The sequence below is a fragment of the Vigna umbellata genome, chromosome 6 (genome assembly GCF_029865625.1).
Source record: "Vigna umbellata cultivar VRB3 chromosome 6, Vumbellata_1.0, whole genome shotgun sequence".
NCBI lineage: Eukaryota > Viridiplantae > Streptophyta > Magnoliopsida > Fabales > Fabaceae > Vigna > Vigna umbellata.
This window is the reverse complement of record NC_142170.1, coordinates 38123537-38195625: the sequence shown is the minus strand read 5'-3', so window position 1 is coordinate 38195625 and position 72089 is coordinate 38123537. Positions and strand designations below refer to the sequence as shown.

Sequence of the window (72089 nt, the reverse complement as noted above, 5' to 3'; positions counted from 1 at the left end):
CTCTATTTGATTCAATTTTACAAAAATAAGGACCCAATTGAGATGGCAAAAAAAGGAGACCTATTTGAGATTCTAGAAGAAAATAGGGACCTACCGAAACATTAAATCTATTTATAACAATAGGATTAATATTTCGTATGGTTAAAATACACATTAAAACATAAATTTAATTCTTAAATATTAGTTTTGATGTGATATTACCTAAAATATTAGTTATTCTTTTTTATTTTTAGTTTTTTATTTATTTAAGTTAGTGTTGGTTAAAGCTACACTAAATATATATTGTAACATTTTAATTTTAGCTCCTATCAGTGATAAAATAAGATGTTATAAAATTCATAAAACAAAATAGATTTGTCTCAATTTATAGATAATATTAATACAATTATCTAAAATAAAATAACCATAATAATAAATATATCTAAAAGAGCTAAATGTAACCATTAGACAACCACGAAGACACTCTGCAACATCATCATCCTCCACCAAAGATACTTCAACACATGTCCCTCATCTGCTCACATCACTAAAGTGATCTTTACAAAAAAAAAAAAAACAAATTGCACACCAAAGACGACAAAAGAAACAATAGGTTGAGCTAGTTTCAAAGGAAAAAATCATAAACAATTTAACACATCACATATTAGTTCAATATTTATAATACTCTATAACTCATATAAACATATAATCGTTTGACTCTAGACTCAATTATTGAAATACATATTTTGACATGTATTCAATATAGGTATGCACCCGTAGTAGTATTTATACTTTGTAGAGTCATAAACGCAGGGTTATTACCCTACTACTAATGAGGTTAATCTTTCACACTTACGACCAAAAGTTCAAGGTAAAGACCTCTTGCCATTCTTTCTCCCACTCCATTTATCTCTATGTGGGTTAAATGGTTGGTAGTGTATCAATATACCTACTTTCATAACTCCCATATGTCATAGCACACACTACACCACATCATCACTGATTCCTCCTTAGATTGGTTCCAATCATTCTTAATTAGACACCATAAACTAGTCATCACATTATCATACATGAATTAAACACTATATACTCATAATGATATTATAAACCAATTACTATTATTAACATTCACATAATCACACTCATTAAACACATCATAAGAGGTATATGAAAACTTAGTTAAGATTATGGTATTTTTGCTCAGCCTCCAGATATGCTCGCTTAGCGAAACCCCATTACCTTATCTACCATATTTTCTTGCTTAGCAAAAGCCCATTCGCTCAACCACCAGATATGCTTGCTCAAGGAGTAATGCGTGACAACACACTCGCTCAACGACCAAATCTGCTCGCTCAGCAAAAGCCTATTCACTAAACGAGTAATACCTGACAACACACTCACCCAACGACCAAATATGCTTTCTCAGCGAGAAAACGACTAAAACTTGCAAATTTAAAATCTCCCAAAATTCGCCCAACAAGTATATTTTCGCCCAACAACTGTTAAGTCAGTGAACTCTCTAATTTTGGTCTGGCCTAGCGAGATTTTTGTCGACTAGCGACCACCAAGTCAATAGCTCTCTGACTTTGACTCCGTCTAGTGAGTCTGCATAATTCTATAGAACAGAGTTATGCATATTTATGTCATTCCAACCATATGAAAATAGTCTAAATACCAACCACAAATGCCAAAACAACTAATTATCATATCATATGCAATTCAACAACGCAATTGAACTGTTACAATCTCAAACATTAATCATGGCAAGAATTCAAACACCTCGTCCTTAAAGATGATTCCATTACACAATCTCAACCCAACAAGTCAAAACTCACCAAACAAATCAATTACACAAATCAACTGTCATACAAACATGCAATCATCAATCAAAACTTGCCTATCAGTTAAAATCAAAGCAACTAGCTCCCCTTACCTAACAGATGAATCAAGGGGTCCTAAAATAGCTCCAAAAGCTTAGGAAGCTCTATCTGCTCCTACGAACAACAAAACTTAATGGAAGCAGCTCCAAGCTCCAAGCTCAAGTAGCTCCACGACTCAAAGTGACGCAGCAGAATGAGTTGATGAATGAAGACGCGGGTGCACACCGAGTGTTCGATGAAGGTTCAATGTGTGTTTGGTGTGTGTTTGAAGCCTCACAAGCTTAGAAGCCCTTCCAAGAGGGAAGGAAGCTAGAGGAGCGAGTGAAAAATAAGCACAAAGAAGATTGAACTTTGAAGATAGGCCTGAAGAGATCTCAACAGCATTTCCTTATCAATTCAAAGTTGGATTTTACAAAGGAAGTGCCTCTCTTTTATAGGTGAAGAGAGGGCTCTATACTTGATCTATAAAGCTCTAAAGAATGCCAAAAGAAGTGTGTTGAAGACGTAATGCAAGCTTGGGTCGCAAATCTCGCATGAAACACATTAAAAACGTGTTTTAAATGTTGAAAAATCTGGTGCAAATTGGCTGAGCGCGGGCACCAGGTGGCTGAGCGAAATTCCATTCCGAAAGGCAAATCTCCATGTATTCCTAATCCGGAAGGCAACTATTCCAATCCGGAAAATGCTTAAATTATTTTCTTCTTTGCCTCCTTTGCTCTCTTTAGCTTGGCAAGCTTCCTAGGATGCATAGGCATGGTCTCCAAGCTTTATTTAAGGCCTACAAAACAATGCAAATTTTATTTAGCAAAGTAAATCCATCTAAGACATAGATAAGGAAATAAATTTTATTCAATAATCTTCTCTTGAGAAGGTTGCTTTTCCAACCTATCTTCTTCTTTTCTTTCCTTTTCAATTTTCATTTTGATTTTTATTTCATCCTTTTTCACTTGCTCAGTTGTAAGAGGAATCAATGTGATTTTATTTTCCTTGTGGAGAAAAGTTATTTTGTTTGTGTAACCATCATGAGTGGAGTTATGATCATATTGCCATGGCCTACCAAGTAATACATGTCCTACATCCATTGGAACAACATCACATAAAACTTTTTCTTTATAGTTGCCAATGGATATTGGTATGGTTACTTGAGTTTTAACTACTATTTCTTCATCCTCTTTGATCCACTGAAGCTTGTAAGGCTTAGAATAAGGAATAGTGGGTAAGGCCAATTTATCCACCACTCTAGAACTACAACAATTGCAAAAGGAACCACTATCCACAATTAATGAACAAATTTTTTCAAAAACTTTGCATCTTGTTCGGAATAGGTTCTCCCTTTGGGATTGTTCTAGTTCTTTAGATTGACTTCCAAGAAGTCTTCTTACCAACAATAACTTTCCCTCACAAGGTAAGGCTTCCTCAGATATGGAAGTATCTGAATCACTAGAAGAATCCTCATCTTCACTCTGATGGTCTAAGAGATAAGTAAACCTTTTGTGAGGACATTCAAAAGAATAATGTCCCTTTTCTCCACATTTATAACATCTGGTCTCCCTACCCCTTCTTTCCCGTAAAGGTTCTTGGTGAGAGTTTTCTCTTTCTTTTCCTCGCTCTTTCTCTTTCTCTCTTTCTTTTCCTCTCACTCCCTTTTTATGTTTTTCTCTTTCTTTTTCTCAAGGTTCTTCATACCTCGATTGACTACCCTCCCTCTTAGGATCTTTCCTATACTCGGAGGTGGTAGGGTAATTCCTTTTAGTGGAAGCTTTTCTTCTATTTTGCTCTTCCACTCTCACACATAGCTGACCGAAATCATTGAGATCTAGGTAAGGTAAAAGCTCTACCTTATCACGGATCTCATAATTGAGGTCACATTGAAACCTAACTATGGTGAATCTTTCTTCCTCTTTAATTTCAGCTCGTAACATGAGGATTTCCATCTTCTATCAATATTCCTCGACACTCATGTTTTGTTGTTGGAGTCTATGGAGCTTATCCATGATCTCCCTTGCATAATATGCTGGAACATGTCTTCTGTGCAAGTCTGCTTTGAGTTCATTCCAATATTGGATGGTGTAGTCTCCTTGCATTCTTTGCTCACGAATCAAGGATGTCCACCAATATAGAGTTGTGCCTTGGAAGGTTAAAGTTGCCAAGGTAACTCGTCTTCTATCATCAATGTTGTAGCACTCAAAAATTTGTTCTACCTTCATCTCCCACTCAAAATACTCTTCTACATTATCTCAGTCATAGAAGGGGGGAAGGTCAAGTTTCGGTTCCACATAATGATCTCTATCATGGTGGTGTCTTCTAGGTTGGTGTTGATAGTAGTCATTATGATGACCACCATAAACATTTTGGTCACTATGATGGAATGATGATCACCACGATCATTGTTTTACCTATGAGAAGACTCGGCATGATTTTGACCTCTTTGGTTAAGCGTGAGGCTAGTAACCATTTGCCTAAGCTCATTTATCTCTTGTTGAGCTAGTTGAAACTCAGATTGAGTTCTATTAAGCTCGACTTCAGTCCTATTAAGTTGAGCTTGAGTTCTATGAAGCTCTTCACTTAATTGCACATTCTCACAATCATTTTTTATACTCCCTTGGAGACTTGAGTGACTCATACTTGTGAAGTAAGAAAGAAAGGTTTTCACAAGAGTTTGAAAAACTTGCACAAGTAGAGAGTCTAAAAACTTTTCACAAACTTTCTTTTTAGATTTTTGCTGAAGGATTTCTAGAAAGATTCTAGAGGTAAAATGAACCAAATAGCTCTTAGGAAGGAGAGGTGAGTCACAAATGGACAAGCTTAAGAACCTTGTCCTTCCTAGCCAGAGTGTCTTCAGTTGTTTCTTTCCTTAGTTTCTAGGTAGAAATCATTCAAAAGCTTTTTGAATGCAAGATGAAATGCACCTAGAAACCAAATGAAGGTTTAGCTAAATGAAACGCGCCCCTATGTATCATAGAGACTTAAAACATAAAAGACAATCAAGCAAAGTAAAGTAAAGGAATGCAAATGGAAAATGCTAAGCGGTCCTAAGTGAAAGTGCAAGTGACACTTTGAGCCCCTTGATACACTTTCACACTAAGAAGTGGAAACGAAGTTATTAAAATGTTTAATTGTGTACTTGAAATTGCTTAAAAAGCATTTTTCCAAGCCACTTTAACTTGCAAAATGAAAAGCCAAATAAAATTCAAATGTTTCGTGATACAAAGCTAGAAAGTACTTGATACAATGATTAAAATTGACAATTGATTATTCCAGGGACTTGTTCAGTTCTCATCACGACCAGTGATAATCGATTATTCTAGAGCAAAATGGTTTTTCAAGAAGGCTCATGATAATCGATTATTCTACCATATAATCGATTATATATGTAACTAACTTAAAGATACGAGATTTCTAAGTGTTTACAAGTTGAAATCTTTCCTAATACATTTGCAAACTACGAAAGTGATTTTAAAGCAATTATAACTTGATTCTTCTTGTTTTATCCCTTGCAGCATCATCAAAATCTTTTATCTTCAAAGTACCAATGCTCCTCATTGGTAACAATCTTCCCCTTTTTCGTGATGATAAAAACTTACTTGTTTAAAAGTAACTTTGGTTTATCTGCATAAAATACAAACTAACAGACAACGAAAACAGGTTAGCAGCAATTGCACTAGGAGTTGATTCTTCTCCCCCTTTTTGATCATAAGCAAAAAGATTAATAAAAATCCTTCCCCTTAATAGGAGCTCCGCTTTTCAAAAAGAATGTAAACACTAGAACAAGAAGGCATTTTATTCATGAAAAGAGGAATTACAATTTTAGCATAAAAAAGACATGAGCATTTGGAAACATCATAGGAAATCAAAACAAACAAACAATCAAGCAAACTAACATAAAATCCTAATACTAAAACTCTGGAGTGGGTGGTATTTCTAGAGGTTGAAGATTGAAGTGATTTTCAATGTTTCCAAGACGAGTGTCCAAGTCGTTGAACTGGTCAATCACATATTCTTCATGATTTTGTTGTCACTCATATATTTGTTCAAAGTGTGCTTGTTGAGCAAGACACATATCTTCCAGTTGTTTAGACAGGTTTGCAAAGTGATCCTCCATTGTTAGTGAGGAAGAAGAAGGCATATGAGAAGGACCAGCATCAGTAGGAGCAACAGCTTGGACTAGGTCAGCCATATGAGTATCCATATCGTCATTGTCATCATATTGGTGATCATCATCCTTGTGAATGATCACGCAGCCACGAGCAACAAATCTCATTTGGCGAAATGTTGTCTCGCCAATCTCAGTTCCAATTGCTTGAATGGCTTGAGTGAGTTCGCCTTCCACACTTACGCCTTTGTACTCTAAAATTTGAGAGATGAGAAGTGCATATGGAAGATGATAAGAATGATATTTCCTGGCCTTCAACACGGTGTCGGAGATGAGCGCTGGCCAATCAATGTGTATGTGATTTAAAATCCCATATAAAAGTAGAAGATCTTGCTCCGAACATTGAGCATGGTTAGTGGCACGAGGATAGAGAAGCCATACAATCAAGTAGTGGATCATCCTTTCTTCAACCTTGAATCCACCAACTAGAAGCTGTCGACGGTTGATTTGTTGTTCAGGATGTCGCAAAAAGGATTGAAAGGCAATGATATGATTGAAGTCCGGGATGCCAATATGGACTTTGACAACATCATCCCAGATTGTTAGTTGAGCAACAGTCGTCCAGACGTCATCATCCAAAATGATTGGAACTCCTTTCACTTTGGTGGTGATGATGTTGTCACGATAATGCAGATTGAAGTAGAAGACACGGATAAGATCAGGGTATATAAATCCCTTTTGTTCGACGAGATGCGAAAGACCTTGAGCACCGAACAGATCTGGAAATTGAAAGCTGTAAAATCTGTAAAAGTCAAGGCGTATGAACTTTACCGCCATTATCCGACGTTCTTGCCATGAGTGAACGTACTCAGCATGCTTTTCCTCATCCGAGATCCATCCTTCGATGGAAGCAGGGCAAATATTTCTGGAACGAGATGATGAAGCACCAGCAGTCCTCCTACGTGGTCTTCTTGAATCAGCCATGAGAAAAATGGGGTAAGTGGAAAAAAAAAGGGAAGATATTTGGTGCAAAGAAGTGACCATTAATCGATTATAGGAGGCTATTTATAAGAGAAATCAAGAAACTAGTCATTTTATGGCTATTAGAATTCGCTGCAACGGCTCTTTTTCCGAAACTGTTCAAAAATCATTTTCCAGGAATTGTATGATAATCGATTACTGATGAAGATAATTGATTATTTGTTCTTGAATACCCAGTTTTGGGTTTGAGTCAGAATAATCGATTATTCCATGGGATTATCGATTGTCTGCGATTAGAGACTTTCTCAAAAGGCAAGAATAATCGATTATGCTCTTATGATAATCGATTAAAAATGCTAAGTTTACGAAAAATGCTAAAATTTCAGAAATATTAAATTTAAGACATGTTTAACACTCCTAACTCTCTTCTAAGTTCATAGAATCTATCTTTAGGCAGAGCTTTTGTAAAGATATCTGTTAATTGATGTAAAGTATCAATGTATTCTATTTGGCAATCTCCCTTTTGAATATGATCTCTTAAGAAATGATGTCTAATCTCAATATGCTTAGTTCTTGAGTGCATTATGGGGTTCTTGGTTAGGTTGATAGCACTAGTGTTGTCACATTTCAGAGGTATGTGATCAAGGACAATATCAAAGTCCTCCAATTGTTGTTTCATCCATAGAATTTGAGCACAACAATTGCCAGTGGCAATGTATTCAGCTTCAGTGGTAGACAAGGCTACACACACTTGTTTCTTTAAGTGCCAAGACACTAAAGAACAACCCAGAAAGTGACAGGTTCTACTAGTACTTTTCCTATCAATTTTACAACCACCATAATCTGGATCAGAATATCCTATTAAACTAGGTGAAGCATCGGAGGGATACCAAAGTCCAAATGAGGTAGTCCCTTTAAGGTATTTCATAATCCTTTTGACAATAGTTAAGTGAGATTCCTTAGGATTTTCTTGGTACCTAGCACACACACATACACTTTGCATAATGTCTGGTCTACTAGCAGTTATATACAGTAAAGATCATATCATACCTCTAAACATAGTTTGATTTACTTCTTCACCAGATTCATCCTTATCTAAGTAGCAAGAAGTTGTCGTGGGGGTGTTGGCTTCCTTACAGGTATCCATACCAAACTTCTTAAGCACTTCTCTACAATATTTAGTTTGGGAGACAAAAGTTCCCTCATCCATTTGCTTTATTTGCAACCCTAAGAAGAAATTTGTTAGCAAAAATCAAAGATGAAGTTTTGATGATGAACAGATTTGCACAAGTCAAGATCCATAAAGACAAATTGAAGATCTCTGTATTTTATAAAGCTTTTATAATAATCAAAGTTGATGTAATAGTGCTCTTATATGTATTAGGGTTGATTCTTGTAATTTATATTTGATTTATTTACTGTTGAGAATCATCCACAAGCTGTTTTAATCGATTAAACCCAGTTTTAATCGATTAAAACGAGGCTGACACTGAAAACCCAATTGCCCCTGTAATAATCGATTAAAGCTAATAATAATCGATTAATTAATCGATTATTCCTGAGAATAATCAATTAACACTAGCCGTTGGGGGTTTCAGATTTGAAAAAACTAGCCGTTGGGGGTTTCAGATTTGAAAAACTAGCCGTTGTACTCATTATTAATCGATTAATATTTATGTTAATCGATTAAATGCGTTAGATGGCCCGTTTTCGAAGAATGGAAGGGTATTAGGCTGAGTCTATAAAATGGCTCACTCTTGATCTCAAAAGCAACTCTTCCCTTGTGCAAAAGAACTCTGAACTCTTTGAGAACTCTGTGAGATTGTTGAAGCTAAGGAAACTCTTGTCTGCAAAGTCCTGAAGTGTTATTGCGGTCACAGAGGAATAGCTTGTTCATCCTTGGTGTATCCGAGGAAGTGCCTGGAAGAGAATCATCCTTCGTGAAGCATTCGAAGGAGGTGGTCATCCTTTGTGAAGATTCAAAGGAAGTGTAAGTTCATCTCTTGTGGTTTCAAGAGAGGTGGTATTTCTAAACTCTTACAAATTGTTTTTCTTTGTGATTAATATTTGTAATTGTTTTGTGTTAGTGAAAAAGGTTTATCTTGTTTGAGATAAGCGACTGGACGTAGGATCCGAGTGATATGAACCAGGATAAAATCATCTGTGCAATTTTTCTCTTTCCCTTACTATGTCATTTATATTTAATTATCTGCTCAGTAAGAAAAATTAAGAGAAAAATAATAAAAGGCAAAATAAAAGTATATAACCAATTCACCCCCCCTCTTGGTTTGTTCCACGCTAATAATTCCGTTGCAACGATTCTAACAAAATTAAGCTCACCCATCATAGACATCTCAAACTCACGTAGCATTATATTTGCAAAACCCTCACACAGTGAATCATCAGTAGATTCGAATATAATATCATCTACATACACTTGAACAATCAAGATGTGTTTTCCTACTTTCTTAATAAATAAGGTTGAATCAACCTTACCTCTAGAAAAATCATTTTCGATCAAGAAGGTACTAAGTCTTTCATACGAAGACCTAGGTGCATGTTTAAGACCATACAATGCTTTTTTCAATTTATAAACAGGATTAGGATATTTAAAATCCTCAAATCCAGGAGGTTGACTAACATATACCTCTTCTTTAATAAAACCAATCAAAAATGCACTTTTCACATTCATTTGAGGCGTAGGTTTCATCATAATCTATACCTTCCCCTTGACAGTAGCCTTTTGCAACAAGCCTTGCTTTGTTCTTTGTGATGTTTCCATCTTCATCAAGCTTGTTTTTGAAGACCCATTTTGTTCCTATGACTTGATAATCATCTTGTTTAGGAATGAGTTCCCAAACATCATTCCTTTTGAAATTCATTTAGCTCTTCTTGCATTGCTATGCACCACTTGTCATCTTAAAGAGCTTCCTTTATATTCTTGGGTTTTATCTGAGACACAAAAGTTACAGTTAAGCAGAAATTATTAAGATTGCGTCTAATAGTTACCCCTTTTGATATGTCTCCAATGATATTGTCCAACGAAAGTCCTCTTGGTTGTTGTTAACTCTTGCGATCAACTTCTTGGTGTTCAATTTGAGTCTCCGGTGAATAGTTTTCATTTAGGTACATCTCTTCAAGAGCTTCCCTCAAATAATCCTCATCACCTGCAATCGGTTTACTTGACTCAAAAGGGTTCACCTCAAGGTCCACAATTTCATCAAAGACAACATGTCATCTTAAAGAAATTTCACCAAATTGATTTAGCTCTTCTTGCATTGCTATGCACCACTTGTCATCTTAAAGAGCTTCCTTTATATTCTTGGGTTCTATCTGAGACACAAAAGCTACAGTTAAGCAGAAATTATTAAGATTGCGTCTAATAGTTATCCCTTTTGATATGTCTCCAATGATATTGTCCAACGAAAGTCCTCTTGGTTGTTGATAACTCTTGCGATCAACTTCTTGGTGTTCAATTTGAGTCTCCGGTGAATAGTTTTCATTTAGGTCCATCTCTTCAAGAGCTTCCCTCAAATAATCCTCATCACCTGCAATCGGTTTACTTGACTCAAAAGGGTTCACCTCAAGGTCCACAATTTCATCAAAGACAACATGTATTGATTCTTCAGTTATTAAGGTTCTTCTATTGAACACTCTATACGCTTTGCTAGTTAAAGAGTAACCTAAGAAGATTGCTTCATCAGATTTAGCATCAAATTTACCTAGATTATCCTTACCATTATTCAAAACAAAGCATTTGCATCCAAAGATTTTTAAGTGAGACAAATTCGATTTTCTACCGTTAAACAATTCATAGGGGGTTAATTTAAGAATAGGCCTAATAAGCATACCTAGCACATAACAAGCCGTATTAACTACATCAGCCAAGAAGTATTTTGGAACATTAGATTATTCAAAAGAGTCCTAGCTAATTCTTTGAATGATCTATTTTTCCTTTCAACAACACCATTTTGTTGGGGAGTTCTAGGTGCAGAAAAATTATGAGCAATTCCATGTTCTTCACAAAAATTTTCAGATGATTCATTTTCAAATTCACCACCGTGATCACTTCTCAATGTTTTGATTTTCAAGTCCTTTTTATTTTGAACACGTTTTGCAAAAGATTTGAATGCTTTAAAAGCTTCACTTTTCAAGGTTAAAAAGATTGTCCAAGTAAATCTAGTATAATCATCAACAATCACAAGAGCATAGTGGTCTCCACCAAAACTTTTAATTCTAGATGGACCAAACAAGTCCATATGCAAAAGTTCTAAAGGATTAGATGTAGAAATCATGCTTTTGGATGAAAAAGATGGTTTGGTTTGTTTTCCTTTTTGACATGCAGAACATAATTTATCTTTTTCAAACTTCAATTTAGGCAAACCAATAACAAGATCTTTTGAGATCAAATTGTTCAAATGTTGCATATGTATGTGTGCAGCCCTTTTATGCCATAGCCAAGGATTTTCCTCTTTAGCAACTAAACATGTTATGCTATGACTAGATGCACTTTCAATATCAATCAAATAAATGTTATTATGCCTAACACCTTGCAAAGCAATATCAGACGAATTCTTAAAGTATACAGTGCATTTATCACTTTCAAAAGTTACCTTGAGACCCTTGTCACATAATTGGCTTATACTTAGGAGATTGTGTTTGAGACCTTCAACATATAGAACGTCTTTTATTGTCAAGGTGTTTCCTCCTCCAATATCTCCGGTTCCAATGATTCTACCTTTGTTGTTATCCCCATATGTTACAAATCCTTGCTTCTTTTTCTCAAATGAGATGAACCTTTTGTTGTCACCAGTCATGTGTCTTGAACAACCACTGTCAAGATACCACAATGACTTCTTTAACTTAGTAGGTTCCTGCAAAACAAGTTGGGCAAGAATTTAGTTCTTCAATCTTATTATGGGTACTTGGGGTTAGTTCATACAATCAAGCATCATTTCATAACTTTAACCCATGCATATTTCCCATTTGGAATTCCAAAATGTTTGATGTTGCATTTGTTTGACGTATGACCATGCTTCATGCAATAAAAACAACAAACATCATGCACTTTATTTTTCACAAAAGTCCCTTTTTCAACCCAAACTCTACGAGTCTCTTAATTTTAGACATTTTGTGATGATGCATGTTCTTACTATCATTATTGCTTCTTTTAAAAGTAGTTTTAGCATTTGAGTTAGACTTAGAAACCTTTGCAAGTAGATTTTCAAGAATGTCAATATCAAACATATGACTCTTACAAGATAAAAATTCAACAGGTTGTTCATTTGCACTAGACTCAGACAATTTAGTTTCTAGATTACTAACTTTATTTCTTAATACCACTTCTTCATCTAAAGCTTTCTCATATTTAATTTGCAAATCCTTAAAATTATTTTTTAGAATTTTATGAGCAACATCTAGTTTTTCAGATTCATTTAATAATTCAAGAAATGCCTTTTGTAAATCAAATTCATCACTTGACTCAAAACTAGAGTCACTTACTTGGCTTCCAGCATCTTCTGAGTCTGCCATTAAACATAGATTTGCTTCCTCATCTGATTCACTATCGCTTGAAGAACTAGAAGCATTTTCCTCCCATGCTATATAGGCTTTCTTTTTCTTGGGAAATCTTCTTTCTTTCTTTTCTTCACTTTTCTTGTTCTTAGGACAATCAGTCTTCACATGTCCTCTTTCTCCGCATCCATAGCACTTGATGCTTGATGGTGAACCTTGATTTTCTTTTCTTTCTTCACATTACTTATATTTTCCTTTTGCTCTCATGATTTTGCAAACTTCTTTATCATGAGGCTCATGTTCTCTTCATCATTGGAATCATCATCTTCAATTTTTCTTGAACTTTTTCCCTTAGAAATTTCAGATTTGAAGGCAAGCGTCTTTCTTTTGCCTTGATCCTCTTCTGCAGTTAGTCTTTTCAACTCAAGCTTGTGATCACGAAGCTTTCCAAAGAGAATCGCCATTGACATCTGAGTGAGGTTTTGAGACTCCGAGATGGCAGTCACCTTTGGTTGCCAAGACCTGTCCAATGATTTCAATATTTTTACATTCAATTCATCAGTGTCAAAAGTGTTACCCAATCCTGTCAAGTGGTTCACAATGTGAGTGAAGCGCTTTTGAACATCTGAAATGGTTACTCCAGGCTGCATTCTGAACATTTCATACTCCTGGATGAGCGTGTTCTTTCTTGCGCGTTTCACGTCATTTGTACCTTCATGTGTGACTCTGAGGACCTCCCACATTTCCTGTGTTGTCTTACAAATTGAAATTCTATAGAATTCATCAAGTACAACAGCAGATGAAATAATATTACGATCCTTAATATCAAATTTGGCTCTTCTATTTTCCTCAGCAGTCCAGTTAAATTATGATTTTTCTACTTCTACACCATCAATAGTACTTTTTGGAATATAAGGACCATTTTGTACAGCTTCCTAGATGCCTTTGTCAACAGACCCCATAAATATTTCCATTCTGACTTTTCAGAATGCATAATTATCACCAGTAAAAAGTGGTGGTCTGTTGATAGAAGCACCTTCGGCATACACTTGAGTTTGATGATCGGCCATTTTCGCAAAAGTTTGAAAGAATATCAAAGCAAGCTCTGATACCAATTGTCGGTATCAGGACAACCGGTATCGTAGAGTCGCGCAGCGGAATAAAATAAGCGGAAAGCGTGTTTGGTCACAACTTAAGTTAATATGGTCCGGTTTTATAAAATTAGTTTTCTTAGAGAAAATTTATCGAACAGTTGATGTGCAGAAAATGTAAAGAGTGTAGGAAGTAGAAAAATTCAACATAGAATTTTTATCCTGGTTCAAATCAAAAGATTCTACGTCCAGTTGTTAAATCACTATAAAAAGTGATTAACGTTTTCACTAAAAATCAGTTTCACAGATTTACAATAGAGTGAATGAAACATAAAGATAAAACCTTCCTTCGACGAACGAACCGGAAGGGTGCTTCCTTCGACCAACGAACCAAAAGATAACAACCACACTTTCCCTCGACCAACGAACCGGAACAATGTAGTCAGAATCTTCCTTTGACAAACGAATTGGAAGAACAATAGCGTTGCCAATTCGAAAAGAACCGCTCCGACCTTTGACACAAAAAGCGCGAGCTTCTCATATTCACGAGTGTCGCGACTGGGATCGCAACGGGACAGCGAGCCGAAAACAAACGGTTTGAGAAAAGATTTTGGGAGTCGCCACCATAATTTATTCTAGAAAAACTATGGAAAACCATAAAATAAGACATGGTCTGTGAAAACTAGATTTTAGGTTCGGGAATCGGTTACGAGTAAGGAAGGTATTATTAGCATCCTACTACGCCTGCCTAAAAGCAGTACCTTTAATTAAATGTATAAAGTTGACATGGTTTTTCAAAATATTTAATTTTCCCTAAAAAATAATGATATAAAGAAACTAACAAGAAACCAAAAAAATATTTTTTGTTTTATGAACCCGACAAGGATTGACCTTGCTCCTACGTATATCCATTTATGATGGACAATCACGGATCACGTAGTTCTTTATCTAGAAAAAGGTTTGAGTTTGTTTAAAACTGATTATGGATTGTTTGAGATTTTTTTAAAAGTGAACCAGCAAGGATTTGGTTTAACACGATTGACATTTTTTATTTTTAAGATCTTGTATTTTTTTTTATTTCAAGAATGGTGGGAAAAAGAAAAGAAACTGACCATAGGCCAACGAGTACTTATATTCCAAAATTTATGATTTTAAAAACATATGTTATTTGTGTGTAGTAAAAAAAATAATACCTTTAGAAAGACCTTCAACGAAAAGAGAAAAAGAAAGGTGCAGAGATGACATACCTTTTCAGCTTTCAATACTTCCCTAGTTCTTCCTTGATAATTTCTGTTGGCAGAGTTCCTCTAGCGTGAGAACTTACTTTTCTCTGTACTCTTCCGTACTCTTTCTATATCTATTATTTCAGAGTATTTCTCTCTACTTTTTTTTCGTCCCCTTTTTTTCTATCACAGGGTGCATATTTCTATACACACATTGTAATATTATGGTAATCTTACCTTAGTTGAGAATTAATTGACAATGAACAAAATAGGGAAAGAAATTGTCTTGGTTGCCAGAAAACAAATCAAATAATATTCAAGACATTGATTATAATTATTCTCAAAAAATATATTTTTCCATTTTAAAAGCAACTGACGCAACAAATTATATTAATATACTATTTTAATTACTGCTTATAATTATTGGCATAATATTGATTCAAATTATTACCATATTAAACTAACATTTCAAAAATATTGTGTCTGGTATTATAGTTATTATTTTATCCTTTTTACCCACCATTAATTATTATTCTTTTATTCTTTATTTTTATTTATTTACTTACCCGAACGAAATTGGGTGTTGACAACGAGACTAGACAATGCAATGAACCAGCTTTTTAGAACTTTCTCAGTTACATTGTATTCTTAAAAAGCTCAGAGTTAACCCTTTAAGGTTTTAAAAACAACTATATATAGACAATTGGTCTGAAGTGAAAAGACAGATTACAACTGCCAGTGATAATTGATTATTGTTAGTGATAATCGATTATTTAAGTTTGTTACAGGGTTTTTCAAAAAGTGATAATCGATTATTCTGAGGAACAGTCGATTATTCCAGGGACTTGTGCAGTTCTCATCAAGACCAGTGATAAATCGATTATTTGGAGTAATAATCGATTATTCCTGAGCAAAATGGTTTTTCAAGAAGGCTCATGATAATCGATTATTCTACCATATAATCGATTATATATGTAACTAACTTAAAGATATGAGATTTCTAAGTGTTTACAAGTTGAAATCTTTCCTAATACATTTGCAAACTACGAAAGTGCTTTTAAAACAATTATAACTTGATTCTTCGAGTTTTATCACTTGCAGCATCATCAAAATCTTTTATCTTCAAAGTACCAATGCTCCTCATTGGTAACAAGAAGTTGACTTCTGGAGAGCTGGTAGCCTTTAGATGTGAAGTCATACTTTAGTCTACTTTGTAGGGTTCATAGTGAAACTTGAGCTTGTACAATGTGACAAAGCATATGGCTTTAAGAGAAACATTCCCAGAATGTTCTTGTACTCTCACAATGTCTTTTTCTAGGATGCAGTAACATATCTTTCAGCCTTATTGATCTGGACGAATATAAAGAAACAAAATATACAAGCATTGATGTACTTTATCATACATGCATTAAATGTTTTGAACGTTGATAAGCGTTAGATAATATAGCGTGTTCAAGACATTTTTTATTTGTCATTTCATTCATAAATGCATTGTTTGGTTAAGACATATAACGCGTATAATCATCATATGGTATAAACATAAGATGGTTTTTCAAAGGCTATAGCGTTTAGTGATTATTCATCAAACGATTTTTTATTTAGAAAACTTTGTTTGATATAACACTGTATTAAATAAAAACTTCTTTTAAATTTAGTGTTATATAAGAGATAAACTTCTATTTTCATAAGATGCTAGCTTGTTTTTCTCATATAATCTAAAGATGAATTCAAAGAGAAATAATTTCTTTTAGACATCTTTTAGATGTTGTTTATGATTTTCTAATTCATTTAGACAGCTTGATCTAGAAAACGTTATTTACAAACTTTTCTTCAAACGTTAGACGCCATTGCTTTAAACAACTTTTCACACGCAAAAATATTTCATTTAACGCTTTTTGTTAAACTTGAAAACTTGGGTTGCTTACACGATCTATTCTCTAGACGATCTTGTTTTAATAACAAAGCTTCCCCGACAAAGTTCACCTCCGGTACAACTGCGCAGAGTTACCTTTCACCACCTTTCATCGAGTCACCACACACAACCATTTATTTATGTTTCTAAACAAGCACATATATATTAACATATCAACACAATCATACTAAATAACATTTACTCCACAATTTAGACTCATATAAAATACTACATCACATACAAACAAAAAGACAAGAAAAGAAAATCAAGAATAAAAAAATATAAGCTCCCTTTACCTCTTACTCGTTGCTTCTCTTTCAAATTTACTCAGTCACGTTCTTTCTCGCCCAAAGGTAACAATAATTCACTCGTTTAGTAAGTATATTTATGGGTTTCATTCTCACTTTTAAAACCCTAAATACTCTTAAAAGATTTTAGGTGATCTTCTAAAAATAATAAAATATTATATATATCTTATCCTACCTTTTTGTTTTATGTTTCTTTGAAAATCTCTTTAAATTTCTTTTATATAACGAAAATCTCATACATAATAAATTTATATCCTTTTAATGAATTCGTTTAAGAAATAATCCTCGTATATAACTTTTTATATTAGAATAATTATTTTATATATCTTATATTATAGTAACCATTTTATATATTTTTTAAATAAGAAAATCTCTTCAATGATTAGTAAACCACAAGGCATAACTTGTAGTCTCTTATGGGTAATGTGTTATGTTTTCATTTTCGCTATATAAGAACCTGAGTTCAATGAAATAAACATTGAATTCCTACACTAATATATCTAATCACTTACACTCATCCAAGTCTAAGTGTTTACATATATTATGATATAATAAAAATATGATAAACCAATAAAATTATTCATTATTTTAACCTTAAGTAGGCATTGATGTTAAAATAAAAATAATATATATATATATATATATATATATATATCAAATTAATGTTTATATGTGATTAATAAATAAACAGTAATTTTTTGGATTAAAAAAATATCCCCCACGAAATAAACTAAGAAAAAACTAAACATCTATAAAACATTTACTATGATACCACTACACCATATGCGCTTGGCTAAGGCCTATCATTCAATGATTAAATATAATAAAATATGCTATTAATAATTATTCGATCTTAGCATGTTCAAATATGCTTTTATTTTCTTCTCTTATCTTTTCATAATTTAAAAAAAAAATCATTTTAAAATGTTTTCTCTTAAATTTTAGTTAATGCTTTCTTTTCATAATAATTATCATTTCTTTTCGAAAAGTTCATTTTAAATGTTGATTAATTAAATTATTTCTTAATACTACCATAAACGGATATGTTAAGTTTAGGATTTAATTGGATAGAAATAGAAGAAACAAAACAAGTATACTTTTAAAAAGTTTATGAAAAATTCTAAAATACAACGACTAAAATCATAAAATCAGAAGAGAAAAATCTATTTCAAGATTTGAAAATTAGAACTAGACCATAACTTTAATATAAAAAATTGTAATATTCAATAACCAATTGTTAGCTATGTTATTTTTTGTTTTAACTATAACTAAATAATATTTACCCTCTAGAAGTTAGTCTATAAGTAGAAAAAATATTTCAAATTTATCTTGTGAGTTAGTAAAATATTAACATAGATATTAAACTAAATATTTTCTTATAGTTTTGTTCTCAACACTTAAAATGACTATTGTTTTTATGAAAAGAAGGACCCACATTACTTATAATATAAAGAAATTCTCCCATTTTGTATACACATGTCATATTCTTAAGTTATTCTTGAGAATATCTTAAAATAATATATAATGATTTCAAAAGAAAAAGAAAATAAAATATCAAAATACTAAAAATAATTATTATATATATCGACACGACAAAAACATATTACATCTTTAAACACCAAAATATACTATAACCACACACAATGTACTGTAAAGCCCAACTATTATTGTATGCAATCTTCATTATTAATTGTATTTTCTTATAAAAAATATAGACACACAAAGGTTATCTTTCCCACTAATAAATTAAAGGTTTAATGTTTCTTTATTTCTTTATTTTTGCCTAAAATTTTAAATAGGTTTTCTTTTTTTTCGGCATCTCAATCGGGTTCTTATTTTTGTAAAAGTGAATTAAATAAAGGTTTTTCGTTAGATTGATCAAACGCCGTTAAGGAGAGTGCTAGGTAGCATACTGACAGTGTAGTTTTTTATTACGTGGCATTAAAAACGTGACTGAATTATATTTTTTTAATTTTTGAATTAAAAAATGAAGTGTAGAGAGTGAAACACGTTTTTAAGTAAGGGCAAAGTTGGAAATGAAATAAAATTAAGTGTTGAGAGCCCCATTGTCCTCTGCAATTGCAAAATCGAAATGAAATTGGGGAAGTTGAGGTTTAGGGTTTGTGGGAGAAAAGAAAAGTGCGATCTTCTTTCCAACGCGCCACCGAAGGGTCCCTCGCCGACGTGAAGCTTCAGAAAGTTCTCGTTTTCGACGGCGAGGTGAAAATAGCGGACTTCGGGCTCACCAAGGAGAAGGGGGAGAAACAAGGGAAATGCGAAATCAGGGGAACGTCGTTGTTTATGTTGCCGGAATTGGTGAACGACAATGAATATGAGCCGTCGGCGGATATTTGGGCCTTGGGATGCGCCGTCGTGGAGATGGTGATCGGAAAACCCGCGTGGGATGTTAGCAACGATTCAGTATTTGGTCATTGATGATTCGGATTAGAGTGGGAGAAGAATTGCCAAAGATTCCAGAAGAATTGTCGGAAGAGGGGTAGGACTTTTTGGAGAAGTGCTTTGTTAAGGATCCAAGAACAGGTGGAGCACTGAGATGCTTCTGAAGCACCCTTTCACCAAAGTTGACTCATTGCCGTCGCCGAGGACCCACTTCGATTTTCCTGACTGGGCTTCTATCGTAATGGCTTCGGTCCCGTCCTCCATGGATTCCGATGAGCACTCTGGGTGGTCGAGTTCTCCGGAGAGTCGTCTCCTGCAGCACCAATAAGACACTAGAGAATTGGTCAGAATTGGATGGTTGGATCGGCGTTATAGGTGAAGTTCTTGGAAGTGTTGCTGGTTCTGTGATTACAAACAAAATCCATCACATTCGTTCATTCTTTTTAATTCATTAGTTTGTGAATTAAGGAGGCACATGATACAATTACTTCCGCCACCTTTGACAAAGTGTAAATATATTTTGTTCGGAATGTCAAGTCGATTTTGAATCATTGTGAATAATATTCTTTTCTCCCACAGACCCTAAACCTGAACTTCCCCTAATTTCATTTTGATTTCGCCATTGCAGAGGACAATGGAGCTTTTAACACTTAATTTTATTTCATTTCCAACTTTGCCCTTACTTAAAAATGTGTTTCCACTCTGTACACTTCATTTTGTAATTCAAAAATTAACAAACTACAACTCATTCACATTTTTAATGTCACGTAATAAAAAACTACACTGTCAGCATGCCACATAACACTTTCCTTAACGGTGTTTGATCAATTTGACAGAAAGTCTTTATTTGATTCAATTTTACAAAAATAAGGACCCAATTGAAACGCAGAAAAAGAAGGAGACCTATTTGAGATTATGGGCGAAAATAGGAATCTAAAGAAACATTAAACCTAAAATTAAATGATAGTTCAAAGAAATTTAGAACACTAAGTACTTTAAAGTTTGTTATGAATAATAATCATAATTCGAAGAAATTTAGAATAATACGTAAGCATTACTCTTATAAGTAACTTTTTAAAAATTAAATAATCGGTTAATTCTATGATTTTATTACACCAATCAATTAGATTGAGTATACAGGTATGATTTTAACCTACATAGATTTGTATGAAGAAAATTTATACAAGAAAAAGTACGAGGTTAATATATCCATAAAAGTCCAACGAACAAAGGGTAGCTCATGAATTTTTTTAAGGTACAAAACTTTCTTTCCAAAACGTTTACTTAAAACATATACATAGAAAAATGAATTTGTTATGTTTTTGTTATTCAATTAAATAGAGTAAAATATCTATTACATATAATGACACCTTATGAAATATAAAAAACTCATCAGAAGAAAATAATTATATAAAGATAGTTTAATTCTACAATTCATTCATAGTTAAATTGTTCATTTGTTATCATATAATTACCATTCAATTAATTCTTAAATATGTATATGAATTAACCAAACAAGTCAATTAACTCATTAAAATTTTTACTCATTCCAAGTTATATGAATGAAGTTATACGTTAAAACTTACATATTTCAAATATATACATATGAAGTTTTACTTTACAAGTATGTATGCACGGGAAGATGTCATGGTTTAGTAAATTAAACACAGATCATATTCAGTAAGGCATGGTCAAGCCAATGACATGCAAACACTACAGCTAGTGAAACCTGTGAATTTTATTTGAGGGTCAACTCGGTTATAAACCAATCAATATATAAGATGGCTTTATTAAAAACAACATGGTGCAATGAAGAAAGAAGTAATATGGTTCAAGTGCATGATGTATGGCCAAACAAGGAAAAAAGAAAATAACTTTATCTCATCAATTATGAGTGTAGACCGTGAGGTTTATCATTAATAGCACCGAACCAGACTACAAATATAAAAATTATGTAATAAAAATATTTTGACATCCACCAAACACAAATCAACAATAAATAATAGAGACTATAACAATCCACGGTCAACTCCAACAAAAACATGGCATATGCACCTCAACAAAACACACAAGGCAAGTCAGAATCAGAATCGCAAGACCGAAATAACACTCTCAAGTGGTAGCAACATGACCAGAAAACATGCCTCATAACAACAAAATCACTGTATTTACTATTGCTATATAAAAGTATAAATATTCTTTTGATCACAATTATTTCTTAATAAAATTGATTGTTCTTTAAATTTTAACCACTTTTAACTAAATCTGAATATCATTATTATTGTTTATCCAAACATTATCTTAAATGTTCTCAAATAAAACATTGTATTTATTATCATTCAACAAAATATTGTGTTTGACATTATGAGACTAAGTATTTATATGTGTCATTATCTCGGATTATAAGACAAAAAGAGTCTTCACAACTTATACCTTGTTTTACTATACACTTTATCAAAACCAAATGTTAGGTTAGGATTACATTTTACATAAATATTTATTATACATATCCAAATAAATAAATAAAAACATTAAATAATATTAAAATAAAAGATTTATTAAAATATATGACTTTAACACCTGAATTCAGCGTTGTTAAAATCAATTTTCAAACTGAAACTTATTTTAATTATAAACAATAATAAATTTATAGATTAATTTTTTTAATTACTGTGAGTTATATTTATAATTAAATAAATAAATATGTTATAAATATTGTAACAGAAAATCAAACATAACACTAGTCATACAAATTTATTAAGCAAAATAAAAAATTATCATTTTGTTTGTATAAAAAAACGTGATTTTTTTTTAAGTAATGTTTTATTAAATCTACAAGTAAATTTAAAAACAAAACTTCATAATGAACGTTGTGCATTATTTTATGTATCTTTAATTTATCTTTATTAAAATACTATTTTAATATTTTAATGGATAAAATTAAGGTTTAATACCTCTTTTGGTCCCTCGAAAGGGGCCAAATGTTCGATTGTGTCCTACGTTTTTTTAGAAGTTCAATGTGGTCCCAACTTTTGTAAAAAGTGTGCAATTAAATCCTTTTTGGTAACGGCGTTAATTTTTTAACGGGTCAGCTGACAGGGTGGATTGAAGTTTGCTACGTGGCTGTGTGAGGGTAATACGTGGCTGTGTGAGGGTAATACGTCGCTGTGAGAGGGTAAACGTGTGTATATTACTGTGGTTAAGAAATCAGAGGTTAGGGTTTGCTAATTTGGGATTTATCATTGTGGAGGAAGTGTGTTGAAATCTGAAGCGCGAATTGGAAACCGCAAATCTGAAGCGCAAATTGGAAACCGCAAATCAGGTTAGGGTTTATGTTTGATAATTTTATGAAATGTAGTTGTTGTATATGTTATCACTGTTGTCGCTTTATAGGGGGTTTAAGTAGGGGTGAAAAGTTGTCTTGTTTTGATGGTTGATAGTGGTCCCATAGATATTAGTTTAACTTAAATTAGTGGTCCCCGTTTGCATTTGCAGGGTTCGGGTAGGGATGTGTAATGACATGTTTCAGGTTGTGGTCCATCACGGTGGGACCTTGATCAAAGAAGTCCCCTTTAAGTATATGGGCGGGGAGATAGTTTATTGGGACGTAGATCCCGATAAATGGTGTTATTTTGGAGTATTAGGTTCACTTAAAGATCTGGGTTACATGGAAGTAAAAGAATTATATTACAATATCCAACATGTTTTACATAAGCTTGATGATGATAAAGGAGCTATGAACATGATGAAGGTGGCTAATTATTTGGGGAAAGTGAACCTCTATGTTGTGCATGGGGTGGACGAACCAGCTATTGTAGAAAATGATGAGAATGAGATTTTGTACCTACGTGAAGGTCCAGCACAGAGTGGTGAGGGTAGTGGCGTTGGAGGAGAAGCACATGTTGAGGGTGACAAGGAGGATGCTGAGAATGAAAATGTTTGGGAGGATGACAAGGAGGATGCAGAAGATGTTGAGGTTGTAGTGGAGGTTGACAATGAGGACAGAGTTGAGTTTCAAAGTGAAGAAGTAGTGGAAGTGGATAATGTGAATGAAGTTGAGCTTGAAAATGATGAATTAGTGGAAGTGGACATTGAGGATGGAAGGGAGGTTGAAAGTGAAGAAGAATTGGAAGTGGACATTGAGGATGGAGGGGAGGTTCATACTGAAGAAGAATTGGAAGTGGACGTGGACAGTGATGATGAACCAGGATGGATGATCTGAGTGGTGATGAATATGTGGATGCAGACAATGATCAAGAAACCCAACAACAATGCAGGGGTTTGTCAGATGATGATTCGGAGTCTGATATGCTTGTAACTCCTGAAAACAGTACAAGTGAGGAGGATGACAACGAGGATAGAGTATCTGTGGGTGGTTTCTCAAAATATGCAAAACAGAAGTCCATGGCAGATTACAAGTAGGAAGTGGGCACCATTTTCAATGGGAAGGAAGACTTTAAGGATGCTATTAGAAGGTATGTTGTTCATGTTGGGAGGGATCTAAAATTTGTGAAGAATGATAACCGTAGGGTGAGGGTGCGCTGCATGGGTGGCCAAGGTAAGTGCCCATGGGTAGCTTACTGTGGGTACTTGCCATCACGCAAAATTTGGCAATTAAGGAAGATAATTGATACTCACGGTTGTAGTAGGCAACTTAACATCAAACTAATGAATGCTCACTGGTTGAGTCAAGAAATAGATAGGTCTTTAGTTGACAATCCTAATTTAAGGGTGAATGATATTCGTACTAAAGCATTAAGAAAATGGAATACAAATGTGTCAATATCCAAGGCACGAAGGGCAAAGTTAATTGTCACAAGACAGCTTGAAGGAGATTTCAAAGAACAGTATAAAAGAATATACGACTATGGACATGAGCTGTTGAGGTGTAACCCAGGTTCAACAGTGCAGATTAAAGTTGACTCTCATAATGGTGACCCAATCTTCCAAAGAATGTATGTTTGTCTGAAAGCTTGTAATGATAGCTTCATCAGTTGTAGGCCCATTATATGTTTAGACGGATGTTTTTTGAAAGGTTATTACAAGGGGGAACTGCTCACTATTGTTGGTAGGGACCCAAACGATCAAATGCTACCCCTTGCCTATGCAGTAGTAGAAGTGGAGAACAAAGACAGCTGGACATGGTTTTTGCAATTATTAATTCTAAACCTCGGGGGTAGTCAAGTATGTGGGGGGTGCACGTGGATGTCAGACCAACAAAAGGTAAATATACTACTTATATTCAATTTTAGTTAAAGCTTTGTTAAAGGATCTTGTTTTATGACTAAAATTAATTGTGCAGGGGTTGGTCCCAGCTATCCAAGAGCTTCTGCCTGGGGCAGAACAAAGATTCTGTCTGAGGCACCTGTATGCAAACTTTAGGAAAAGGTTTGGTGGTCAAATTTTAAAAAATCTGATGTGGAGAGCTGCCACAAGCACATATCCACAGGCTTGGGAGAGAGAGATGCTAAAAATTAAAGAAGTCAATATTGAAGCATATAAATACCTCATAGGCATTCCCCTGAGGTAACCCATTAGCCATTACATACAATTTAGTGTCCCTGATGCATTGTAACCCATTTGAGAAATGTTTTGTGCAACAGGTTTTGGTCAAGATCTCGCTTCACAGGTCAAGCAATGACTGATACACTAGATAACAACATCAGTGAAGCTTTCAACAGTGTTCTTATTCATTCAAGAGGAAAACCTATTATCACCATGATGGAGGATATTAGAGTTTATCTCATGAAAAGGTGGGCCACCAATAGAACCAAGGTGGCATCCATGGACTTCACAATATGCCCAAAGATAAAGAAGAGACTTGAGAAGGAATGTACTCTGTCAAGATTTTGGGTGCCAAGGTAATCTTATCAATTTATTTTATATACATGTTGTTATTTATCTACATTTTTGATGTGCTTCATTTCTTTCAGCTGGTCTGCACGAAAGATTTTTGAGGTTAGACATACTTCATCAGTTGGGAACAAGTTCACACTGGACCTGGACACAAAGGAGTGTAGCTGCAGAAACTGGATGATTAGTGCCATCCCATGCTGTCATGCAATTGCAGCAATGAACTTCTCCAACGTTGATCCACAAAGTTTTGTCCCCACTGTGTTCACAAGATCCACCTATGAATAGGTGTATGCGTCCATAATTTTTCCACTCAATGGCCACCTACTATGGGAAACCACAAATTTCAATGATGTACTACCACCACTGATGAGGAAGATGCCTGGGAGGCCAAAGAAAAAAAGGAGGTTGGAAGCATGGGAGCTAACTAAGGATGACACTCAAATGCGTGTTGGTGGGCATAGGAAAAAATGTAGTATTTGTCGTCAGAGGGGGCACAACAAGAATAATTGCCCTTTAAAGCCCCAGCCAGCAGAAACAACACAACCATCACAACCACCTCCAGGTTCCCCGACCCCTCAACCATCACAGCCACCAAGTCCCCAATCATCTAGGCCAACAAAATGCAAAGTCAGAAGAAAAGATACTTAGATGAATTGGGTTATTAGATAGTTAACTTACATGGTGGTGTAATATGTACTGTTTGTTACATGGTGGTGTAATATGTACTGTTTGTTACATGGTGCTGAAAATTAGATACTTAACTTACTTAGTGAACCGATGTCTTTATGTCTTTGTTTTATGTGTCGTAATCAATGAAAGTGGTTTGATGATGTTACATGGTGGTGTAATATATACTGTTTGTTACATGTACTGTTTTATGTACTTAGTGAACTGATGTTTTGGCCATTATTCATCATCATATGCATTATTGGGTTGACCTATGTGAACAGTTTTAAAGCAAATGGGGGACTGATTTCAACATTTTTTAACCATAAGGGAGACTGATTTGAACATTATACCCTGAAATTAACTCATTAAAATAGTCAATGGAACGTAATACATTGAATTGCATAATTGATCTTACACCTTTCAAAACATAGGATGTTACAATCTAACTAAATCAACCTAAACAGAACCTGAACATGACAAGGCACACCACAATACACACACACAAAGCTACAACTAACATCTTCATCATTTTCTACAAGTCCTTCACTGCATTTTCCAGCTGACTTATCCTCCTCACCATTGTGCAATCTTTTTCATCAACGTTCTCTTCAACACACCACTTGAAAAAGTTACACGAGCTGCCAATTGAAGATCCACCCTGTTATTCACCAAGTTAGGGAATCTATCAACAAATGCATCAATTAAAAAAAACATTAACTCAAAAGGGTATACTTCAAACCTTGTAACGTGGACAACCCCAAAAATTTCTCCCAGCATTCTTCGTAGTTCTCGCCACTTTGGTTACAACAAGATCACCACAATAACAAGTAGGGATTATCCCACCTCCTCTCACACCACAACCATGGGACCACCGAGAAGATCCTTTGCCCCAACTTTTCGAACACGACGAACACCCTCGGAAGAAGCCATTCGTATCTCAAAGACCAATTTCTCTGCAACTCAAACCCTAACCTCTGATTTCTTAACCACAGTAATATACACACGTTTACCCTCTCACAGCCACGGTTTACCCTCTCACAGCCACGTATTACCCTCACACAGCCACGTAGCAAACTTCAGTCCACCCTGTCAGTTGGCCCGTTAAAAAATTAACGCCGTTACCAAAAAGGATTTAATTGCACACTTTTTACAAAAGTTGGGATCACATTGAACTTCTAAAAAAACGTAGGACACAATTGAACATTTGGCCCCTTTCGAGGGACCAAAAGAGGTATTAAACCTAAAATTAACTTTAACTTTAATCTTAACCTATTTTAACTTTAACCCTAATTCATTCTACATGGATATATGGGAAATTTTGTGAGATTGACCTTTTTCAACCTATTCATTATGAGTCAATAAAAATATATGTATTTTAAAAACAAGTTAAGCTTGATATGCAAATAAGTCAAATTAACATCTTTTACTTTTTACAGCATTTATTTCTTAATCCTCTTAACTATTTACTAGTCTTACTTACGCAGATAGTCTTCTAAGTTTCGTCCAAGACTAAGATGGTGTATACAAATTTTCTATAACATAAATGTCTTTGCTCCATGTTTATGAGTGTTAATTCCTATAACCAATCGAAAAAATCTAAAATTATAAATACTAGAACATAAACTCATGCGCATCCGGGGAATCGAACCCGGTCAGTACCGTGGGAGGGTACTATGATACCACTACACCAGATGCGCTGTTGGTAACATTGTGATTGTTAATGCTAATACAGAAAACAAAAGTTTGATAGGGAGCAGATTGAAATATCAATTACACTTATGAGTAAGTTTTCCAAAATTAAAAGATTGGTTTATTCTATGATTTTACCAATTGGGTTGACTATATATAGGGTATGATTTTAACCTACATGGTTAAGGATAAATAAAGTTTTAAACTGGAGAAAGTGTATAGAGTTATCATATCCATAAAAGAGCAACTCATGATTTTTTTTTCTAAAGTAAAAGAAAATTCTTTAAAATTGAGATTTTTTAACAAAATTTACTTCAAGATCTTTATATACATAAAAAAAAGTAATTTGGTATAAACTTTTACTGCTCACTATGTAATCTGATTTGTTATGCTAATATTTAACATCATGGTACAACTTAAACATAACTTAATTAGAATATATATATATATATATATATATATATATATATATATATATATATATATATATATATATATATTTCTACAAGAATATATACTATGGTGAGTCAAGTTATCACAGCTGGTTCTTACAGTCTAACTTTCTGTACAAAACCCCATTTTTGTTTACGTAATCGTTTACGAGCTAGTTGTAATCGATTACCAGTGTGTTTTTTGTCTACACAAGTTTCAGGACTTCTCCTAACTTGGTCATCTCATAAACAATGTTTCTTTCCTCCATCTTGGACTGCCCAAACATGACTTTCCAGCCTCTACTCACACTTAAACACTAAAAAAAAATGTCAACCATTGGATAAATGTCAAAAAATTAAAAATATTGACTAGGTTAATTTTAAGGAATTAACTGCACTTACTCAGATGTTCAAAATCACAAATTAGTAGTCATTGAAAAGAGTCTTGAGTCTATTTTGTAATAGAAAAAGAATCACATCATTTGGAGGTATGTGAAAAAAGTTATGATTAAAATAGTCAGCAAAGGTCAAAGTTGACAACATGTTATGTCACTCAAATTGCCTTTGGAGAGTGACGTTCTCAAAGCTGAGTTCCAGACTTAGCTAACATGATCATCAAACCAAAATTGGGTCTTTCCTCCACCATGGGTTGCTGAAACCTCAGTTTTCAGGCTCTACTCACACTTAAACACTAAAAAGAAGTCTTATCCATTCAAGAAATATGAAAAAACTACGTAAAATGTCTTTGGCTACTTATGTGCCCACAGTTGGCTCCTACAACATAAGTTTTTGTACAAAACCAGATTTTTTTTTTCGTGTAATCGTTTACAGGATCCTTGTAATCGATTACAGTGGCCAAAAAGGCCTACACTTGATTACCAAGGCATAATTTGAAAGGTCTTTGAGTCTAGATTCCAACAAAACAAGAATCAACTCATTTGGAGTTCGGTGAAGAAAGTTGTGAGCAAAACAACCAGCAAAGGTCAGAGGTGGCAGGAATGTATAAAACGTTAACTTTAAGGAATTAACTGCATGTTATGTCACTCAAATTGCCTTTGGAGAGTGACGTTCTCAAAGGTGAGTTCCAGACTTAGCTAACATGATCATCAAACCGACATTGGGTCTTTCCTCCACCATGGGTTGCTGAAACCTCAGTTTTCAGGCTCTACTCACACTTAAACACTAAAAAGAAGTCTTATCCATTCAAGAAATATGAAAAAACTACGTAAAATGTCTTTGGCTACTTATGTGCCCACAGTTGGCTCCTACAACATAAGTTTTTGTACAAAACCAGATTTTTTTTTTCGTGTAATCGTTTACAGGGTCCTTGTAATCGATTACAATGGCCAAAAAGGCCTACACTTGATTAGCAAGGCATAATTTGAAAGGTCTTTGAGTCTAGATTCCAACAAAACAAGAATCAACTCATTTGGAGTTCGGTGAAGAAAGTTATGAGCAAAACAACCAGCAAAGGTCAGAGGTGGCAGGAATGTATAAAACGTTAACTTTAAGGAATTAACTGCACCTACTCATACGTCCAAAATTCACAAATTAGTAGTCATTGAAAAGAGTTTTGAGTCTATTTTATAATATAAAAAATTACATCATTTGGAGGTCTGTGGAAAAACTTATGATTAAAATAGTCAGCAAAGGTCAAAGTTGACAACATGTTATCTCACTCAAATTGCCTTTGGGGAGTCACGTTCTCACAGCTGGGTTCAGGACTTAGCTAACATGATCATCACACCAACATTGGGTCTTTCCTTCACCATGGGTTTCCCAAACCTCAGTTTTCAGGCTCTACTCGTACTTAAACACTAAAAGGAAGTCTCATCCATTCAAGAAATATGAAAAAATTACGTAAAATGTCTTTGGCTACTTATGTGCCCACAACTGGCTCCTACAGCACAATTTTTTGTACAAAACCAGATTTTTTTTCGTGTAATCATTTACAGAGTCCTTGTGATCGATTACAAGTGATAGAATACCCTGCAAATGCTTGAAATCCAATAAATTTTTGTCAATTTCTCATTATTAATGGATGATACTCAATCACATTGGACACTTTGTTTTTAAGATTCCAAACAACACTCACTTGACAATGCCAATAGGGAAAACACTTCAAATAACATTCACAATAATGAATGCAAATCAAGATCCATCTTCATTAACGTTAAAAAAAATGTTACAATACATTATTTTGTTCATCTATGTACAATGATCTCTTACTTTCTAAAATAACTAAATACACAAATCACTCATGTTTCGTCCTATTTCAAGTGTACGGAGTCCTAAGGACTCTACTCTTGTATCGCTTTCGTGATCTGACCCTCACAAACATCTCTACAATGGGTTGGTTGGTGTAAATGTCTCCCGGGCTTACAAAAGGAGTGTTCATGTGGGATTCTTGACGAGTCGTACTGTGTTCATCATCATCTTTATTTCTCTGTTTATTCTTCTCTTCAGCCAACTCTGCCTCAAAAACAATAAAAACACAATTAAACAAAACTCCAAAACCAAGAAATAAAATCTAATTAAACAAAACATAAAACCAAAACCGAAAACCTAAAACGAAAACTTAAAGCCAAACCCATAACGCATTTTAGAAAATGGAAAAACCCATTTACCTTGCTCGAACCACCAACATCATCAGAGGATGTCATTGCGCACAATACTGTCAATGAGAGCTTTTGGTCTGTCCCACAAAATTGAGGAGGTTGAACAAAGCTTGGAGAGAGGATGAAAATGGAGGGAGAACGCAAAATGGGGAATAAGAGAGAATGGAGAGAGATGACGAAGGCTTAGGGGCAATTTTGGAATCAACAACTTCTGAATCCTAAACCCCTTTCCACGTCACATTTTTGCATTAAATTTTTTTCCAAACGGACCACAATCTTATGCTGACACGTGGCGTTTTAAAAAAGTTAGCAAAGAAGAGTTGTTAATATATTGAGATCCTAAATTTTTTTTCTCTCTCTTTGAATTTTTTTCTCTCTCTTATTCTTTTCACACTTTATCAATACTTTTTCCTCTGCACCTCTCTCGGTAAAGTGATACTGATGTCTCTCAATGTTGTCTCTCCACACCAACATCATCTGTCTCTCACCAAACCCTACGTAGTTCCACTCTGTTGTGCCCACCTCACCCCTGTTCCCCACACCTCACTTATTAGCTTTTCGTTGTAGAACTGTTCTCCGTGTACCGGCCAAGTAATCATGGGGACGCCACCACTCACAGCCTCCACGGTGGAATTCCACCCGCAATGGCTCAAGAATGCTCCAATGACACGATGGTTTAGGATAACCAACTGTGTAGCCCACCCCTTGATAACCATCCCCTTCTCTGCATTCCTCTCTTCAAACCCCTCGGGCATCACTTCTCCTTCTCTTCCTCACTCTCCTCCTTCCCCTTCTTCTCTGGCACCACCCATATGAACCCATGACCCGACGCTTCAATCCCGCATGCAATCTCATGCCCCATCGTTTTCTCGTAGTAGCGGATGTATTCTTCTCCGTCAAGCTCCGCAAAGTTGTTCACGATTAGGTCGTAGCTTCCGAGCTCCGTCTCTAGGTACTTATCAAGGAATTGGGCCAACTCCTTCGTGGTGATGCGTGGAGGGTTATGGAGTGAGGAAGGGTCGGACTGAGAAGAGAATTGGAAGAGTGGGAGGAGGAGTGTAGGGCGCAGACGGTGAAGAGGGAGAAGCCGTTGAAGGCAAGTCTAGGGATGTTAAGGTTGTTGGCCAAGTCATGAACCCAGGGGAATAGAAAGTTGGCGACGGTGCAATCAGGTGGATTCTCCTCCACGAAGTTCTAGATGGGGGTTTGGAGCACGGTGGTGGCGTTCAAGACCTTAACGGGTTGGTCAGCGTCGGTGAGGGAGGAGATGTTTTCGAGGCCGTCGGGGAGACCGACTTTTTGGGAGGGAAATTGAAAGGTGTGGAAGCGGAGGAAGGGGTGGGAGGGGATGGATTTGCGAAGAGTTAGGGCGTTGGAAAGGTGCTGATGATAGTCCCTCAGAAAGTGAGGGGATTTCTCGTGATCCTCATGAAGCTCCTTTTGATTATGACCGACCTCCCTCACCTGTTGTTACCACTTTCTAAAAGTATCATTGAATTAACTATAAAGGAAATGCGTGCCAGAGATAACATTCTTGGTCTTGTTCATCTGGATGATGCAAAAAGTTTTGACATGTCACTAAATAAATCTAATAATGTCAAAGTAGATAGAAAATTGTCACAAGGGAGTGGTAGGAAAATGAAATCTCTGGAGGAGTGCACCTACAACTAGTTTTGGAGCAAAGGAGAGACCAGGTGCTAAGAAAGTTGATAAGCTGTTAGCAGCTGAAATATACCCTAAATCAGCCACAAATATTTGGTGCATTGGAAATGCAAATGGTATTGATGCTCGGAGTGGAAAAGGGGTTCCTGTAATGATACCTTCTGTTGAGATGGAAGATAATTGGGTGCAATGTGACTGATGTCATAAATGACGTCTTCTTCCTGTTGGAACAAATCACACTCACAAATTGGTACACATGTGCAAGTTTATTACTTGTGTAATTAGGAGTAGACTTCGTGTAGAGGAAAAAGTATTCACAAACTGCTTTGCACATAAAAATAGAAGAAAAAAAAATTAATAGCTTTGTGAATATTTAACAAAAAGAATTTTATCGAGAAAATTTTACTAAATGAAAATACAATTGACACTTTTAAAAAAAGAGAGATCTAATTGACACAACTTATCAAATTTGGAAACAAAATAAGCTATTAAGCCTATAAAAATTTTCCTTAATAACCATGAGAATCTCCGGGGGTTGGGCCTTTCACATAAAATAAAAGTTGGACAACTTTTTCCTGAACCTCCATAATTTAAGCCTGCACCACCATGAATATTTGTATCTTGGATTATGTAATTCACTATGAAAATGAAATGTAAAATTTACGTTCTGAATTACGTTGGAATACATTTTTCATCTTGTTTTTCAAAATATATAATCTGAAATATAACTTTTTGTATTCTGAAATATATATTTTAGAATGCACTTTTTATTTTGTATTCGGAATACATTATAAAAAATTATCTTAGAATACAAAAATTTAAGAGAGTGCAAGTTGTAATTATGGATTGTAATTATGGAGGTGTGGAAAGAAGCTTTCTGTACAAAATTTCTTGATCCATCCATTGAGCCTTGACAAAGTAAAAAACGGAATTTCATGTGGAGTTATTTTTCAATTGTAGATAACCAAATCTAGGAGATTTCCGACTCATCATAATTACTTCCTGCCTCCTATCTTTCCTGCTGTACCCCATCAAAAGTTTCTGGAAAATTATTTCCGTAATAAAAGTGGAGTGATTTAATGTGTTTCAGAAAATGAATTCCAGAATGATAGGGTGTTGGGATATGGTACAGGAAGTAATAGCCTAGTTCCTCATGTGCTTGAACCAATGACAAATTCGTAAATCTCCACTATATCATTCTAAACAGAGTTTATATTGAAGTAAAAGAATACAAATATAAGAGTTGTAGTTATCACTCTATAATTCTTACTTAAATTCATCTGTCAAAATTTGATATCATGACAAAAACATACTTCTTTATCTTTTGTAATCTTTATCCCTCCTATCTTAGAGCTTTAGCAACACATCCCTCATGTTTTGGGCGTTGTATTAATCTACATTCTCATATATCATATCTTCATTATCTTACTTCTTATTTAGCAATTTTCTATTATAATTTTATAATTTTTTTTATAAATAAAAATAAAGTATGTCTTAGAAATATTGTTTTAGAGAATGTATTCATAAATGCTCAAGTTCTTGAGTTTGTTTATTTTCTTGAAAGTGTTTGTTTACTTAATTAATTTTATATTTAAATTCTACTAGTAGTTGAACTAATTTGAATTAAATTTTAAGGGCTTAAATGCTTACTTGATTCCTATGTTACGTGTTTTTTTTATATTTTAGTATCCAGTTTTAAAAGTGTATACATTGGGTCTCAAAGTTTTCAAAATTATTTGACTGAAGTCCTATCCGTTTAATGGTGTTAAAGTTGATAACGTTGAGGTTACTGTGTATGTGAGTTGTGTAAGAAATGTTGTTGTGGCATTTAGTTGGCCTAAATTCAGTTCACGTGGCAGAAAAAGTTTGAGTTACGTGTATATTGAAATTTGTAGGGTTTTTAATTGGGGAAATAAAATAATTAGGAAAATTAGGTCATCTATAAATTGGGGATTTTTGATCAAGGGTTGATTTGGTTGCTGAACGAGATACGGTTCGTGAGCGTGGTAAATCCCCAATTCTGGTTCTCTTTCTCTCGTGGGTTTGCAAACCCCAATCCCCAATTTCCTTTTCTCTTCATTCTACAATGGTGGAGCTGCGGTGGAGATGGGGGTTGCTCCTTTGTCTTTCATGGAAATCCTGACACTGCTTCATTCTCCCTGGCTTTGTGGTGTAGTTTGGTTTTCTGCAGGTTGTTGTTGTCTTTGATTTGGTTTGTCAAGCTCGTTCGTAGATTTGGTTCCCATAGCGCTCGCGGTCATGGTGCGCTGACTGCCTCAAGATGTTGGTTTGTCGCGGTGCGAGAGCTGGTGCAGTGGTGGTTCTAGTTCTTTGCAACAATGATGGTGTTGGGTTTGGTGACATGCGAAAAGCAACTGTGGCAGATTTGGATGAACTTGTGCAAATTTGCTTTTGGGTCTGCAGGCAGCGCGTAGTGGGGGACAACGAAGCTGTTGTAGTTGTGGTCGCGACTGGATACGCTTAACATCGTAATGAGCCATTGTAGGTTGGGTTGAGCATTGTGGTGGTGTTTGCCCACTGCTTCCTAGGACCCATCACCTATGACATGTGCATTACTTTACTTTTATCAAGATAAAGAAATATAAAATAATAAAATTTTGAATTAAAATATAATTAATAATTAAATTGGTTAAGGTAAATAAATAAAAGTATTTAAATTTTGTCACGTTGGATATGTATTTTGTCACATCAATTAACATTTAACGTCGTTCCTACCAACTTAACGGATAGGACTTCAGTCATACAACTTTGAAAACTTAGGGATCCAATGTATGCACTTTTAAAATCGGGTACTAAAGTGAAAAAAACCACTTAACATAGGGACCAAGTAAGCATTTAAGCCAATTTTAAATTGTTGTCTTTTTTGTTTGGTTAAACATTAGGAGTGTCTAATTTTTAAACTCATTAAAGACTTTTGGTTATTATTTCATCGTGAATACTCATGTGTGTCATTGATAATGAATTACTCAAAAAAGATATATTGCAGCTCTCAAAGATGAAAATTTAGATGACGCCAACAATTTATATAAACATAGTCTAACTTGACCTTTGTTTTATGAAATCCTAGGATAACTCCACCTTTGTTGCTTTCCAAATACACAATGTTCATAAATGGAAAAGTTTCTACCTTATGATTACCCACTACCTCAATAAGACTCGAGAAAAATGTAGTAAATAGAGAATTAAGTGGTTTTGAGATTTAAATATTATTGTTTGATAATTAGTGTGAAGGTTTGAGTATTTATTAGAATTATAATTGCTATGTTAATTATTTCATGTTATTATTAATAAAGTACAATACATGATTGGTATGTTGATAATTGGGTGATTGGTGTGTGTGTGATATTATCAATGTAATGTGTTGGCTTGTTAATGGAAGGATGATTTAGGATTGCATGAATGTGGTTCAATTCTAGGGAAAAAGGGACGTAAAGGAAAAATGGTCTTTTAGCTTTATTTAATTGGTGTAGAAATTAAATAAAAGTGGTGTGAATTAAATAAAATAAAATGAAAGATGGGTAGTGAATGTGATATACAAGGGAGATAGAGATTTAGATAGATTTGGTTTTTAAAATATATTATTATAAGTAAGGAAATATTAGAGATAGAGTTGGGTTGATTTATGAATATTAAGATATAGAGAGAGGGGTGGTACTTTGTGTTTTAGAAACCCTATAAACTCCAAATCAAAGAGAGAAAACAAAGAAAGAGAGGAGAGTGACGTTTTGGGGAGAAAAAAAAGAGAGAGCAAGTAAAACTCTTAGTGCAAAGGAAGATTGTCAGAGCGGCGCAGTGGAATGGTTAACGCGTTCAACAAATCAAGAGGGGTGAATTTGTTTCTTATCTCAAATTGTTCTTTTAATAATTCTCTCAAGTAAATATAAAAATTCCTTAAAATAATTTAAACAAATTAAAGAGTAAGGAAGAGAAAAAATTGCACAAGTAATTTTTATCCTGGTTCGGATCACAGAGATCCTACATCCAGTTGTTAATCTTAACAAAGAATTAACGCTTCACTAGCACGAACCAACAAATTGTTACCATCACAAAGAAAATAAACAAGTTGAAGGTTAGGACACCTCTCTTGTTACCCTAAGAGATGAAAGTCACTTCCCCTGTAACCCACAAGGGATGAACACCTCCTCTGAATCTTCACAAAGGATGAACACCTCCTCTGAATGCTTCACAAAGGATGATAGGCTTTTAACTCAATGATGAGTCAATATTTTCTTGATTTCACTTCGCTTATTGTGTTATATTTAATCAGGGAATTGTGCTTGAATGTCCAGTTTTTTCCCATTTTTGCTAATTGTGCTTAATTTGACCAGAAATTCTTATTTTAATTAATTTGAATTATTTGAAGCTAATTATTTGCATTATTAATTACAGGAAAATTGTTGGATAATATTTTGGGACATTTAGAGGGTTGTCACATAATTCAAGACTCTCCACAAAAGAAGTGTGCACAAGAAGGAGGGCTCACGTGGTGATGGATTTCGGCTTGGAGAGGTGCACACTGCCTGATCCAGCCTGGAGGGAATTAATTGCACCATCACGGTCCAACATGGGCTTGAGTGGAGCAGCTGGATCCAGCAGGAGCGGAGCCCACGGATGAGGGGATTTTTACTTTCTCTAAAGAAACAGAAGGACTCAATAAAAAAAAGGGGGTGTTATTCCCTCCACCACCACATTTTCTCCCTCCACCTCCCCAATTCTATTATATATTTTCTGAATTACAAAAATAACCTTTTATAATTACAAAAATAACCTTTATACTTTTTAATTTTAATTATTTACTTTAACCCTAAAATCTATATTTTTACCCGTTCTCACCCACCTCCCAACCTTCTCAGATTCTCGCCCAAACACCATCATTCTCATCTTCCATTTTTCCTCCATACAAGTTTTCTTCCTCCTTCAGCGGTGGGCACGGTGCGGCGGTGCGGCGGTGGTGCGACGGTAAAGTGTGGTGGTGCTTTCTCCCACAAGGTTAATGATGATATTTTTAATTTTTTTTTTTAAATGTAATGCATATATTTTTGCTCTGTGCTGGGCTGCTTCTCTGCTTTTTTTCTGCTGTGTGCGTGTGTTGGGAGAAAGGAAGAAGATAACCAAAAAAAACGGAGGTCGAACATCCGTTTGAATCCGAAACGGATGTCGAGATCCGTCGACGGATGTCGACATCCGTTTCAGATCCAAACGGATGTCCGACCTCCGTTTTTTGCCTGTATATTTAACGGTTGCGTCGTTTCAATTAGCGTTGTAACTCTCTCTCTTGTTTCGAAAATTGTTTCTGCAGAAAAAACGGGATAAAGTGAAAAACAGATTTGCTGCTATGACAGTTTTTTTAGATTTTGCTGACGGTGAAGGAAGAGAACTGCCCGTACATGTTGATAACAGCCGCACTACTTTAACATATCTCTATTTTCTCTTTTATGACCTGTAACTTTAAGGCGTACATGTTTAAATTTTCCAATTTTAATTTATGTTTCCTTGTACATTGATATGAAGTTTAAATTTGCAATTTGAAATAAATTATACAGATAAATTGCTTCTGATAATTTGAAAAAAAATGGCCATTGTCAGAAGTTTACATTTACAGCCTTACACGCATTAAACTAAATCAATATTATTTAATGATTTAGTAGCCAAATCCAATTTGGTTCATTTGCCATTCGATTTCAAAAGTTAAATTTCACTTAACTTATTACATGTAGGTGAGTTGAACGGATGTGTCATTTAGTTTTATAAAAAAAATACAACTTTTATTCTTTTTTAATATGAAAACTGAAACTAAATTTTAAATTATTAAACTAAATATGATAAGAAAATATCATATTAATATACATGTAATAATAATTATATATATATATATAATAGATTATTGATAAAATAAAATTTTAAATGTATAAATTATTGAGATTATTAAACCATAAAATTTAACAAAAGAGGAATAATTGTCATATGAAAGAAGGAAGAATGATAAAGAGAATGAATGTTTATATGAGATTTTAAATAATATTAACCATAAAATTTTAATAAGAGTAAAATATGAATGAAAAAATAAAGAAAAGGGTAAAAGAGGAATGGGGTGGTGGAGGAAGCAAGTTGTGGTGGTGTAGGGAGTAACACCCAAAAAAAGGTTGCACGTCCAGCAAATTAAAGGCGTGAGCGTCCACTAGGCCTTCACGCGTCCAGTAGCTTGGGAGGTGCTTCACGGTCACGGCCCAAAGCACAAGAAGAAGGTTCACACAACAGCAACACGCAAGTCCAGCAAGGCATGGGTGCACACGGAAGTTGGTCCAACAAAAGAAAGATGATGCGCTGCTTGAATTGAGAGGGGAAGCACAATGGTGATTAAAGGAAGAAGGCTAATTCATTTTATGGAGAGAAAGGGGTGCATTCATTTGGGCTTGGAGAGGATGTGCGGATGGTGATGCTCCATGCGCACTTCACGCTCCCAGCTATCTTCACACACGATGTCGTTGTCACGTCTAGCAGTGTGGTGTCTCGGCCCATGGCAAATCAATTTCGGAGTGTCCAACAAGGCGTGGGAAGTTCCAGCAGGTTAAAAGAAGCAGCCACACACGCACAGGAGAGCAATGTTACGTCCACGTGAGAAGAGCTTCAAAAAACAATGGGCTGGATTCAATTGGAGGGTGCACACAGCAGATGTGACGTTAAGAAATTGGTAGCAGTGCCATGGACATCAGGTAGCATCCAGCAAAGGGAGTCCGGGGTTTTTGGGAAGCGGACGGACATTAGAAAGGAGGGAGCCAGCCGCCATACTTCTTTTTTGCTTAGCTTTTTGAACGTTGTTTTGAGACAGGGATGAATTGGAGAGAAGCACGCTGTTTTCGGCCAGCATTTTTTGGCACTGGTTCTTTATTTCCTTTTTGATTCCACCAGCAATTTACGGGATTCATATCTTTCATTTAGGAAGCACACAACACGTCCAGCAAAGGAGAATGGAATTTTATGCGCTGATTTCATCTTGCACATGCGGTCATTTTATTTTGTTTTCCTTTAGATTTGCATCCACATATTTTCTTTTCTTTTAGGTAGCTGCAAGCGGTGTGCACAAGCTGAAGCAGTCATTCCATTTGGAGCAGGAAGCACGCAAGATGCGGCGCTGATTCACTTTCATTTTGGAGTGTCACACGCTGAATTCATTTACTTTGCTGAAATGAAGTAGCTTAGTCCTAGATTTTATTTTCAATCTCATGCGTTTTTAATTTTTTGTTTGCTTTATGAATGTGTTGAAGCTGTTGAATAGAGCATTTCACCTTTTAACTCAATATTACAATTTACTAGCATTAAATAATGTTTTACTTGATTTAACTTTAAGCTTGCACCGAGACTTTTAATGCATTAATGGAAGCACCTTGTTCATTTATTTTGCTTTACTATTAGCGTTTTCTTTTTAAGTGTTAGATTCCGTGATGAATAACATTTCATTTCTTTAGTTTAAGTGTTGCGTTTGAATAGCATGCCAAGTGTTTCTTTATTATCTGCTGCATTTTAATTAGTTCACACATATTGTTTTAGGATCGTTCAATTTACTGTTTTTGTTCATTATGTTGTCTATTCTGTTCGGCTTCTTTATCTTCCTGCATTTCCTATTTTCTCGCTTGCTTTAGAGATCGTTCGGTCTCAATGTAGAACCGTTCGGTCATTTGTAGGACCGTTCGGTCTTCATGCTTTGTTCATTTATTTCAATGTTTTCAATTATGTTTGGTTGTATTTCATTTCCAATTTTAATTTAGTTCATTTCTAATCACAAAAACACGTTCAAACCCCCCCACTACATGTTCGACCTATTACCTGAACCACATTTGGTCCTTGAGAGACGGCCTAGGAGTCACTTCCTAGTCTATACTGCATTCTTAATGCACATTAAATTTGTATGGGCCGCGATAGCCCCATCACTCAGCAACAACAACAATACTCAATCACACTCCCTGTGAAAGTTTTCGCTCTATGCCAACGACAACATCACTCAATCACACCCCCTGTGAAAGTTCTCGCTCTATGCCAACACGCCAAGTTCTCAAAGCCACAACACAAGGGTTTACCAAACCTTAGAACACTTATCACCACTCACTGCAGAAAAGATTTTTCGAAATACACTTATTTCATATTTCGTATTTTAGAATGAGAGTCCCAATCTAATTTATGGAGATCTCACCCAAGGATACCTCAAAAAATCCATTGTCAACTAATTAACATGTGATAATCAATTATCCAATTATGGTAATAGATTATGCATCTAATGAATGCACAATGGTAAAAAACTTGCTTAAAAATTCTCATAATTGCTCATGATAATTAGATATGGCAAGTCATAATTGATTATTGATAATCGATCATTATAATTTGATAATCAATTACGTTGAGTATAAAATAAGGTTTTCTGATTCAAAATAAATTTTAACGCAATCTAAGGCAAACAATACATTGAATCAAAAATAAATCACATCCTATACATAAATCTACTAAATTATAAAAGCTTTAATATAAAAACAAGTCTTCATGAAGATCTTCCTATAATAAGAGCACTTGAGACTTGACTTTGAGACATCATCAAAATTTCTACTCTTCAACTTTATGCTAACAATCTCCCGGTTTTTGATGATGATAAAAAATATTTTGATTTAAAGCTTTTCGTAACCTATACTAGTATGTAACTCATTCGTAACTTAAAGAAGAGGGATTAGTAGACAAGAGATAAATATAATTAAGTCTTTAAATATATTTCTCTCCCTTTTTGATCATTATTAAAAAGGCGCTATGTATGATTAAATAATTTCTCCCCCTAAATATAAGAACTCCCCTTAAATATAAGTCATAAAAAAATAAATAACAATTATCATTATTTTTATTAAAGGGAAACAGGAAGCATAATTCAATACATAGGAAATACAATAAATTTAGAATTCATAACAAATAAATAAAATCAGAGTAAAGAAGTACTCCTCTTTATTGAGTAACTTAAACAAAATTAAATTGCATTTGATACTTTAAGAAAGAAGAGAAGTAGTTTAAAAAATAATTATCAAAATTTTCTTTTCAAGTTAAAAACTCCCCCTTAATTTGACAAACCATACTTTACCAAGTTTTAGTGCACACCCAAAAACTTCTTCCTTAATTTTGAAATAACCTACAAAATAGAAAACTAATATTTTGGTACCCAAAAATACTTATTTGGGTCCTTTAAAGTTAGAGACAAATTATTTTATAATAGGAATCCATGCATATATTCCATTTGGAACACCATAATGTTTTATTCTACATTTATTTGATGTATGACCATTTTTCATGCAATAAAAACAAGTAACATCATTTGGGTTCCTATATTTTCTATTTTTATAATTATAATCATAATAATTTTGATTATATTTTGGAACATACTTGATTTTATTTTTATAATCATAATCATTATAATTATATTCAGGAACATTTTCAATTTTATTACCATAATTATAATCGTAATAATTATAATTATTTTTAGGAACATGTTTTAACAACCTTTTTTATTTTTAAATTATTGGTACATTCAGCGTTGGTTGTTTAATCAAAAGACCTCTTTTTATTTAAACAAGAAGCACATTCTTCAATTTTGGTATATTTACCTTTTTCATAATATAAAATTTTATTTTTCAAATCCTTATTTTCTTCAATAATTTTTTCATGATTTGATCTTAATTCTTTAAAATTCTTCTTTAATTTTTCATGAGCATTATTTAGTTTCTCTGATTGACATAATAATTCTTTATATGTATTAAGTAATTCACTTTCACTATAATCTGAATTTTCAAAATCGCTAGAGATACTTACTTGACTTTTAGAGATGTCATCATCAACCATCAGACATATGTTGGCTTGCTCATCAGAGTCGCTTGAGCTTGTTGTAGAATCAGTCTTCCTCCCAAGCAATATATGCCTTCTTTTTCTTAAAGAATTTCTTTTGGTCTCTTTCTTCACCCTTCTTTGGATTTGGACAATCTGTCTTCACGTGTCCTTTCTCACCGCAATCATAACAACAATAATTTGACGAAGATTCCTTGTTTTCCTTCTTCCCATTTTTAAATCTTCTGTTGCCCTTGGACTTCATGAACTTGTTAAATTTCTTAATGAAGAGATCCATATCTTCTTCATCTTCTTTAGAGTCTTCTTCTTCATTAAGATGTTTGTTTTTATCAATCTCATATTTGAACGCCAGAGTCTTTTTGTTTCCTTTCTCTTCATCCTCTTTCAATCTCCTGAGATCCCGTTCATGTTCTCTCAACTTACCAAACAATGCAGCCATTGACATAGTGTTGAGATTTTGTGACTCACTAATGGCAGTTGTCAAGACCTCGGTAAGTGTACCGAATCGTATCAAGTAATAATAAATGGTAAGACCAAATATCGTATCCCAGAAGACTCACAACACTAAACAATCATGTAATTACTTAACTAATTAAGACTGAAAAGCTATTTTGTTGGTGTTTAAATGCAAATGCAACAAAAGTAAATATGAGTGCAAATTGATCAATTGAGGCTTGACACAAGAATGAATGGTGTTGATAATATGAGATGATTATGTTGTTGGGGTTTAGATTTCACCTTCCTTACTTTCATGTATATAAGAATTCACCTTCTTCATTAATTTGTTAACGTCACTTTCTAAATTACTTAGAACCCGATCCCTCGGCGTAAAAAGTCTATCCTTAATTATTAGACCATAATCCCTTACATCCCTAATAATCAATTATGCATTACGAATAGAAGCTTAAGACAATCAAACATCCTATCCCTATCCCTAGGCAATATTTCTTTTGGGTGAAATTCTCCAGATCAAGGTTTCTAAGTATTTCCCAATAACAAAGAAATCCAAACATCATGCTACGAGTGATCAAAACATAACAAGCATTGAGTAAAGGAGGAAATCACTAACAGTTAATGAAAGAAGCATAAAATAATTCAAATCATATTCAAATACATGAAAGTTTAGAGGTTACATCTTCCCCAACAACAAATGAGTTTAGTTCTCCATCGTCATGGAGAACCTTGGTGTATAATGGAATGAAAGTGAGATAAAAACCCTAGAAAATGAAGAGGAGAGCTCCCGCATCCAAATCTGCCTCCAAAGGGTCGAAAAGTGTGTTTTTGCACTTCAGTCTTCCAAAGATTTGAACCCTAGGGCGTGCAAGTCCTTAAATATATCAAAAATTGGCTCATAAGCCCAAGTCCCTGGCACTCAGCGCCCCAACTAAGGGCAAGCAGGAAACACTGCGGGAGAACTAGCGCTCAGAGCCCCTCAGAGGGTAAGCAGGCGCTCAACGATGCATTGAAACTAGCGCTCAGCGCCCCCAAGAGGACAAACAGGAGAGACTGCATTGTAACTGGCGCTCAGCACCCCTAGAAGGGCTCCCAGGCGTGCTGCGGTGCAGAGTGGCGCTGAGGGCCCCAGAAAGGGCAACCAGGCGCCCTGCACCTTCTTCAGCCTTCTTTTTTTATGTTTTTGCTGTCCCTCTTGAGTTCCGACTCCTTGATACTTTTGCTTCCCTTCCAAAACATACCCATAACCTACAAAATTAAGGGAATTTAGTGATAAAATCATAAAGTATAACCTTGATTCACTTATTCACAAAACTAAACTAAAAACAAGAGTTCAAGCAAGCTTCTATGTCAAAAAGAGTTGATTTAATATCAAAATTGCACACAGATAATGGTATATTCAACCGTTATCAGTAGTCACATTTGGTTGCCAAGTCCTGTCCAAAGATTTAAGAATTTTTATATTTAATTCATCATTATCAAAGCACTTACCTAACCCAATGAGATGATTCACTATGTGAGTGAAGCGTTTCTGGACATATATAATTATTTCTCCCTACTTCATTCGGAACATCTCATACTCTTGGACTAGAGAATTTCTTCTGGCTCTTTTGACATCATCAATTCCTTCATGGGTGACTCTCAGCATCTCCCACATCTCTTGAGCAGTCTTACAAGTAGAGATCCTGTAAAATTCATCAATAGTTAAAGCAGATGATATTATGTTACGAGCCCTTACGTCCTGTTGGGATCTTCTTCTATCATCAGCATTCCATTTTTCTCGTGGTTTGGATTCCTGCAACAAAGGTTTGATGTTGCCCAGACATTTTCAAAAAATAAATTAGAATAACTATCAAAGCAAGCTCTGATGCCAATTGTCAGAGCGACGCAGCGGAATGGTGAACGCGTTCAACAAACCAAAAGGGGGTGAATTTGTTTCTTATCTTAAAATTGTTCTTTTAATATTTCTCTCAAGTAAATATAAAAATTCCTTAAAGAAAATAAACAGAGATCACAAAGATCCTACATCCAGTTGTTAATCTCAACTGAGAATTAACGCTTCACTAGCACAAACCAACAAACTGTTACAATCACAAAGAAAATAAACAAGTTGAAGGTTAGGACACCTCTCTTGTTACCCCAAGAGATGAAATCCACTTCACCTATAACTCACAAGGGATGAACACCTCCTCTGAATCTTCACAAAGGATGAACACCTCTGAATGCTTCATGAAGGATGATAGGCTTTTAACTCAACAACAACAACAACACTCAATCACACTCCCTATGAAAGTTCTCGCTCTATGCAAACAGTAACAACACTCAATCACACCCCTGTGAAAGTTCTCGCTCTATGCCAACTCACCAAGTTCTCAAAGCCACAGCACAAGGGTTTAAACCCTAGAACACTTATCGCCGCACACTACAAATAAGATTTTTCGAAATACACTTAGTTCATATTTTCGTATTTCGTATTTTAGAATGAGAGTCCCAATCTAATTTGTGGAGATCTCACAAAAGGATACCTCCAAATATCCGTTGCCAACTAATTAACGTGTGATAATCAATTATCTAGTTATGGTAATTGATTATGCATTTAATGAATGCACAACGGTAAAAAACTTGCTTAAAAATTCTCATAATTGCTCGCGATAATCAATTATTGCAAGTCATAATTGATTATTGATAATTGATCATTATAATTTGATAATCAAATATCTTGTGTATAAAATGAGGTTTTCTGATTCAAAATAAATTTTAACGCAATCTTAGGCAAACAATACATAGAATCAAAGATAAATCACATCATATACATAAATCTACTAAATTATAAAAGCTTTAATATATAAATAAGTCTTCATGAAGATCTTCCTGCAATAAGAACACTTGAGAGTTGACTTTGAGACATTATCAAAATTTCTACTCTTCAACTTTATGCTAACAAAGATTGATGGTGTTGTTTTTCTTGGAGTTGTAGATACAGTCCTAGTATTGGCCAAGGTATGTGGAAGCTTTCCTTTGTTTGTTTTCTTGTTGTTTGTATATGAATAGGGTTTGTTCTTGATTATCTTGGAAGGTAATGTTGTTTCGATACATGTGTATGTATGAGAATATGTTCTGGATGATGATAGAGTTGTATCATGTTTGTGTTGGGTTTTCCCTAGGAAAGTATGTATGGATTTGTTGGGTTCTCCCATGATAATATGTATTGATGCTAAGGGGGAACAAAATTATGATGCTTGGGGTTTATACCATGCAAATACATGTTATAAAGATGGTATGATAATCATATATAGAATATTGGGTTTAGTTGGGTTATAATCTGCGTAATGTTGGGTTTTGGATGATTCAAGTGATGTAATGTATGTATTAAGGTCTATTCATAAGGGTATGTGAGGCTTGAATGCATGCATGACGTTTTGGGTATGTTTCCTTGTAATATAGGGATGTTGTATGTGTGTTTTGAACACTTGAATTCTGTGCAGGATGTGTTTCGATTTGGCAATAATCGATTATCATTAGTCATAATCGATTATTTACGCATTGGTTTTGTATAGGGTTTCAGGAATAATAGATTATTTGGGATGATAATTGATTATTCTTTAATATGTGATGAATCTGGAAATTTGTTATGTTAGAACCACGGAGATAATCGATTATCGTAGGATATTTGTGTAAATGTGAACGTTTCGGGAATAATCGGTTATCACTTATGATAATCGATTATCCTAGTGTAATTTTTTGGAAAAAGTGTGTTGTGATGAAGATTGGACGTGGTTAAAGCTTAAGGAGTTGTAGAACGTGATGATTATTAGAGAATGAGATTAGTGGTTATGTTTAGGGTTAGGTTTGATTTGTGGTTGAGGTTGGAGCATGAGTGACTGTTGGGGTATACCTGAGTATGTGGTTGATGAGCATGAGAGTGGAGGATAAGTCTAATAGTTGTACCTAGTAAATCCTAGTTTTATCTGCAGATAGGTACTTCCTTTTGCCTTGTGTGCAAAGGATTTGAACCTTCCTGGTGTGGGGGTGATGGTATCTTCCTTGTCCTTGTGTGGCAAGATTACATGTTCCTTAGCTGGATTGTGGGACTACTCAATAATATCTATAGGGGAAGCTACAGATTGGTCTATATAAGCGACTACATGCATGTGGGGTAGGGTACAAGAGTAAGACTAACTCTTTCCACTATGGTGTTCATGGTACAATGATGCTTATGGTGTTGTCCATGACTAGGATAGTCATGGTAGTGGTATATCTATGATGGTGATCATGGTATTGGAGATGCTTTAGGTGATGCTGCGTTGATAGTGGTGTTACTATAATGGTATAGTAAGTAGTTAGCCCAAGTGTTAATGAGTGGATAAACCAATGGTCTATGGGTGAGATGTTAGTAATGACGCTAAGGGGCAAGGATTAAAGATCAAGAACCGAGGATCGAGATTGGAGTAATTTGTAAGACCCGAGAAAATGTAGAGTTTATAAATAAGACTTGAGTACGTTTAATTAAAATCTGCATGAGTTCACAAGGTGCGGTGCAGCTTAATTAGTGTGCAAGTCTTGAGTAAAACATAAAGTTGCATGTTATTTATTTATTTTTTTGATATAAGTGTAAAATATGTTATTGTATGATTGTTAAATTGATGATGTCCTACATTTTCAATGTGATGTGTTGGCTTATTGGTAGAGATGTATGTCTAGGATTAAATGGACATGAGTTCAAATATAAGGGAGATAAGTTTATGGGAAACTTTTGTTTTATTTTAGTTATATTTTGCCAAGGGCAATAATGTATTTTCCCTTTGTATATTGAGGTGCAAAAATTAAATAAATTAAAAATAAAAGCTTAGAGTTTAGCAGTTACAAAACTAGTTGAGAGATTTTAGGGAGTATTATCTAAGCAGTTACTTTTAAGTTTAATTTAAAATTAAAATAATAATTTTTAAATTAGAAATAAAAGGAAAGGAAGCATAGAAAAGAGTTACCTAAAAATCAGAGAGAAAGAAAGGAAAAGAGAGCAAGCATTAGACAAAGAGACTCAAAGAGGAGAAAAGTATTTTTTTTTAAGATAATCTTCACTCTTAAAGCTTCATAATTGACTAAGGTATAGGAAGCTCACCTTCTATGTTTTCCTCTAATTATTTAATTGCTAGTATGTTTGTGAATGGGTTGAATGGTGATTTGACGTTTCTGTTTTGTTTGAATGATTCTTGAAATTTATTTAGGCTTCGTAACCACGCAAAGAAAAATTGGGTTTGAAACCAATAAATATTGGTTTAGTTTTTAAGAACGTAAATATGTAATAGGAGTTTAAATAAAGAGGAAAACATGGTAATTGTAAGGTGATATTGTAATTAATGGGTTAACTTCAATTAGATTTGGAAAGAGAAAGGGAAAATTGGAAGAGAAGATAAGAGTAGGTTCTCCATTTGATCATCATTAGAATTACAATTAGGAATAAAGTAAAAATTAGGGTTTCTTTTAATGTTCATTAAAATTAATTAGATGTTGTTATATAAAGTAAGAATTTTGATTTCTTGTTAAGGTTAATTAAAAATAATTTGGGGTTATTAATTGTTGTTGTAAGTGATAAATTTTAATTATTTCTCTAATTCTAATTGGGGAATTTAATTAAACCAATTTAATCCTAATTACTCTAGTAAAATCTCACATTCGGTAACATCCCAAAAATATAGCTATAAACTATATTTAAGAGTCCTTACATTTACAATAAAATAGAACAGTTACAGGAAATAAAATTAACTTAAAGTTATCCTAAAATAACCATAAATTAAAAACTTTACAAAAACCTATACTGAAACAAACCATAAGAATCAACCGAACGGTCCTACACTAATACAAAAATAAGCACAAGACCGACGGTCTTACTCCAACGGAAACCATCCTCTCCTGCCAGTGCCTGTTCCAGACAACCCTCATCACCTTCTGCTCACACCCATAGGGTGATCATTGCAATGACAAAGACGACCGAACGGACAACATGACAAGACAGGAAATAAGGGTAAGCTAATGTAATTTAATTAACCATGTTAACATGCAATTCAGACACACATATAATACAATCATACATATATAGAAATCATACAATCATGTTATAACCGACCACTTTTACTCTGACTATCTGGACTGTATGAATTGTGTAGCTACGACGTTTTTGCACCCGGATGGTGTAGTAGCTAAGATGCCCTCAACAGCTGCCACCGGGGTTAGTCCGTTATACCTCGCCCAAGTTACACTTATGGACTAGGACCTCCTGCCATTCTCACACATGAGTTACTCCTCTCTACGTGAGAATGAGTAATCACAGAATATCAGGATAAGCGCCAGCTTAGTAATAACCACATTCATACTTTACAATTCCATAACCATCCATGAGATATTCCTCCTTGGAATTCTCTTCCTGATTACTTAAAACACCGTCATCATTATATAACATATAATTTCATTCAAGAATCATATCTTTACTCATAAAATCGGGAACTCTGTGAACGTTGGAGACCGAACGAAAAGATCAACATACCCTATGAACAAGACCAAACGGGAGAAACTCTCCCTACTTGCGAACATGACCGAATGATCATTTAGAGAGTAAGACTCAAGTAGGAGTCGAACACTTGAACTTATACCGAGCACTACCGAAAACGAGCGCTAGTACAAGACTGAGCACTACCGAGAACGAGTGCTAGTACAAGACTGAGCACTACCGAGAACGAGCGCTAGTACAAGACCGAGTACTACCAAGAACGAGCGCTAGTACAAGACCGAACACTACCGAGAACGAGCACTAGTACAATACCGATCACTACCGAGAACGAGCGCTAGTATAAGACCGAGCATTACCGAGCATGAGCGCTAGTACAAGACCGAGCACTACCGAGAACGAGCGCAAGTACAATACCGAGAACTACCGAGAACGAGCGCTAACATTATCATTACTGTCAGTAGAAGACCGAGCGCTAATACCAGCATACTGCTAGTATAAGACCGAGCGCTAACAACAAACCATCCACACACCTAAGGCCGAACGGTCATGAACGAGTAAGACTAAAGAGATCAAACTCAGTTAATGACCGAGTACCTGAACATGGTCGAGCGGCCAATCAACATATGACCGAGCGGCCCGATCGCTATGACTACCGAATACTACTGTATGACCGAACGCTATAATCCATCGAATACTACCAAAACAGAACGCTAATGCATAGTACTACTAATAACAAACACTAAACGTAGTACAACTAAGAACGAATGATAATACCAACCCGAAGACTGCCAAGGTCGAAAACGAGTACATTTAAATACTGAAAGACAATATTAAACCGAACAACACTAAGACCGAATATCACTACGAAACCGAATACCGCTAAGCACAATTAACTGACATGACCGAGCGTTCAACAATGAGCGCTCAACTTTCTACATAACTCTGCAGAACTTCTCAACCAGTTAACAAGTCTCGGCAATACACAGAAATCAAGCCAACATCAAATTATCCACACACGCACATGTCCAACAATGCCGAATACCAATTCATTCACTTTTACACACATGCATAATCATCAAACAACATATTCATACATAATAAATCATAATTAAATTAACTAGCTTCCCTTACCTTAAAGCAACTTGACAACTTTAAGTTCTCCACAGTTTGCTAAACCACAAGTGATACTAAGACAGTCTACAGACTTTGGATCGGTGAAAGGAAACCAACCACTGAACCAGAAACGAAAATAGAATCAGAATGAAAGGTTGATGAATACATGCAAGACCACACAATGCTTGCATGTGACAAGAAATGCAGAATTTTTCAAAAAGATAAAGGGATTGAACTTACTAGTTCAAAACAACAACTTGATCGGTGCAAGGGAAAGCTCTTGACACCAGGAAGGACTCAAACGCTGCTTGATTGATGACCGGAAGAAAGAAGAAGTGAAAAATTCTAGAGAAAAGGGAGAGGAAAAGTAGAGGATTCTGTCTTAGAGAGATACAGAGTCTGAAAATAATGAGACCATCTTTGTTTAAATTTTCTATTTATATGTTCATGCAACACTTGCTCTCTTTATTTTGAGACATTTTTCCCCTTCATAACACGAAATTTCTGGGTTCTCACACATCCCAATACCCTAATGTGAAGCTTATAGCTTCTTCTTCATCTCTGTTTCTTGCGGACTTATCCAACCATGGGCATCATCCTTAGTTTGCGTAAGATTAAGGGTGGAGAGGGTTTTCTTTCCTTTCTCGTTTTGCTCGTCTTACAGAGAGGGAGGCAATGTTTTCCTTTCTCTCCTCTACTCTGGTTCGTCCTGCAAGGAGAATAGGGCTTCTACGTTTTGTACTGGGACAAATGGCGGTGACGATGACAACGTGGAGAGAGCGGGACCCAACAACGTCTTCGTATTCTCCGGGTAGACCGCGATGGCGCGTTGTTCATTCTTTTCTTTCTCCTTTCCACGTCCTGGGTTCTGTTTTGGGTTTTCTCACAGGGAAGGAGAGACGAGTTTCAAGTGGCTCAAGGATGAAGTTTCGCGACGCGAGGATCTCATCCTCCAGCGTCTTCGTGACAAAGGGAAAACGCGTTTGGGCTCACGATCTGGGGGTTGCTTTTCCTTTCTTTTCTACAGATTGGAATGCGATTCAGAGTTCTTCTTTTGTGACCTTGGAATGGGTTTTTCTGAAATTAAATTGGGGATTTCTGAGGTTTGATTCATCTATGTCTTTGCAGATTGGTGGTTGTAATTTAGGGTTTCGCTTTTTGGATTGGTTGTTTTGTTTTGAGATTTTTGGATTTGGGCATTTTCTAGAAGGGTTTCGAATTGGGAAAATTGTTGAGTTTGATACTCGCGATCTCTAGTATGTGGTGACAGTGGTGGTTGCACCAGTGGAGCAACCATGGCGGCAGTGGTGAGTTGCCACCAAGGGTTCAGGTGGCAGTTAGGATTGAGTTCCCAACATCATTCCTTTCAAATTGGTTTAACTCTTCTTGCATAGCAATGCACCACTTATCATCTTGAAGAGCTTCATTTATGTTTTTGGGTTCTATTTGAGTCACAAAAGTAACTGTTATACAAAAATTATTTAGACCATGTCTAGTAGTTACCCCTTTTTGAGATGTCTCCGATGATGTTGTCCAAAGAGAGGCCTCGTGGTTGTTGAAAGCTTCTTTGTTGAACTTCTTGATGTACAATTGGAGTCTCCATAGGATTATTCTTATTTAAGTACATATCTTCAAGAGCTTCCCTCAAATAGTCCTCATGACCTACAATGGGCTTGTTTGACTAAAGAGGGTTCACCTCAAGGTCTACAATTTCATCAAAAAGAACATGCATGGACTCTTCAGTGATCAAAGTCCTTCTATTGAATATTCTATATGCTTTGCTAGTTAGTGAATAACCTAAGAAAATTGCTTCATCAGATTTAGCATCAAATTTTCCTAAATTATCTTTACCATTATTCAGAACCAAAGCATTTACAACCAAAAATTTTCAAATGTGATACATTTGGTTTTCTTCCTTTAAACAGTTCATAAGGAGTTAGCTTTAAAATAGGCCTAATGAGCATCATGTTCAACACATAACAAGCAGTACTAACTACATCAGCCCAAAAGTAATTTGGCACATTAAACTCATTCAATAAAGTCCTAGCTAACTCTTCTAAGGATCTATTTTTCCTTTCAACAATCCTATTTTGTTGGGGAGTTCTAGAGGCAGAAAAATTATGAGTTATGTCATGTTCATCACAAAACTTTTCAAAAGACTCATTTTGAAATTCTCCATCGTGATCACTTCTTAAGGTTTTGATTTTCAAATCCTTTTCATTTTGTACTCGTTTAGAAAAGGTTTTGAATGCTTTAAAAGCTTCACTTTTCAAAGTAAAAAAGAATGTCCATGTAAATCTAGTGTAATCATCTACAATCACAAGTGCATAATAATTCTAGAAAGACCAAACAAGTCCATATGCAAAAGTTCTAAAGGTTTTGATGTAGAAATCATGCTTTTAGATGAAAAAGAAGATTTGGTTTATTTTCCTTTTTGACAAGAAGCACATAGTTTGTCTTTCTCAAATTTCAATTTTGGCAAACCAATCCCAAGATCTTTAGAAATTAGTATATTCAAATGTGGCATATGAATGTGTGCAACCCTTTTATGCCATAACCAGCGATTTTCCTCTTTTGCAACTAAACATGATATGCTATGACTTGATGCACTTTCAATGTCAATCAAATATATGTTATTATGTCTAACACCTTGTAAAGCAACATCAGAAGAATTCTTAAAATAGACAGTGCATTTATCAGTTTCAAAGGTTACCTTGAAACCCTTGTCACATAATTGACTTATGCTTAGGAGTCGTGCTTTAGACCTTCAACATATAGCACGTCTTTTATGGTTAATGTGTTTCATCCTCCAATGTCTTTGGTTCCAATTATTCTTCCTTTGTTGTTATCTGCATATGTAATAAATCATTTCTTCTTCTTTGCAAATGAAATGAATCTCTTCTTGTCACCAATCATGTGTCTTGAACAACCACTATCAAGGTACCACAATGACTTCTTTGACTTAGAATGTTCCTACAAAACAAGTTGAGCAAGAATTTTAGGTCCCCAATCTCATTATGGGTTCTTGGGGTTAGTACAAATAAACAAGCATCATTTTACCATTTTAACCCATGCATATTTTCCATTTGGCACTCCAAAATGTTTAATGTTGCATTTGTTAGATGTATGACCATGCTTCATGCAATAAAAGCAACAAACATTATGCAGTTTATTTTTCACAAAAAGTGTCTTTTTAAATCCAAACTCTACGAGTTCTTTTAGCTTTAGGTATCTTATGTTGATGCATGTTCTTGTTTTTAAAGTTGTTCCTCTTAAAATCATTTTGAGCATGTGAGGTAGATTTGGTTGCTTTAGCAAGTAAATTCTCAAGTATATCAATGTCAAACATATGACTCTTACAAGACAAGCATTCAACAGGATTTACAGCTACATTAGATTCAGACTCTTTTGTTTCAAGATTGCTAATCTTGTTTCTTAGTATGACCTCTTCCTAAATTCAATTTCAACTCTGATACTGGAATATATCTAGTGATTGAACTGTTAACAAAGAGCTACTGCATCATGATAGGGAGAGTATCAATTTCTACAAATGGTCTGTAAGAAATTTATATTGATGTATCTCTTTATGCTCTTATTTTCCTGTTACTTGGTATCTTTTTTGCTAATGTCCAAAGGGAGAGAAGTAAATGGAAGTAAATGGCAAAACAACTGGCAAAACAATTTCTGGTTGTGCATCATCAAAAAATAGGGAGATTGTTGATAGGGGGAGCAATGAGAAAGCTAAACCCAAACCCTTGTGTGTTATTTATGACAACAACAACAGAAATTTTGTAATAGATTATTGCATAACAACTGAAATGTTTAGTTGTGTTTATTTGCTTGTTTGTGCTTAAACTGCTTATGTTGCATATTTATTGTGGTTATACATTAGTCTATATCTGTGGTATGCATATTCATAGTTTTGAATGACAAAACTCTTTGCACAATGCATATCTGTATGATTTAATCGATTACAATGTTTATGTAATCAGTTAGACTCATCAGATATCGATAAATGCTTAATTGTGGCAAACTGCAAGTTTTAACCAATTACATGATCTGTATAATCGATTAAAACTCGTGCCTTTGCTGACACCTGATTGTTGAGTGCAGTGATATGTTTTCAAATGAAAATGTTTTTAAAATTGCTTAAGTGTTATACTTAACCAATTACATGGTTTTCATAATAGATTAAATCTCGTGCACATTGAAAATTGTTTTCATGATAAGTCTTAACTAACATAACGATCATATTTTGAATTGTTTTGAATTATATTAATTGTGCAATCGATTAGATTAAATGCGTAGTCTGTTAAATCTATTTTAATTTAATTCTGGTATAACAGTGATAATTGCTTAACCGATTACATTAATATTGTAATCGATTAATATGTGTTAGACTTAGAAAACTATATATTGACGCATAGCTCTCTACATTGATAATTTTTTAACATTTGAACTTTAATATCTGACAAAGTAATTTAAGAAAAGAAATTGCATGTGTGCTCATTCTCCAAGAATCAAGAAGCGTTAATTAGGCATATTCAAAGGATTCTTGAAGGAATTACTGTGTGCTTTCATTGGCTGATCATCATCCGCACTCTGAGGTGTTTCGAACCAGATCAATATTGCTGATTTTTCAATCTGTGGATTGTGGTTTCCCCGTTGCCGGTGGCCAGGAAGAGAACATAAGGTTCTGGTTTCTTTGAGAGGTGTCTCAAAGGGTTTCTAGAGAAAGAGGATTGTTCTTTCTATGTTGTATTCTTTTATATTAGATTTGGAGTTGGAGAGGAGATTACATTGAGAGAGAGTCTCTGTAATTCTTGTTGTATAACTTAATCTTTATAGTGAAATGGCTTTCAATCTCAAGTTGATTGAAAGGGAATGGATGTAGGCATTGAGGCCAAACCAATATAAAAATCTTGGTGTTTGTCTTTCTATCCCTTATCTCTTTTATTGCATTACAATCTTTATTTGCTTGTGTTTCAAGTAAGTGCAAAAGATTTTCAGAGGTTTTAAAAAGAATATAATTTTTAATACAAACCAATTAACCCTCTCCCCCCTCTTGGTTGTGAAATAAGGCTTATCCATTCCTAACACTTCTGTTTTTGTACTTGTTTTAGGTCTCTTTCCTTTTTTAATTCTCTGGTCTAGGATTTGTTTCAATTTCTAATTAGGTTTTGTACTAAGTCTTTCGCTTCTGAGTTCTACTTTAGTTTACATTAAGAATTTCTTAGGTCCTTTTCCATTAATTGTCCCTATTTTTATCTTTAGGAACTCCTTAGGTTCTCTTTTACTATTTTCCTGTCTATACTTTAAATTCAAGTATGTTTTAGTTTGGCTTAGGTTTTCTTAGTACATTTTGATTAATCTAACATTGTATAGGTTGTATATAGTTTAGGTCACGTCGTTAAGCATGTTTATGTTCTTTAAGGTTCTATCTCATGCTTTTATTCAATCTTTACTGATTTACTTCGTTTCTTAGTTTCATTTTTGCTAATTAGAACTGTTAATACAGTTTTCTACTTTAGATTTAAGTAGATGCAGTCCTAGCATTTTTTTTTGCATCTTAGTTTAGTCCAATTAAGAAATTTTTTAATAAAAGTAAATAGCATGTCAGTTTTAGCAATTCTTTAGCCTAGAGAGATTTTGGGCCCAATTTTTTGTCTTTCTTATGTGATTTCATGCATGTTTAACTATCATTTTGATTTTGCATTAATTCTCTGTGATGAGTTTTCTCTTGGTAGACTTTAGACATGATTTAGGCATTCTTTCTTTTCATCCATAGCCATTTAGCTTAATCATTCCATTTTTGTCCATTGTGTACCTTTCTTTTGAGTCGTAGCCATTTTCCTTATTTCCATTCATTACAAGCACTTTTTCCCATCAAATACCTAACCTTTAGAGACTTGTGAGAGGAAGGAAGGATCTAGGAACTTAGTGAGTGCAATAAAAAGTAAGGTCAAGTGTGAAAAAGAAAAGAAATATGAGCTGAGCAATCTAGTTGTAAGCAAAAGAAAAGAACAAGTCTAGAAAGTAGAGAAATGCAAAAGAACTAAAACATGAGACCTGAACAGAGTGTGAAAACGAGAGATAGAGAAAGAAAAAAGAAACTGGATTGGCCAAAGTTAGACAAACAGTGCACTGAGTTCTAGATTCATCACTCTTCTTCACATTTCTCTATTTCCATTTAGCCTTGTCTTTTCTGACTTTTCATACCATTCACACTACAAACCATTTTAGACCTATTGATCTAGATTTAACCATGCGCTTAGTACTATTATTGACAGTCTTTTCAAAGTTAAGAATTGAAGTTAGCATAACATGAGTGAGTGAAACAAGATAGCTCTAAAATGTTGAGTGAATCTGAGTGCAAACACTTATTTTATTTCTATGAGGTTGAAACTAACTGTTGCTTTATAGTTTGTTTTCATTGCTGAAATTGGCTAAATCTAGTTTTTTTTTCACTTGCTGGGATTGCTGAAGTTGAGATTTAAGTTGAGAAATATGATTGTACAATTCTTGTTTGATGATATGGCTGGGAAATGTTTGAATCAGCGGGGTTGGGTGAGTTGTGATTAAGCCTAGAGTTCCTTAGTTTTCATATTGAGTCTTTTACTTTGTAGATTGAGTCTTTTATTCATTTCTTTGATATTTAGTTTTCTCTGCCTAAGAGGGCATTTTCCGAAGCGTTGGGGTGTGATAACTCCCAAATTTTCCCTATTTTTCTTATATTACAAGTTATTTTTATGTTCTTTTGGTTTCTAATTTTGTAGGATTAGGTTAGTTTAGAGCTTTTTGCTTTAATTTTAGGTGTAGAAATTGATTGGCGTAGTTTCTCAACCAAGAGGGAGGGGGTGAATTGGTTTTGCTTTATAAAAATTGTTCTTTGAAAAATCTTTTCAAAATCTTTAAGTCTTTCTTGAATGCAAGCAAATAAAGAATGCAAGCAAATAAAGAATGCAAGGAAATGAAAGAGATAAAGGATAGAAATATCAACACCAAGGTTTATACTGGTTCGGCCTCAATGCCTACATCGGGTCTCTTTCAATCAACCTGAGATTGAAAGTAATCCACTATATAGATCGAGTTTTACAGCAAGCAATACAGAGTCACCCTCTCAATGTATCCTCCTCTCTAACTCCAAATCTACTATAGTAAAACACAAAAAGAACAATCCTCTTTTTGCAACCCCTTTGAGATACCACACTTAAAGTAACTAGAACTCCAAAGTTCTCTTCCTAGCTAGCAACAACAGGGAAACCACAATCTCAAAAGATTGCAAACAGTTCTGATCTTCCAACAATACACCTCACAGTGCAAATTGATCAGACTTTGAAAATTCAACAACTCTTCAAGAATCCTTGCTTTGATTTCTTTCCAAATGAAATGTTTCTTGATTCTTGGAGAATAAACGCTCCTACAATTTAGGAACTCAACTAATTTTATCATATATGAAAGATATTATTCAAAAGTTTTTTTAATGTAGAGAGTTATGCGTCAAATTATAGAAATAGCAACTCTGATGCAAATTAATCGATTACATTATTAATGTAATCGGTTAAGCAATTAATACTACTATAACATAATTACATTTAACGCATTTAACAGATTAAGCATAGCATGTAATTGATTAAGCAATGAATGCAATTCATAACATTTAAAAGTATGATCGTTAAGGTAGTTATGACTTATCAAGAAAACAATTTTCAACTAATGAACATTTTAACCAATTAAAAAAAGAGTGTAATCGATTAAGTATAACATTTAAACAAATTTGAAAACTTTTTCAATCCAAAACTCATCAATGCACTGAACAATCAAGTATATGCAAATGCACGAGTTTTAATCGATTATCCACATAATGTAATCGATTAAAACTATCAGTTTGCCATTGTTATGCAAATGTTGATATCTGATGAATCTAATAGATTACATAAACACTTTAATCGATTAATTCATACATATATGCAATGTACATAGAGTTATATCAATCTTAACTAATGAATATGAATATCACAGATATAATCACATATCAAAGATATAAACATGATGAATATGCATAACATATAGTTCAAACACAATCAAATATATAAACTATATAAACTGCAGTTTTTCTTAATGTATGCAAGAAACTATTAAACATTTTTATTGTTGTCATCATCAAAAACATTTCCATTTTTCTTTCTTTTAGCAGGAAGGCCGCTGGTCAAAGTGGTCAAAATCTAGTCAAACTGGATTGGGCTGATGATGATGGGCAGAATTAAAAGTCCAGTGTTGTTTTTATCTGGAGTGCACCATTGTCCTGGAATGGGTTCAAGCCTTTTTGGGTTGGTTTACAGAAACGCAGCGTTTACACTGCTGTGATGAGAAGCAAAGAGGGTAAAGGTAGAAAGCTCGATCAATTGAAGGATTTTTCCCCAATTACCTCACCCCTCGAGCTAGGGTTCATCAAATGCAAAGAAGAAATGCTACAGCGAAGGCAAGATGCAATTTTCACAACTCAAAGGACGCTGGCCCAAAAGATTGATCGGTCAGAAGAGTGATCAGAGGCATGAGCGGAGCTGGAACGGGCTGAGAAGAGCGAAGTGGTTTGTGATTAGAAAGGTAGTTGGAAAAGCGATTCGAGAAGCTTCTAAGTTCGTTACCGGTTCTTTCCCCTTTCCCCATTTTTTCCACTTTTATGTTCTTAATTTCTCCTATAAAGAGGAGCCTTGTAATGTAGTAGAACACAATAGGCAATGGTGGGTGACAAACATCACTTTAGGGCTTAGATTTCGATTCTTAGTTCTTAGTTTGATATTTCAAAGCTTTCATAAAGGTAAAATCTTTGCTTTTTACACTTGAGTTCATGGAGATTATCATTTGGGTGACAGACTTTGGATTCTCTGGACTCTGGTATCTTATACTTTTGATTTCAGTTTCAATAGAAATTTTATGGTTTGATTTATTTCTGTTTACATTCTCTTTGATTGCCCTTTTAACTCAATTTACATTTTTGCACATGAGTTTACTTTTCCAGCACTGTTATTGATTCTACATTTACTTTAGATTTTTGTATATTTCTTTCTTGTACTAATTCTATCCTTTTAGTGTTCATTTATGAGTTTGATGATGTTTCATATTGTAGAGTTGATGTTCTGATTTTGATTCTTGTTGATTTTAATTTTAGATTAGTATAGTGGTGTGAATAACATATATAGGTATTCTATCTTTGCTTTAAGAAGAAATTTCGGAGGAGTATTGTGGTTAAGGATATGTTTCTGGATTGTATAAATATTAAATTGAAGAATTGAGTGAGAGTCACCATTTCAAGTTCTGAAATATGAACTCAAAGACCCAAAGTGGACTTTATGTTACATGATGTCTTCTTGAGAGTGATTGAGACTTTTTTCATCAAATCAATGTTTGTTAAGTCTGGAAATTGTCTTTATCAAAGTTCTTTGTATGATTTCTTGCTTTATTTGATTTAATAGACGATAGAATTAGGATAATTGCTTAAATTCAATTTTGTTTCAGTTATTTTCATGCTCTGCATTATAACTTCTCATTAGTAGAATTAGGATTCATCATTTAGATGTTTCATTTTCTGCACAATCAGTTTACTATCAAATTTTGATTTTTAGCATATTAGTTTATATTCATTTCACTATTTAGGTTCTGATTGTATAAATAGGCATATCATAAACAGATCAGTGGTTGTTTCGTGTAAATTTAGGGTTTAGTTTAGGTTTCATGCATTCATTGATTTCTAAAACATTACCCATTGTTGAATCTGTGTTAATCATTTCCATTAATTCTTTTACTTTACAACTATTCTAATAATCATTTACATCTTTTCTTCACTTCATCTGTTTTCTAGGATTAGGCATTTGTTTTCGTTATTTGTCTTTCATACATCCTTTATATAGATATAATCTCTTTAGATTCCCTTAATTTTTCTTTTCCCCGTCTAGCTATAGTTTTAATAAAGAACAATTAGGTTTTAATTCTACAATTATAATCTTAACAAGTACCAAATCCACATATTAAACCCTACGGTGCCCTGTATTACATTAGTGGAGAATTTAGGTTTTTCTGGATTTGATGCGACTAAAAAGCTCTTTCAACAAATGGCATCGTTGCAAGGGGCATTGGCAACTTAAGTCTTAGAATTGTAGAGTTAGCCCTGTAGGTTTCTGTTTTTGTTTCTCCTTTCCTATGTGTTTAGCATTAGTTTCTGCAATTTAAAATGTGTACATAGTTGTTATTTCCATTTTATTTTCTTGTATATTTTTAGTATAATCTTCTGAACAATAGCCCAAAATAAAAACAGGTTCTGCTGGTATTTTGTGAATATGTGAAATAACCAGAGTGCTCCTGTAGCTTTGAGTGTTGAAAGTGCATGACCAAGTCCAACCACAGTCCTCTATTTATCTTAGATCCAGAGATTGGAAGGACCATGAAAGGGATCAGGATGGAAAGGAATCAGAGTGAATTTGAAGCCACTAGACCAATTTCAGAGTCAATTCCATCATCTAAATTCCTATCAGATTCATCAGAAACACATCTAAATTTCCTCATTTAGCCTTTAATATTAAATTCTTAATTGATTTTTGTACTTTAAAAAAATATTTTAATTAGAATTTATTATAATTGGATTTATTGAACATAAGTAATAAAAACATGATAAAAATAATTTTTTAATTGCATAAATATTTTTTTGAATATTCTAAAGTGTATTAGTGTAGTTATAACTAAGTTGAGTGCATGAAAATGTAAAAATAAATTGATTAAAATGTCATGGCACCTTAAAAATAAATTCAAAAATTTCAAATAATCAAGAAAAAAAATTCAATCCGCATTATCATAAAGTCCAAGAATCTCATAAAGTTTAGCTTTATCAACTCGCAAAACTCCTAAACAAATATGAAATTATGCCCATCAAGATGAGATTTTGTTACTTTCACACTTTGATAACTCTCATTTTTTTTTCATACTTTTTGTTTTTTAGTCTTGTTATTCTTGTAATTTTTTAGATTTATAGATATTTTTGTTTTTAGCCATAAAAATAGTTGTTCTTGTGAAAAATGTGTTAAAATTCTCTTTTTAAATAATATTTTTTCTAAGTATAAAATTCCATTTTCTTTAGGAAAATGAAAATAAGGAATAAAATAAAATTGTGTTTTTGTTTAGATAGCTTTATTTCATTGTTGACTTTGACCCTTGGGTTTTGGTCAAAACGCAGTGTTGCAGGTGGGATACATCTCAAGCCCAAAATAATCAAAATTGAATGAGGCAAGCTGGCCTGACCAAGGGATGACCTAAATGCTGAACCAAGCTGCTGGACAGAAGTTACACAGAAGCCTAAAGTGCAAAGTTGAATCCAAATGGGAGGCTTAACTCTTTTGAACTCTCGAAGCTGTGAAGCAGAAGGACCAGGGTTTAGGTCGAGGGCTCTCTTGTTTTCTCTCTTGTAAAATATGTTTTTAGAGTCTTAAAAAAAGAGAAACGTTGTAGAATGTTTCAGAGTTTTAGTCAGTCTTCGGAGATTTTCGAAATACACTGTTCCTAGCAGGTTTTGTAGAGAGTTCCATCGTGAGGCAGAGTGCATTTTTCCAGCCCTTATGAGTGCAAAGTAACCTCAAGGGAAGGGGTTTTCTATTCTACGGGTCAGGTTTAGCTTGGGTTCTTGTGAGTTCAAAGTAACCTCAAAAATCAGAGTGCCACCCACTGTAATTTCTTCTGAATCCAATACAAAATTGGCATTCTTTTCTTAATTCAAATTCAGTTTCTGCATTTACTTTACTGTTCCTGTCAATTTAGAACTACTTTGTATCGATCTATATTATTTTTGTCCATTTCTGTTCCTAGTTAATGCTTTCTTTAATATTCTTATGCTGATTTACGTTCCGTTGCACTATGCTTTATCATTCTTATATTGATGTGTTTTGCTTGCATACAAATGTCAGGAGCAAGACATGGATGACCATTCAAATTATCTATGTACCAACAGATAGATAATAATATATCCCTTAGCGAGATTTTCAAGGTAAATTTGTAATATACTAATACACTTATAATTCTAGTAAATTTGTAAATAACTCTTACAACTCTAAAAGGGGATTATCAAGGTAATATGTTGGTTTTTTTACAATAAAAGCAGTAGCAATATTTAAAACCTGAAAAAGTAACTGCTCACTACCATTTTTATCCTAATTTTAATTCACTCTTTCAACCCATAATTAAAAAATAACTAAATTCTAAAAATAAGGAACTGATTTTTACTCAATTAAAAATAAAATATTCCTAAAGCATTTTCTTAACACTCATCCTTGCTTTAGGAACTGTAAAATCTATGAAAGGTCAATCTGGCTTCAGTAAAAAGTTTCTGAATCTTAGAACTCTGAATTCCAACATAACCTTTCTTCACAACTTAAGTGTTGACTTTTTTAGCACCTTTAGGCTCCTTTTCTTCTTCGTCTTCATAATTAAGAAGGTTCTCCTCGTACGTCTCGTTCCAATAACGTATTAAATTGTTTTCTGATTCGTCCATGGTCACCCATGATACGATCATGGCACTTCCCACACCGTCACCTATTATTATATGAACCTGCTGAGAAGCATTATAGCTAGATGAGGCAGCAAATACATCACTTTGTAGGAGCATGTCCTCAGTCTTATTGATCTTCCTAATGAAAGAAATTGTTTTGCCTCCATGGCAAACCACAGCCACATTGAGAATGATCAAAACCAATGTTGCAGCCATTGCTACAAAAAAAGAGAAACTTTTTGCACCCAACATATGATAAGGATATCTTTTGTGCCAGATTTCTATCACATTTTCCTTGAGTGAGAATACAATTTGCTCCTACTCCAATGGTTTTAGAGCAAAGCTTTTCCCTTTCATTTTCACCTTGAACATATCTTGACCAGCTGCATCTTTAATCAAGCAATTTTTGTCTTCAAAAATAACTCTAAATCCAATTTCAATCAATTGACCAATACTTAACAAATTTTGGTCAATTTCAGGAACGAAAAGAACGTCTGGAATAAAATTTTGTGCCTGCACAGCTTGTAATTGCAACTATCCCCTTTCCTTTGACTTGGATATAATCACCATTGCCTATTCTGACTTTGGTGATTTCAGTTGGCCTCATATCTCTAAAGAGTGCCTTGTCAAAGGTCATGTGGTTAGTACAACCACTATCAATTAACCAAGATTCACTTGAAGCATTGGTTGAAAAACAGGGTGCAACAAAATTTTTATCTTCCTCCTCTTCATTTGCAATTTGAGCATCTTCTTCGTGCTTCTGATTTTGGTTCTTGCATATGACAGCTTCATGCCCAAGTTGATTGCACTTGTTGCATTTAGCGTCAGACCTTCTCCAACACTTGAATGAGGATGACCCATCTTGTTGCAATGCTTTCAAGGAGGATACTTTCCCTTAGAGCTTCTTGCTTTGCTTTCATTTCTGACAACACCTTCTCTATTTGGTTGTTGGTTCCTTTTTTTGTTTTTCCAACTGTTTTCATGTTTAACAGGCAAGGCTTCCTCAACAAAGCCTTCTTCTCTCATAGCCCTTCGTTGTTCTTGTGCCTGCAAGGAATTCAGCAACTCTACCAAGGTGATCTTGGAAAAATCCTTAGTGTTTTCTAAGGTGGTTATGGTAGCTTCAAATCTTTCAAGTACGGTAACTATAATTTTTTCAACAATACAAGAGTCCTTAAATTCAGAACCAAGCAATCTTACTCTGTTTGCTATGTTCAGAAGCTTTTCAGACTACTCCTTGATAGTTTCAGATTCCTTCATCTTCTGCAATTCAAAGTCTCTAATGAGATTCAACACCTTCATGCCTTTAATTCAATCATCTCCATCATATTCTTCTTTGAGATAATCCCATATGGCTTTGGCTGACTTTAGAGACATAATTCGAGTGAAAATGGTTGGTGAAACTACAACAAAGAGGCACGCCTTTGCCTTAGCTTTTTTGGTTTTTCCGTCCTTGTGATTCTTGATTTGAGCCATCGTTGGATTGCCAGGAATTTCATAATCCTCTTCAACTGCCTCCCACAAATCTAGAGCTTCTAGGTAGGCTTCCATTCTTACCGCCCAAATTTGATAATTTTCACCATCAAAGACTGATGGTGCTATTGTTGAAAAATTTGAATCTCCTTCCATGCTTTCAGATTTTTCTTTCACAGCCCCAGAAGAAAAAGGCTCTTGATACCAATTGTTGGTTTTTTAGAATAAAAATTATTGACTCTAAAATAATGAAAATCGTTACAATATTTAAAACTTGAAAAAGTAACTACACACTAACATTTTTATCCTAATTTTAATCCACTATTTCAATCCATAATTAAAAATTAACTAAATCCTAAAAATAAGGAACTGATTTTGACTCAATTAAAAATTAAAAATAAAATATAGCTAAAGCATTTTCTTAACATAATATACATAATTTCTGATATATAATTTTTTCCATTTTAGATTTTGTTAACATTTCAATTTTCACTCCTCTGAAAATTGTAAACGAAATACCAACTAACTAGTCACTTAGTAAACTGATGTAAGGAGTTAGATTTTACCTCAAAAAGGATCAAGATTTCTGTGATGGAATGGTGGTTGAAGGATCTATGTGGTTACTCACTTGTTAGAAGCTTCCTCTTCCGTGATGAAGAATTTCTGCTGAAAAACTTGTCTGAGTTGAATTGTCGAAGATCCTCCTTAAATACCCAACGATACCCGCACTTCTTCACCATAAAACGTAAACCACTCGCAACCCTAGTTTCAAATTTAACTGCTTGAGGATGAATGAATTCTTGTCGAGAGTAAAACACTATCAACAAATAATCTAACCCAACTGTCACCAGATCTTTCTTCAATATTATAGAAACTCCTTCATACGTTTTTTGCCCAAAGTTATTGACACCGTAAAAAAGATCGTTTATTGGATAATCTCTTTCACCCAAATTCATAGGACCTTCGTGTGTGACAAATAGAACACAAATGGAAACACCTATCCAATTTGGGTCATCTATAACAGCAGATGGGTCCATACTTATTGATGTACTTGCCTTTTGTTTACTGAACCATTTTGGAATTTCACTTCCAGGAATAACAATTTCCATCCGAGGGACCAAGTAAACCTGATTAAAGCAAATCCAGTTATACATAAATAGTGTACACAGAAAAAGTGAGACACAAAAGAAAGGATGGAGTCGTCGTCACCTCAAGATTTTTCGTCATCCAAGAAAAAACTATGCTATAACAGTGTTCCATATCACTCAACATGGGGCAGTCAAAAGTGTATAAGCGCCTACTGTCTCTGTCAATTGTTTTTTCTTGTATTGTTGGAAGCTCGGGCAAATATTTTAGCTCCTTGCAGTGTGTCAAAATCAAACATCGAAGATTGGAAAGTTGCTTGATGGTGCTTGGTAGTGTCACAAATTTGTTTCCCCCCAAATTTAATTTTTCTAAAGAACGTAAGTTCCCAATTTCATCTGGGATTTGAAGTAGATTACAGAAGCTTATGTTAAGATTACATAAACACGGGACAGAGAAAGACAAAGAAGACGATAACAAACCAAGTGAATCTTGAGGTTTTGGAGGGTAGAAAAAATGGAAAGGCAACATTAGAAGTTTGTATACAGAGGATGTTGGCAATTGGATGATATTTGTATTTTTATCAACTTTCTCCAAATGTTTTGTGTCACTTGGGACCATTAACATCTTACCATTAAGTAATTTTGAACAGCCGGAGATATTTAAGGTCTTGAGTGAACTGATCCCAAAAAGGATATTCAGATTAAGGACAAGATTTTTACAATTCATCAAATTCAAACGACGAAGGTCTCTTAGAATACCAATGGATGGATGAATGTGGACTAGTTGTATACATCCTTCAAGATTAAGATTCGTGAGACATGAAACCTCACTTAAGTCTGACACCTCAATAAGATTTTTACAACTTTTCAAATTCAAACGACGAAGGTCTCTCAGAATACCAATGGATGGATGGATGTGGACTAGTTGTATACATCCTTGGAGATTAAGATCCGTAAGACGTGGAACCTCACTTAAGTCTGGCACCTCAATAAGATTTTTGGAGTGTCTCAGATCCAAATTTCTCAAATTAGGCAGACACTGTAAGAGAAACATGAGTAAGAAAATTTCAATTTTCCATTAAAAAGGTTAAAAGATAAAACGCTAAATGATAAAAGGTTAACCTTCCCCTCTTTTTTTTTCTCTATGTGAGATGGAGCATCTTTTTGTTTGTTTGAGAAAAAAAAAATATAAATACCAACAATATAGTACCTTTTTTCCTTCCCATAGTTGCTTGATATTGCTATGAGGTAGGATCAATTCTACAAGTTGATCTAGAAAGAAAGTTGATGGCAAAGACAACCAAGGAAAGTGATTCCAAAATAGATATCTCAGTTCATTAGAAATGAAATTGAGAGTTCCATAACAGTTCACATTCTTCAGAATGAGCAACTCAAGGTGATCCATTTTTGATAAAGAATCCACTCTTATTCTTCCTTGTAGAAACTCTTTTTCATGTTGTTTAATAAATATAGCTTCAACATTTTCGGCTTCCTAAAGCATTTTATACAGGGAAAAATCATTACATATTTTTTATAATTTGTAAACTCCTAAAGAATGACAAGATAAGAATGTATATTAAAAAAAATACCTTATTTATTTTCATGACTTTTTGGAGATCCTTGTAGTTCCATAACCTGCTCCACTTCCTTGGTTCTTTGGGTGCTTTTTCTCGGACAATACTCTTACCCAACTCTTTCAACAAGTCATGCATTTTAATATTTCCATTTTGACGACTTATAAGTGACTTCTCAATCAGAACTTTCATACCAATGTCAGGATAAAATTGTCGATAGTCCAAAAATTTCTTCACTGTTGGCTCCCATGAGTAGGAATTATTATTGGAGAAGAAACAAGCAATATCTAGAAATATTTCTTTCTCTATATTCTCCAATCCATCATAACTTATTCGCAACACATCCATGATATCTTTGCTTGGATTTTCTTCCATTCTAGTCAATGCACTTCTCCATTCACAAACATCTCGATCAAGTAAAAATGAGCCCAATACTTCAATAGCTAATGGAAGACCATTCACATACTTCAGTATATCTAATGTCAACCCTTTATGTTCTTTCCCAATATCATTCGATCTAAAAGCTTTCTTGCGAAGTAATTGAAGAGATTGAGTTTTGTCCAAGACTTCAACTTGGTAAACTTTATTTACTCCGTAATTTTGCAAGATACGACAATTTCTAGAAATTATGATGATTCTGCTCCCTGCACCCAGATATTCAGATTGCAAACCCAATTTCTTTAATTGTTCAACTTGATCAACATTATCAACAACAACAAGCGCTTTTAAGTGACATAATCTAGTTCTTATTAACATAGTTCCATGGGAAGAATTGTGTATCTCGATATTTCCTTGATTTAGAGCTTGACAAAGAAGTTGTTTTTGTGCACTTGCTGCTCCAAAATTACAATAAATTTTGCTTAAATCATCAAGGTAACAACAAGCATTAAATTGAGGAGAGATTTTATTGAACAATGCAGTTGCAAGTGTGGTCTTTCCTATTCCACCCATTCCAACAATTCCCACAAGGTGAACAATATCATTAGCACTCAGATCTAGAAGTTCTTCCAATTTTTTAACACGAGAATGCATGTCAACTAAATCATCGCCAAAATTCCAAATTTGATCACGACCCAATATGTTGATTACCTCTTCAACAACGTTTTCAATTTCTTCATATTGTTGCCTATGCGGCAAAAGTTCAATCATCACAGAGAGTTTAGTTAAGACTTTGAAAAATAGCATAACAAAAGTATGGGTATGTGTACTTACTTATTTTGCACATCCCACCCACAACGATCGCAGCTTGTTTCGAGAGCTGCCCTCCATTCTTTTACCATTTCCAAGTCATCTTTGAACCTTTCTTCGTGTTCAGCAAAAGCTTTTGCAAACTCTCCACTCTGTTTTCGGACCTCAGAAGGAGTGACATCATAGAAAATAGGGAGCAAACTTCGACCTGTTACTTCAACCCAATCGACGATCTTCGTAAGCTCTTTCATGCACCATGTGGATGATGCATAGTCCTTTGAGAAGACAACAATGAAAACGCGTGATCCTTCAATTGCGAGCAAGAGTTCAGACTCCAAAAAGTCCCCTTTCTGGATTGTTTGGTCATCTCTGAAAGCAACAACTCCTTTTCTTTGAAGAGCTGCAAAAAGGTGATTTGTGAAACCGTTACGAGTATCTGCGCCTCTAAAGCTAACAAACACATCAAAATTATTGGTGTGTGATGAAGAGCTCCGTTGATTTTTGTTGCAAGCCATTGCAGAAGGCGAAGAGTGACCAGCATAAAAGATTAATGTGCGTATTGGATAGTACTCTCATTTAAAAAACCTTGTTCCATTCACATGTAGGAACGGGCATGTAAGAAGACCTTCTTGACATTGGATGGAACATACAATTTGTTGGGGTTTGGGTTTTGGCAGCCATGATGAAAATGTAGAAGATTCTTTTCGGGGTTTAGGTTTTGGTGGAAATTTGGGAGGAATTAGGGAAGCTGTGAATTTATAAAAAGAAAAAGGTGATGTGGATATAGTTGTTAATTTATATGGCTTAATATGATCAATTTCTTAGATTTTTGTGGTTAAAAGCTGACAAGTTGTTATGGCTGTAAAATCCCTCAATACTCTTTTTCTGAACATTACTTGGTGGTTCAGTGTATATTGATAACTCTTAAAAATTTTAATTTTCTCAAGGGCAGAAATTTTTTCTTGCATAGGTTTCTTCCAATTATGATTCTGGGCAGCTTCCTCAAAATTCCTTGGTTCATTCTCACTGTCATAGGTTCAATTATATTGGAGAACAATGACCTCTCCGGTTCGATTCCCTCTGCACTCGTTGAAAAATTGCGCAAAGATTCTCTCACTAAGGTATGAATCTTGTTTCGGTTGGATCCGGGCGGACCCTGTAAAAACACACTTGAGCTGACGGACGTTCGATGGCGAACGCTGGAGACGGGCGGATGAACGATCACGAACGCTGGCGACGGGCGGACACTTTCCTCCAGCTGATGCAGACCGGGCGGACGGTGCCGTGATGGACGAACGCTGTTCCTCACCCCAGGCCGGGCGTTCACTCTCTTGCTCCAGGCGCTGCTCCATGCTCCAAGCCGGGCGGACGCCCTCCTGCTCCATGCTGGGGAGGGGCCGGGTACCTGCTAAAGGCACTCCGACGCTCAAGTCAGTAATATGACAGGGCGATTGTGATGCGTGTATGCATCGTTATTCAAGTTAGTCTAGAGTTCATACCTGAGACCTTTATTTATAGTGAATTGTAATGGGCTTTTACCTTTTGGGGGCCTGGGAACGGCCCAATAACACCTTAATCCTCGTTAAGGACTTTACTGTGTCATTAGCACAACTAAGTGCGGATCGTTTGGGGAAGGGGTTCAATGTATGGATGATTGGACGCTCGGTCCTAATTGGTAGGCGGACGTCCAATCTTGGGTGGACGTCCGGGTCCCGCTCTTGAGCGGCTGGACGTTCGTCCTAAATTATATCATGGGCGAACGTCCACTCATGGCGGACGTCCAGCTCTTGAATGGCTGGACGTTCGTCCTCAATAACATCTTGGGCAGACGTCCTATCTTGGGTGGACGTCCCGTTCTTGAGTGGCTGGTCGTTCGTCCTCAATAAGATCATGGGCGAACGTCCTATCTATTGGGCGGACGCTCCATCACGGCACCGTCCAAATAGATACCGTTCGTCCTATCATGGGCGGACGTCCCGTTCTTGAATGGGTGGACGCTCGTTAGGCGCTCGGTCCGGACTCTTGGGTGGACGAGCCATCTTGGACAGACGTCCCTGGACTAATGTCCGTTTCCTGCGGACGTTCGGTCCAGACTGTTAGGCGGACGTGCCACCCTAGCGCGGACGTCCTTGGACGTACGCCCTGTTCCTGAATGATTGGCCGCTCGTTGGACGTTCGGTCCGGATTCTTGGCGGTCGTCCTGGAATGTCTGGACGCTCGGTCCAGATTATTGGACGGACGCACCAACTTTTGGCGGTCGTCCGGTCTGTGCTGGGGGACCTATCAGTACAAATCTGATTAAAAAGTCCCAAATTCATAATATTGTTATTTATGCTGATGATTATTAATTACTTAAGGCTGTGTTTGAGATTCATATATATATATATATATATATATATATATATATATATATATATATATATATATATATATATATATATATATATATATATATATATATATATATATATATATGACCTACCCAATTTCTAAGCACAACCAATGTATTTAAATTATGGATTACTTGTAAGGTTTACTTAAGACTTGAAACATAATTTTTTTGTGATTTCCATGCTAGTGTATTCATACTATGACGTCCTTCAAATCACTAACAATTTCAATAGAATTATTGGTAAAAAATGATTTGGAACAGTTTATCTGGGCTTTATCAATGACACTCCAATTGTAGTAAAAATGCTTTTCCCAGTTCATGGCTATCAACAATTTCAAGCAGAAGTATAAGTTATTAATCAATTTACTCTAGATTTCTGACTTTGGTACCGAACCTATATGGTTTAACATGGTTGTGACTTTTATTTCCAGGTTAAACTTCTACATAGAGTTCATCACAAAAATTTGACATCCCTTATTGGTTACTGTATTGAAGGAACCAATAAGGGCCTCAAATATGAGTACATGGCTAAAGGGAACATATGAGAACATCTCTCAGGTTGGTTCCGAATAAAATTATTTTGTTCTTAAAAGTTTGTGAAATCAAATTCCAAGTTAGATTCGATTTCTGAAACTCTGGATATGGAATTTTTAATATTGGAGAACTGTATGAGTCGTATGAATAAGTTCTACCGAACAAAAAACAAACATCTATAGAATAGAAAGTTACAGAAGTTGTTCTTGTAGGTCACAAAGAATCACCATTCTTGAGCTGGAAGGACAGATTTCGTGTAGCAGTGGATGCAGCCTTAGGTTAGAAAGCAAAATTGAAATTGTGAATTTATATTAACTCCCTTTACCCTTTTGTTTCTGTAGAGATGTGGAGACCGAAATACAAACCAAATAAAACCGGACTGCTTCCTCTTCTCAACTCTGTGATGATGTCTCCTCTCTCTTTCTACGCTCTGTTCTTCGGGTAAAGGTGGGCTGGGTACCTGCAAAGGCACTCCGACGCTCAAGTCAGTGAGAGTGATTAGATCAAGAAATCTTTTCTTAATTCTTCTTAGGGAAAAACGTACCTTTTTTCTGGTATGCTGTGTGTATTTAAAGTAATAAAATAAACCGTTACCTGATGATCCGGTTTCCTGATAATCCGGTCAGTTACTAAAGTTGACTGTGTAGGAGTTATAACTGCTAGATCGTGTGCTAATATTGAGTCACCTATTTCCGTAATTCGCGGCATTAGTTAGCTAAGTATTGTAACCGTTTATCTGTAACCGATAGACGACGATGTCGTGTTCTATATGTCGGTCATCTCGCATGTCGACATAAGTGGGCGACTTGTCGTACGAAACCCATTCGATTGTCGATCATCAAGTGGTCGACATCAGGTGGTCGACAACGCCGTGTGGTTGTACGTCGTGCACCGAGCGGTCGACAACGCCATGTGGTCGTATGTCACCGGGTTATTGGTCGACCGTTGGAGGATTAGGTATCCTATAGTACATGCCCCCCAAGTCCGAGTAAATGGGCGACAAAGTTACGAAGGACTTTTGAGTATTGTTTGAGAAAACGAGG

At 34.9% G+C, this 72089-nt stretch overlaps 2 protein-coding genes, 1 long non-coding RNA gene and 2 pseudogenes across 7 annotated transcripts; 3 read left to right on the top strand and 2 right to left on the bottom strand.

Annotated features, from left to right (window-relative positions):
* Positions 1-15894: 15894 nt before the first annotated feature.
* On the top strand, positions 15895-19836 carry LOC124846139 (mitogen-activated protein kinase kinase kinase 20 pseudogene; annotated as a pseudogene).
* Positions 19837-23117: 3281 nt separating this feature from the next.
* On the top strand, positions 23118-25522 carry LOC148197398 (uncharacterized). The gene is made up of 6 exons (XM_088093680.1): positions 23118-23496; positions 23628-23749; positions 23831-24565; positions 24684-24907; positions 24985-25242; positions 25315-25522. Exons 1-6 carry the CDS (start codon positions 23118-23120, stop codon positions 25520-25522), a joined length of 1926 nt encoding a protein of 641 aa, XP_087949806.1.
* A 5504-nt stretch (positions 25523-31026) lies between these two features.
* Positions 31027-42636, bottom strand: LOC124840187 (scopoletin glucosyltransferase-like; annotated as a pseudogene).
* A 10377-nt stretch (positions 42637-53013) lies between these two features.
* LOC124843591 (TMV resistance protein N-like) lies at positions 53014-68865 on the bottom strand. 5 transcript variants are annotated; one of them, XR_015780254.1, is made up of 6 exons: positions 68145-68865; positions 66948-68058; positions 66569-66850; positions 65483-66397; positions 64840-65400; positions 53014-53241 (listed from the first exon to the last, which is right to left on the bottom strand). XR_015780254.1 is itself a non-coding variant. In XM_088092922.1 (5 exons), the coding sequence occupies exons 1-5, from the start codon at positions 68633-68635 to the stop codon at positions 64894-64896; spliced, it is 3306 nt and encodes a 1101-aa protein (XP_087949048.1). In that variant the 5' UTR covers positions 68636-68865; the 3' UTR covers positions 62228-64893. The 5 variants fall into 5 exon arrangements, 2 of the variants coding, with proteins under 2 accessions (XP_087949048.1, XP_087949049.1); XR_015780253.1 differs by lacking the exon at positions 53014-53241 and adding an exon at positions 57264-57688; XR_015780255.1 differs by lacking the exons at positions 53014-53241; positions 66569-66850 and adding an exon at positions 57264-57688.
* Positions 57726-62033, top strand: LOC148197397 (uncharacterized). Its single transcript, XR_015780256.1, has 2 exons — positions 57726-58875; positions 61496-62033. It is a non-coding gene; the product is annotated as an uncharacterized LOC148197397 (long non-coding RNA).
* Positions 68866-72089: the final 3224 nt, after the last annotated feature.

Coding starts and splice junctions, on each gene's coding strand:
- LOC124843591 (XM_088092923.1), bottom strand. CDS start 68,635: ATGGCTTGCAACAAAAATCAACGGAGCTCTTCATCACACACCAATAAT. Junction 66,398..66,568: donor AACTATGGGAAGGAAAAAAG/GTACTATATTGT, acceptor TTTCTCTTACAG/TGTCTGCCTAATTTGAGAAA. Junction 65,433..65,490: donor TTTTTCTTGGATGACGAAAA/ATCTTGAGGTGA, acceptor TTCTGTGTACAC/TATTTATGTATAACTGGATT.
- LOC148197398 (XM_088093680.1), top strand. CDS start 23,118: ATGAACATGATGAAGGTGGCTAATTATTTGGGGAAAGTGAACCTCTAT. Junction 24,566..24,683: donor TAAACCTCGGGGGTAGTCAA/GTATGTGGGGGG, acceptor TTAATTGTGCAG/GGGTTGGTCCCAGCTATCCA. Junction 24,908..24,984: donor CTCATAGGCATTCCCCTGAG/GTAACCCATTAG, acceptor TTTGTGCAACAG/GTTTTGGTCAAGATCTCGCT.